Source organism: Triticum urartu, chromosome 2 (assembly GCF_003073215.2).
Source record: "Triticum urartu cultivar G1812 chromosome 2, Tu2.1, whole genome shotgun sequence".
NCBI lineage: Eukaryota > Viridiplantae > Streptophyta > Magnoliopsida > Poales > Poaceae > Triticum > Triticum urartu.
In genome coordinates this window covers 415063785-415135873 of record NC_053023.1, presented here as the reverse complement: position 1 = coordinate 415135873, position 72089 = coordinate 415063785, and positions in this window count along the sequence as shown.

The window sequence follows — 72089 nt, the reverse complement described above, 5'->3', positions numbered from 1 at the left end:
TGCTGTAGTATTTGAATTTTCATTTTTAATTGGAGCATGATAAAATCTTGAAATTTTTACACAGCACTGCTATGAATTTTTTTTAGATTTTCCTAATTTTTTAGAATGTTTGAAGTGACAGAAGTATATGAAAGTTCCATATTTCTACAGGCTGTCCTGTTTTTGACAGATTCTGTTTTCTATGTGTTGTTCACTTATTTTGATGAATCTATGGGTTGTATCAGGGGGTATGAACCATGGTGAAGTTGTAATACAGTAGATATAATGATAATATTAAATTGGAATGAGTTTACAACAGTACCTAAAGGTAGTGATTTTCTTTATTATACTAACGGATCTCACGAGGGTTTTGTTAAGTTTTGTGTGGATGAAGTGTTCGAAGATCGAGGAGTTATCGATATAAGAAGAATAAGGAGAGGCAAGAGTTCAAGATTGGGGATGCCCAAGGCACCCAAGTAAATATTTCAAGGATACTCAAGCATCTAAGCTTGGGGATGCCCCGGTTAGCATCCCATCTTTCTTCTTCAACAATTATCGGTATACCTCGGTTTTTGTTTTGTTCACTGATACGTCCATTTTGCATCATGCTTTTATATCGATATTTATTGCATTATGGGCTGTTATTACACATTATGTCACAATACTTATGCCTATTCTCTCTTATTTTACAAGGTTTACATGAAGAGGGGGAATGCCGACAGCTGGAATTATGGGCTGGAAAATGAGCAAATATTAGAGACCTATTATGCACATCTCCAAAAGTCCTAAAACTTCACCGGAGCACGTTTCAGAATATATAAAAAATATTGGGAGAAAGAAGTACCAGAGGGGGGCCACCCACTGTCCACGAGGGTGGGGGGCGCGCCCCCCTGCCTCGTGGGCCCCCTGGCAGCTCTCGTCGAGGAAAAAAAATCATAAGCAAGCTCACGAGACGATACTCCGCCGCCACAAGGCGGAACCTTGGTGGAACCAATCTAGGGCTCCGGCGGAGCTGTTCTTCCGGGGAAACTTCCCTCCGGGAGGGGGAAATAACCACCATCGTCATCACCAACGATCCTCTCATCAGGAGGGGGTCAATCTCCATGAACATCTTCACCAGCACCATCTCATCTCAAACCCTAGTTCATCTCTTGTATCCAATCTTTGTCTCAAAGCCTCAGATTGGTACCTGTGGGTTGCTAGTAGTGTTGATTACTCCTTGTAGTTGATGCTAGTTGGTTTACTTGGTGGAAGATCTTATGTTCAGATCCATTATGCATATTAATACCCCTACGATTATGAACATGAATATGATTTGTGAGTAGTTACGTTTGTTCCCGAGGACATGGGAGAAGTCTTGCTATAAGTAGTCATGTGAATTTGGTATTCGTTTGATATTTTGATGAGATGTATGTTGTCTTTCCTCTAGTGGTGTCATGTGAACGTCGACTACCTGACACTTCACCATTTTTTAGGCCTAGAGGAGGGCATTGGGAAGTAATAAGTAGATCATGGGTTGCTAGAGTGACAGAAGCTTAAGCCCTAGTTTATGCGTTGCTTCTAAGGGGCTAATTTGGATCCATATGTTTCATGCTATGGTTAGGTTTACCTTAATACTTCTGTTGTAGTTGCGGATGCTTGCAATATGGGTTAATCATAAGTGGGATGCTTGTCCAAGGAAGGACAGTACCCAAGCACCGGTCCACCCACATATCAAATTATCAAAGTACCGAACGCGAATCATATGAACGTGATGAAAACTAGCTTGACGATAATTCTCATGTGTCCTCGGGAGTGCTTTCCTTTATATAAGAGTTTGTCCAGGCTTGTCCTTTGCTACAAAAAGGATCGGGCCATCTTGCTGCACCTTATTTACTTTTATTACTTGTTACCTGTTACAAATTACCTTACCACAAAACTATCTGTTGCCGATAATTTCAGTGCTTGCAGAGAATACCTTACTGAAATCAGCTTATCATTTCCTTCTGCTCCTCGTTGGGTTCGACACTCTTACTTATCGAAAGGACTACAACAGATCCCCTACACTTGTGGGTCATCAAGACTATTTTCTGGCGCCGTTGCTGGGGAGTGAAGCGCCTTTGGTAGGTGGAATTTGGTAAGGAAAATTTTTATATAGTGTGCTGAAATTTACTGTCACTTGTTACTATGGAACATAATCCTTTGAGGGTCTTGTTTGGGGTATCTTCACCCCGACCAGTAGAGCAAAGAGTTGCTCCTCAGCCTACTGAACCTACTGAAAATCTTTACTTTGAAATTCCTTCGGGCATGATAGAGAAAATGCTAGCTAATCCTTTTACAGGAGATGTAACATTGCATCCCGATTTGCACCTAATCTATGTGGATGAAGTTTGTGGATTATTTAAGCTTGCAGGTATGCCCGAGGATGTTATCAAAAAGAAGGTCTTCCCTTTATATTTGAAGGGAGAGGCATTGACATGGTTTAGGCTATGTGATGATATGGGATCATGGAACTACAACCGATTGAAATTGAGATTTCATCAGAAGTTTTATCCTATGCATCTTGTTCATCGTGATCGTAACTATATATACAATTTTTGGCCTCGCGAAGGAGAAAGCATCGCTCAAGCTTGGGGGAGGCTTAAGTCAATGTTATATTCATGCTCCAATCATGAGCTCTCAAAAGAAATGATTATTCAAAAAATTTATGCTCGGCTTTCTCTCAGTAATCGCTCCATGCTCGATACTTCTTGTACTGGTTCTTTTATGATGAAGACTATTGAATTCAAATGGGATTTATTGGAAAGAATTAAACGCAACTTTGAAGATTGGGACCTGGACGAAGGTAAGGAGTCAGGTATAACTCCTAAGTTTGATTGTGTTAAATCTTTTATGGATACCGATGCTTTTCATGAATTTAGCACAAAATATGGACTTGACTCTGAGATAGTAGCTTGTTTCTGTGAATCCTTTGCTACTCATGTTGATCTCCCTAACGAGAAGTGGTTTAAATATAATCCTCCCATTGAAGTAAAAGTAGTTGCACCTATTAAAGTTGAAGAAAAGACTATCACTTATAATGATCATGTTGTTCCCACTGCTTATATCGAGAAACCGCATTTCCCTGTTAGAATAAAGGATCATGCTAAAGCTTCAACTGTGGTTCGTAAGAGTAATACTAGAACACCTACACCCTTTGAGAAAATTAAAGTTGAACCTAGTGTTGCTATGGTTAAAGATCTCTTGGCCGATAATATTGATGGGCATGTTGTTTACTTCTGTGATGAAGCTGCTAGAATTGCTAGACCCGATACTAAAAATAAACATAGACTTGTTGTAGGCATGCCTGTTATTTCTGTTAAAATAGGAGATCATTGCTATCATGGCTTATGTGATATGGGTGCTAGTGCAAGTGCAATACCCCATTCCCTATATAAATAAATTATGCATGATATTGCACCTGCTGAGATAGAGGAAATTGATGTTACTATTAAACTTTCCAATAGAGACACTATTTCATCAGTTGGGATTGTTAGAGATGTTGAAGTACTGTGTGGGAAAGTTAAATATCCTGCTGATTTTCTTGTTCTTGGCTCCCCACAAGATGACTTTTGTCCCAATATATTTGGTAGACCCTTCTTGAATACTGTTAATGCTAAGATAGACCGCAATAAGGATATTGTTTCTGTTGGTTTGGGGGATATGTCTCATGAGTTTAATTTTGCTAAATTTCGTAGACAACCCCATGATAAAGAATTGCCTAGTAAAGATGAAATTATTGGTCTTGCTTCTATTGCCGTGCCTCCTTCTGATCCTTTAGAACAATATTTTCTAGACCATGAAAATGATATGTTTATGAATGAAAGAAGGGAAATAGATGAAGTATTCTTTAAACAGGGACCTATCTTGACCACCCAAGGGTGATCCCATGTTTGAGGTTAAACCCTTACCAGATACTCTTAAATATACTTATCTTGATGAGAAAAAGATATATCCTGTTATTATTATTAGTGGTGACCTTTCAGAGCAAGAGGAAAAGAAATTATTGAAAACTTTGAAGAAGCACTGTGCTGCTATTGGATATACTCTTGATGATCTTAAGGGCATTAGTCCCACTTTATGCCAGCACAAAATAAAATTGGAGAAGGATGCTAAACCGGTTGTTGATCACCAACGACGGTTAAATCCTAAGATGAAAGAAGTGGTAAGAAAACAAATACTAAAGCTTCTCGAGGCAGGTATAATTTATCCCATTGCTGATAGTCAGTGGGTAAGCCTTGTCCATTGTGTCCCTAAGAAGGGAGGTATTACTGTTGTTCGTAATGATAAAGATGAATTGATCCCAGAAAGAATTGTTACAGGTTATAGAATGGTAATTGATTTCCGCAAAGTAAATAAAGCTACTAAAAAGGATCAATATCCTTTACCTTTTATTGATCAAATGCTAGAAAGGCTATCCAAACATACACATTTTTGCTTTCTAGATGGTTATTCTGATTTCTCTCAAATTCCTGTGTCAAAAGAGGATCAAGAAAAGACAACTTTTACTTTTCCTTTCGGTACCTTTGCTTATAGACGTATGCCTGTTGGTTTATGCAATGCACCTACTACCTTTCAAAGCTGTATGACTCCTATATTCTCTGAATTTTGTGAAAAGATTGTTGAGGTTTTCATGGATGATTTCTCCGTTTACGGAACTTCTTTTGATGATTGCTTAAGAAACCTTGATCGAGTTTTGCAGAGATGTGAAGAAACTAATCTTGTCTTGAATTGGGAGAAGTTCTACTTTATGGTTAATGAAGGTATTGTCTTGGGGCATAAAATTTCTGAAAGAGGTATTGAAGTTGATAAAGCTAAAGTTGATGCTATTGAAAAGATGCTGTGTCCTAAGGACATTAAAGGTATAAGAAGCTTCCTTGGTCATGCCGGTTTTTATAGGAGGTTCATTAAGGACTTCTCTAAAATTTCTTGGCCTCTAACTAATCTCTTACAAAAAGATGCTTCTTTTGTCTTTGATGATGATTGTGTAGAAGCATTTGAAGTACTTCAGAAAGCTTTGATTTCTACACCTATTGTTCAGTCTCCTGATTGGAATTTACCATTTGAAATCATGTGTGATGCTAGTGATTATGCTGTAGGGGCCGTTCTAGGATAAAGAGTTGATAAGAAATTAAATGTTATTCAATATGCTAGTAAACTCTAGACAATGCCCAGAGAAACTATGCTACTACTGAAAAATAATTTTTAGCAGTTGTATTTGCTTGTGATAAGTTCAGACCTTACATTGTTGATTCTAAAGTAACTGTTCACACTGATCATGCTGCTATTAAATATCTTATGGAAAAGAAAGATGCTAAACCTAGACTTATTAGATGGGTTCTCTTGCTACAAGAATTTGATTTGCATATTATTGATAGAAAGGGAGTTGAGAACCCCGTTGCAGACAACTTGTCTAGGTTAGAGAATGTTCTTGATGACCCACTACCTGTTGATGATAACTTTCCTGATGAACAACTAGCTGTCATAAATGCTTGTCGTACTGCTCCATGGTATGCTGATTATGCTAATTATATTGTTGCTAAATTTATACCACATAGTTTCACATACCAGCAAAAGAAAAAGTTCTTCTATGATTTAAGGCATTACTTTTGGGATGACCCACATCTTTATAAAGAAGGAGTAGATGGTGTTATTAGACGTTGTGTACCTGAGCATGAACAGGAACAGATCCTACGCAAGTGTCACTCCGAGGCTTATGGAGTACACCATGCTGGAGATAGAAATGCACATAAGGTATTGCAATCCGGTTTTTATTGGTCTACTCTCTTCAAGGATGCCCGTAAGTTTGTTTTGTCTTGTGACGAATGTCAAAGAATTGGAAATATTAGTAGACGTCAAGAAATGCCTATGAATTATTCACTTGTTATTGAACCATTTGGTGTGTGTGGATTTGATTATATGGGACCGTTTCCTTCCTCTAATGGGTATACACATATTTTAGTTGCTGTTGATTATGTTACTAAGTGGGTAGAAGCTATTCCAACTAGTAGTGCTGATCATAACACCTCTATTAAGATGCTTAAAGAAGTTATTTTTCCGAGGTTTGGAATCCCTAGATATTTAATGACTGGTGGTGGTTCACATTTATTCATGGTGCTTTTCGTAAAATGCTTGCTAAGTATGATGCTAATCATAGAATCACATCTGCATATCACCCACAGTCTAGTGGTCAAGTAGGAGTGAGCAATAGAGAGCTTAAATTAATTCTGCAAAAGACTGTTAATAGATCTAGAAAGAATTGGTCCAAGAAACTTGATGATGCATTATGGGCTTATAGAACTGCATATAAAAATCCTATGGGTATGTCTCCGTATAAGATGGTTTATGGAAAGGCATGTCACTTACCTCTTGAACTAGAACATAAGGCATATTGGGCCATTAAAGAGCTCAACTATGGCTTCAAACTTGCCGGTGAGAAAAGGCTTTTTGACATTAGCTCACTTGATGAATGGAGAACCAAGGCCTATGAGAATGCCAAACTGTTTAAAGAAAAAGTTAAAAGATGGCATGACAAAAGGATACAAAAACATGAGTTTAATGTAGGTGATTATGTATTATTATACAACTCTCGTTTAAGATTTTTTGCAGGCAAAATCCTCTCTAAATGGGAAGGTCCTTACATTATCGAGGAGGTTTACCATTCCGGTGCCATAAAAATCTACAACTTCGAAGGCACAAATCCGAGGGTGGTGAACGGTCAAAGAATCAAACTTATATCTCAGGTAATCCCATAAATGTTGAAACTAATGTTATAGAAACCGTAACCCCGGAGGAATACATAAGGGACACTTTCTAGAACGTTTCAGACTACGAAAAGGAATAGGTACGTGGTACGGTAAGTAAACCGACTCCAAAACAGTTCTAATGGCAATTTTTCTCCGTTTTGGAATATTTAAGAAAATAGGAAAACAAGAAGCAGTCCAGGAAGGACACGAGGCGTCCACGAGGGTGGAGGGCACGCCCTACCACCCTGGGCGCCCCCTGCCTCGTGGGCACCTCTTGTGCTCTCCGGACTCCGTTTTCTTGCACGATACTTCTTTTGGTCGGTAAAAATTCATTATATAATCTCCCGAAGGTTTTGACCACCGTATCACGCAAAAATCTTTTGTCTTTGTTTTGAGCTGTTTTTTTGACAGATCTAGATCGCCATGGCGTCTTCAAGTGCCCCAAGGACAAGTTCTTCGAGAAGGTCATCAACCCCTACCTCGCGGAGGTGCTGGAACACCCTCAAACCATTGAGATGTGTGAGGGGTGGCTGCACATCCGCGATGTTGAGGGACCAAGGAGGACCGGAAGCATGGAGACAAGGATCGAGGCAATGGAGCAGCAAGTTTTCAAGTGCCAGGAAATGGTGGAACGTGGACTCGACTCCAATCATATAATGATCATGGAGTTCACCAACAACCACAAGCTGGATGACAAGAACATTGGGGAGGCCATCTTCAAGCTTCAAGAGAAAATCGAGCGCCTCCAAGCCCAGATCTATGACCTGCAAAACCAAAACTGTGAGTATGAATATAGATTCAAGAGGATGAGTTTGGCTGCAGATTTGAGGATCCCGGAGACTCGATCATCCTTCTATGATGGTGAGCCTATGCCTTGGAAGATGGACGACAAGCCAACATCATCAAGAACTCCATCATCACCACCTCCGAGGAAGGAAACATAAATACATGGGTATGGGCACTCCCCTTGGCAACTGCCAAGCTTGGGGGAGTGACCCGGTATCGTATCATTATCACACTTTTATCTTTACCATTTTTCTCAGTTCGATCCTTTTGGTAATATCTTGATCTAGTAGAATAAAGTTTTAGTATGATCTAGTTTTGAGTTTTGCTTTATGATCCTTCTATGTAATCGAGTCTGTGAGCTATATATATAATAAAGATTAGTGTTGAGTCAAGGGCTTGATTATTTTGCTATGGTCTTGAGGGAATAAAAATAAAAGATAAAGAATAAAAGGAAATAAAGAGATCATATGGATCTTATGGAGAGTTATGACTTCACATATAAAGAGTATGATGAATAAAAATTATTGAGAGTTGACAAGCATAGTTTTGGTCATCGTTGCAATTAATAGGAAGTAATAAAGAAAGAGAGGTTTTCACATATAAATATACTATCTTGGACATATTTTATGATTGTGAGCACTCATTAAAATATGACATGCTAAAGAGTTGATGTTGGACAAGGAAGACAACATAATGGGTTATGTTTTCTTACATCTGAAATAAATTATATTGTCATGGATCATCCAACATGTTTAGCTTGCCTTTCCCTCTCATGCTAGCCAAATTCTTTGCACCAAGTAGAGATACTACTTGTGCTTCCAAATATCCTTAAACCTAGTTTTGCCATGAGAGTCCACCATATCTACCTATGGATTGAGTAAGATCCTTCAAGTAAGTTGTCATCGTTGCAAGCAATAAAAATTGCTCTCTAAATATGTATGATTTATTAGTGTGGAGAAAATAAGCTTTATATGATCTTGTGATGTGGAAGAAATAAAAGCGACGGACTGCATAATAAAGGTCCATATCACAAGTGGCAATATAAAGTGACATTCTTTCGCATTAAGATTTTGTGCATCCAACCATAAAAGCACATGACAACCTCTGCTTCCCTCTGCGAAGGGCCTATCTTTTATTCTTGTCTTATACTTCATATAAGAGTCATGGTGATCTTCATCTTTCCTTTTTATATTTTATCCTTTCGCAAGCACAATGTGTTGGAAAGATCCTGATATATATGGCTAATTGGATGTGAGTTTTCATGAACTATTATTGTTGACATTACCATTGAGGTAAAAGGTTGGGAGGCAAAACTATAAGCCCCTATCTTTCTCTATGTCCGATTAAAACTTCATAACCATAAATATCGCGTGAGTGTTAGCAATTGTGAAAGACTAAATGATGGTTGAGTATGTGGACTTGCTAAAAAGCTCTCATTGACTCTTTTTGATGTTATGATAAATTGCAATTGCCTCAGTGACTGAGATTATAGTTTGTTGGTTCTCAATGAAGTTTCTGATTCATACTTGAAATTGTGATTGAATTATTACTTTAGCATAAGAGATCATATGACAATATATGTATATGTTGCTGTTATAGTAATGATCATGATGCCCTCATGTCCGTATTTTATTTTATCGACATCTCTATCTCTAAACATGTGGACATATTTTTCAATTTCGACTTTCGCTTGAGGACAAGCGAGGTCTAAGCTTGGGGGAGTTGATACGTCCATTTTGCATCATGCTTTTATATCGATATTTATTGCATTATGGGATATTATTACACATTATGTCACAATACTTATGCCCATTCTCTCTTATTTTACAAGGTTTACATGAAGAGGGGGAATGCCGACAATTGGAATTCTAGGCTGGAAAAGGAGCAAATATTAGGGACCTATTCTGCACATCTCCAAAAGTCCTGAAACTTCACGGGAGCATGTTCCAGAATATATAAAAAATATTGGGAGAAAGAAGTACCAGAGGGGGGCCACCCACTGTCCGCGAGGGTGGGGGTGCGCCCCCTGCCTCGTGGGCCCCCTGGTAGCCCTCTGATGCCCATCTTTGGCTATATGGAGTCTTTCGTTGAGGAAAAAAATCATAAGTAGTCTCACGAGACAAAACTCCGCCGCCACGAGGCGGAACCTTGGCGGAACCAATCTAGGGCTCCGGCGGAGCTGTTCTGCTGGGGAAACTTCCCTCTGGGAGGGGGAAATCATCACCAACAATCCTCTCATTGGGAGGGGGTCAATCTCCATCAACATGTTCACCATCACTATCGCATCTCAAACCCTAGTTCATCTCTTGTATTCAATCTTTGTCTCAAAGCCTCAGATTGGTACCTGTGGGTTGCTAGTAGTGTTGATTACTCCTTGTAGTTGATGTTAGTTGGTTTACTTGGTGGAAGATCATATGTTCAGATCCATTATGCATATTAATACCCCTCGGATTATGAACATGAATATGATTTGTGAGTAGTTACGTTTGTTCCTGAAGACATGTGAGAAGTCTTGCTATAAGTAGTCATGTGAATTTGGTATTTGTTCGATATTTCGATGAGATGTATGTTGTCTTTCCTCTAGTGGTGTCATGTGAACGTCGACTACATGACACTTCACCATTGTTTGGGCCTAGCGGAGGGCATTGGGAAGTAATAAGTAGATGATGGGTTGATAGAGTGACAGAGCTTAAACCCTAGATTATGCGTTGCTTCGTAAGGGGCTGATTTGGATCCATATGTTTCATGCTATGGTTAGGTTTACCTTAATACTTCTATTGTACTTGCGGATGCTTGCAATAGGGGTTAATCATAAGTGGGATGCTTGTCCATGGAAGGACAGTACCCAAGCACCGGTCCACCCACATATCAAATTATCAAAGTACCGAACGCGAATCATATGAACGCGATGAAAACTAGCTTGACGATAATTCCCATGTGTCCTCGGGAGCGCTTTCCTTTATATAAGAGTTTGTCCAGGCTTGTCCTTTGCTACAAAAAGGATTGGGCCATCTTGCTGCCCCTTATTTACTTTATTACTTGTTACCCGTTACAAATTACCTTATCACAAAACTATCTGTTAGCGATAAGTTTAGTGCTTGCAGAGAATACCTTACTGAAAACTGCTTATCATTTCCTTCTGCTCCTCGTTGGGTTCGACACTCTTACTTATCGAAAGAACTACGATAGATCCCCTACACTTGTGGGTCACATTCACATGATATGCATATTTTTTGTTTATTTTTCTTTTCTTTTCCTTTATGAACCATGCTAGTATGAGATAGTCCTTCATTGATTTGTAGAATTCTCTTTGTGCTTCACTTAAATCTTTTGAGTATGGCTTTATAGAATGCTCTTTGTGCTTCACTTAAATCTTTTGAGTATGGCTTTATATAATGCTTCGTGTGTTTCACTTATATATTTTGAGCTTGGATGTTGGTAAATCTCTAGTAATTGTAGAATGCTCCATGAACTTCACTTATATCTTTTGGAGTATGAATAAGACTATCATCGAAATTGGGCTTGGAAGAGTATCATTAAAATATCATGCCTAGCTAGGGGCGTTAAACAATGGGAAAATTTTGTTTTTCCCACTCTAGATTTTGCCAATTTTCCTTATGCCACTCTAGATTTTGAGATTTCACTTTTACCACTCTTAGTTTTTGACAATTATCACAATTGCCATTCCCGTGGCAAAGGCAAAATTTTCAGAGTGGCAATTGTGATAATTCTCAAAAGCTAATAGTGGCGAAAATGAATAAAATTATTTTGCTTTTGCCACAGAATGGCAATTGTCATAATTGTCAAAATCTAAGAGTGACAAAAGCGAAATGTCAAAATATAGAGTGGCATAAGAAAAATTGGCAAAATCTAGAGGGGCAAAAACAAAATTTTCCCTTAAACAATAGTGCTTGTTGGGAGGCAACCCAATTTTGTTTTTATGTTTTTGGTTCTGTTTTTCAATAAACACACATTATTACCTCTGTAGTAATTGTGTTTTGGTGTTTTAGTTAGTGTTTGTGCCAAGTAAGACCTTTGGGGTGGCTTACGATGATAGTTGATTTGATCTTGCTGAAAAAACAGAAACTTTTATGCCCAGTAAAATAATTTTCAATTTTGACAAAAAGTGTGATAAAATACTGGTTCTCCTTGCACAAGATTTATATACAAATTCCCTAGGTTGTCCTAATTTTTCAGATTTTTTGGAGTAACAAAAGTATGGTTGTTGTTCAGATCATTACAGACTTTTTTGTTTTTGACAAATTCTGTTTTCAATGCATAGTTTGCTTCTAGTTTATATGGCTTATATTGTTCAATATAAATTGTAGAAATGATATGGTACAGTAGGAATTTTGTGAGAATAATTATGAATCTTATCTTGACAGTATCAAAGTGAATGATTTGCTCTTTATCATACTAACTCATCTCACGAAGTTCCGTTAAGTTTTGTGTAATTGAAGTTTCCAAGTTTTGGGTGAGATATCGATATGAGGAGAATAATGAGTGGAAAGACCCTAAGCTTGGGGATTCCCAAGGCACCCCAAGGTAATATTCAAGAAAGATTCAAACGCCTAAGCTTGGGGATGCCCCGGAAGGCATCCCCTCTTTCGTCTTCCAAACCATCGGTATACCTTACTCGGAGCTATATTTTTATTTGTCACATGATATGTGTTTTGCTTGGAGCGTATTTTCATTTTACTTGCTGTTTGAATAAAATCATTGGATCTGAAATTTTGAATGAGAGATAGAGAGAGTCCTCCCCTGGCTATTTAACTATTTGACTACTCATTGATATTCACTTATATCTTTTTGGAGTAGTTTGTCATTTACTCTCGTGCTCCACTTATATCATATGAGTAAATGGTTGAATGAATTGAATATCATAAATCTGAAATTATATATGCTTCATATGCTTATCCCATGGGGAGTAGTGAATTCACATATAAGAAATATAGGTGGTAAAATTTATTGAAAGTTAACAAACACAACATTGGTCACTTGAACAATTCATGAAAGAATATTGAAGGAAGAGAGATTTCACATATAAATATACTATCTTGGACATCTTCTATGATTGTGAGCCCCATTAATTATTTTCAACTTGAGCAAATTATTTGAAGTTGGACAAGGAAGACAACGTAATGAGTTATGTTTGGGTATATTTGCATAGAAGTTATATTGTTATGGATCCTCTAACATGTGGTGCTTGCTTAGGATCTTTTGCTAGCCAAAATTTTGTACTAAGTAGAGATACTACTTGTGCATCCAAAACCCTTAAACCCCGTTTCATGCCATGAGTGTCCACCATATCTACCTATGGATTGAATAGGATCCTTCAAGTAAGGTGTCATCGGTGCAAAAAGCAATAAAAATTGCTCCTAAATGTGTATGATCTTTTATTGTAAGGGAAAATAAGTGTTGTATGAACTTGTGATGGTAAAGAAATAAAAGCAACATATTGCATAATAAAGGTTGCTATCAAAAAGGGCAATACAATGTGACATTGCTTTGCACTGAGGGTTTGCACATCCAAAATTAAAAAGCGCATGACAACCTCTGCTTCCCTCTGCGAAGGGCCTATCTTTTACTTTCATGTATTTACTTTTATGCAAGAGTCAGTAGTATTCCTTCTTATTTCAACCTCAATTATTCTTTAGTTGGCAAGCATCATGTGATGGGGAAAGATCCAAGCACATATGGCCATTCAAATATATTTGATCACGAATTATTATTGTTGACGATTATCTATATGATAAATAAGTTTTTTTGACCAATGAAAACAGTAGGAGAGACTCCTACTATTGTATTTTTATTAATCAAATGTTAATCTAAGGTTAACGTGGGATGGGGGTACAAAAAATCTTTACATGGTAACACATAGAAAAGATATGCCAAACATGGGCACTATCCAAAAGGAAGTAACAGAAGGAAAAGGCTAGACTACAAAGAAGAAGGTTTAAACCATAAGAGAGTTGCTAAACCCCTCCAAAAAGGATAGGTTTTGAGGGTTGACCCTGAAACCCAAAATCACAAAATGTTCCTTGATCTTCCTCAGCCATTCACAATGGGTAGAAACCTCCCCATCAAATATCACTCTGTTTCATTGCTTCCAAATGTTCCATTGTGTCAAAATGGTAATCTCTTTGAAGAGAGGACCCTGCCAGCTTGTTCCAGCTCTTCCATATTTGCGTTGCATGTCCAGTTGATTATCCCAATGAATTCCCACCGTTTGCCAACACTTTGTAGCAAATGGTCAGTCGTAGAAAAGATGGGTGTTTGTTTCTAGAACCTCCATGTCACACATTGGGCAGTTGTGATCCTCGCCAATGTTGAAATGCCTTCTCAGTAGCATGTCCCTTGTATTGACCCTGTCATTCAACATTAACCATGCAAACACTTTATGTCTCATGATGCATTTTGTCTTCCAAATGGAGGTGATGCATTGTGGCGCCACTATATTTCTGAACATGAAGTTATAGAACTTCTTGGGTTTAAAATTTGTATCACCCCAGCACAAAATCCATTCGTCTGTCCCCATAGGTTCCAAGGTTATTCCTGCTATTATCCCTTGTAGGGTGTCCAGCTCAGCTCTAGCTTCCATTGATAGAGGTAAGTAGAAATTATTCTCATGACCAATGTCATTGTAGTATTGAGCCAATGAAACATCTTCATTTTTGGTATAGGAGAAAAGGTGTTCATGTGTGTTCATCGGCGGTCTTTCATCCAACCAAACATCCTTCCAGAGTAAAATTGTATCTCCCGCGGCGGGAATACAGGTGGTGATCCCTCGATAGATATCCATTAGAGAGAAAACATCATGCCACCAAAAAGAGCCGCAACTTGGTTTTGCATGGGGGTGGCTCATCATAATGGGCATTCCAGACTAGCATTACCCATGGCGCATCTTTTTGTGAATAAACTTATGGAGGTATTTGAGTAGAAGTGCTTTGTTTTGAATTTGCAAGTTTAAGATCCCCAGACCCCCTTTTTTCTTTGGGCGGCAGATCCTACCCCAAGCTGCTAAGGAGTGAGTTTTGGCATCCTTGTCCACTTCCTTCCTCCACAGACAGTGTCTCCTTGCACGGTCAAAGCTGTCAATCAACTTTAGTGGAATTTTAAGAACACACATGACAAAAGATAGAAGTGACGAAAGTGCCTAGTTGATCAGTTGAACTCTTTCACCATAGGAAAGCCATATAGCCGTTCCAGTTAATCTCCTTTCAATTCTGTCGACCAATCGCATCAAGTCCCTAACCGTTGGCCTTGAAGTACCGAGGGACAGTCCTAAATAGGTAAACGGCATACCCCCTACTTGGCAGCCCAGCACACTAGCTAGATCCATAGTTTTTTGAGCATTCACATTAATTGGCATTAATTGTGATTTTGCGTAGTTGATCTTCAGGCCCGTTGCCTTTGCATATGAGTCAAGAATCCCCTTAATTGTCTGGAGCTCATGTTGATTATCCGGGAGAATGATTAACGTATCATCTGCGTATTGCACAACTGGGTAATCTTCTGAAGCAGGCTGCTTGATTGGTAGTTCAATTAAACCATCTGACCATGCTTTATTAATTAAGTACTGCAATAAATCTGCCGCGAGCACAAATAACAAGGGGGATATCGGGTCACCTTGTATCACTCCCTGTTTGCATTTAAATTCCGTGCCAGGTATACCGTTAAGAAGAATCAAGGAAGATCCAGATTGTAACAACATTTTAATCCACATACACCATCTATCGTCAAAACCCTTGCATTCAAGCATTTTCAGAATAAAAGAATGTTCCATTGTGTCGGAAGCCTTTTCGAAGTCTAATTTCAGAATCACAATCTCCCTGCCCGACTGTTTGCATTGGTGCAAATACTCAAAAGCCCATCCGAGGCAATCTTGAATTGTCCTTGTCTTAATGAACCCATATTGGTTATGATGTAGTACCTTTAAAATCCAGCGTTGAAGCCTCTCACACAGAATTTTTGTCATAACCTTGAGAACACAATTTAGCAAGGAGATCGGTCTATAATCATTGACTGTCTCAGGAGTTAGTTTTTTTGGGATCAACGTGATAAAAGATGTGTTTAAACACTGAAGGTTTATTGTCCCATTCCAGAAGTCCTCACAGAGAGCATAGAAATCCTCTTTAATTATCTCCCAACATACCTTAAGAAAAATACCATCGAAGCCATCAGGTCCTGGTGCACAATCAGCTGGGATGATCTTAATTACATTATCTATTTCCTCTTTCGTAAACGGTACCGAAAGTTCTTCAAGACCTTGGCATTTTTGAATGAGCTTAGAGAGTTCAAAATCAAACTCAAGTTGGTTAGAAACCCCCATTCTTCTTTTAAAGCAATCATAAAAAGCCGCAACCTTTTCATCATGGTTTTCAATCAAACGACCGTCAGACATGAGCAGATTAGTGATGGCATTCCTCTTTAACCTTTCCATTGCACATGCTTGGAAGTATTTGGTGTTTTCCTCACCTTGGACTGCCCATCGAAACATGCACCATTTTTTCCAATATTCACTTTGGTATTTAAGCAATCGTAGCACATGTGCTTTGATAATGTTCCTGAAATTAGCCTCTGGGGTGGAGAGCTGTCTCAATTCCTCAAGGTTATCAAGCTTTAACTTAGAGATGGACTTACTCCATTTTTAAAAGCATATCTTAGTCTCTTTAGCTTTGCTGAGAGTTTGGTGGCACTAGAAGAGGCCCTAATTGGTGCTAACCAAGATGTTTTCACTACATCCAAAAAACCAGGATGAGAGGGCCAAAAAATTTCAAACATGAAAAGCTTAGATCTTGGGATTTTTGTTTCCACTGAAAGAATGCAAGGAACATGATCTGAGATTGGTCGAGCCAAAGGTTTTGCCAAGGTATTTGGGAATCTGATAATCCATTCTGGAGAAGAAAAGAACTAATCTAGTTGTTCGAGTAAGGGGTTTTCCTGCATGTTACTCCAAGTGTACTTCCTTCCTTTGATTGGAATTTCAAGCAATCCGAGATGACTAATAATCTCATTAAATTTGAGGACATCATCCACATTTCTACCAGGTAGGTTTCTGTTATCCAAAGATCGCATGAAATTAAAATCTCCCATGAAAAGCCACAGATCCTCTGCTTCAATGTTTATATTATCCAACCAATCAGTGAAAACTAATCTTTCAGGCCCATCACATGGCCCATAAATATTTGAAAGAAACCAACTTTCATTTGTTTGGACCGAGGTCATTTTAATTGTGATTGCAAAGGAAAACTGATGGATGATCTGGCCCACAAACTGACCGCTACACCAAATAATGACTAGACCACCTGAAGCGCCGTCAGACGTAGTGAATTCAAATTTATCAAATCTCCTTGGATAACACTTTCTAATAAAAGAGTGATCAAAATCAGGTTTCTTAGTTTCTTGCAAGAAAACGATCGAGCAGTTTGATTCATCAATCTTATTACAAAGGGCATCACATTTGGTAGTAGCATTCAAACCACGGATATTCCAGCACAAAATATTCCACATAACCAAGGCCATTAAAGTCGTGAAGCAGGCTAAATATAGCATAAGCTAAAGTTTAGAAATACGTTGATAAAACTTAACAGAGCAATTGAAACTGGGAATTGAAAAAAAGGCCTAAGCTTAGTTTTTGTCCTTGCCCTTGAGAGGAGCAAGCTCCTGAGGAATAGCACATTGGGTTGTGCTAATATATTGCAGAGTTTCAATTGCAGTGGGAGGTGGGGCGTGCGTTGCAGTAGCTGTTTCCTCAGCTTCATTTCCTTGTTGCATCTCCAGGATATCAGGAATCCTTCTCGGCTTAACATATGAGGGCCTACGCTTGTTGTCCGCCAGAGATGGTGTCTTGAAACCCTGGTACCTAGTAGCCCTCACACTTCGTCTGACTTCTGACACATCGATCAGCGTGACCATTCTGCGTTTCCTTTTGTTATTGACCGTATCCAGCTCCATAGTATCCCGCTGTTGCTCAAGAAGAGGCACATTCTCCAACTGCGAGTTGATTTCCACATCAACTGACTCACAACTCTCCAGATGCAGAAGTTTGTTAAGTTGATCGGCCACAAAATCACAACAAACGTACCAAGCATCTTCAGGCAAGAAAATGACGTTAGTACCTGGCTCAAATGGTGAAAAAGGGAAGGTTGTGAAGCATGCACTTCCAACCAGATCCACCAGCGTGTTCTGCAGCCCATTGACAAATCTTACCCAGAGACTGGTGCTGCTATCATCTTCCAAACTCGAACAATAAATAAGTTGGGAGTCCAAACATTAGGCCCCTATCTTTCTCTGTGTTTGATGAATGCTATTTGTTCTAAAAATATGCTTTGATTGTTAGCAATCATGGAAGACTATATGATAGTTGAGTATGTGGAATTTGCTAAATCAAAGCTCTTACATAGACCCTTCCTGAAAATAAGATGAATTGCAATTGTTTGATGACTAAGAACATGATTTGTTAGTTTTCAAGAAACTTTATGGTCTGTACTTTAACTTGTGAATAGCTTGCTACTTGATCATGAGAACTTTTATGATATGAGCTAATGTTTATGATATATAATGATGCTAGAAAAAGTGATTAAAATTATCATTGTTCAAACTTGTGCACTTGCTAGAATTCACACTTCATAAATTATTTCTTTTATCATTTACCTACTCGAGGATGAGCAGGATTTAAGCTTGGGATGCTGATACGTCTTTGATGTATCTATAATTTATGAAATATTCATGCCATGTTTACAACAATTTTATATGATGTTGGTATGATTTGATTATAACTAACCCGGACTAACGCTGTTTTCAACAGAACTACCGTGGTGTCTTTTTTTGTACAGAAATAAAAGTTCTTGGAATGGGCTGAAAATTTATGGTGATTTTTTATGGACCAAAAGAGAACCCTGAAGCACAAGAGTTGGACCAGAAGAGTCCTGAGGCAACGAAAAGGTAGGGGGCGCGCCCTACCCCTGGGAGGGTGCTCCTACCTTGTCGCTGCCTCGTGGACCCCGTGATGTGAGACCGACGCCAAAAATTCCTATAAATACCAAAAACCCCAGAAATAAACCTAGATCAGGAGTTCCACCGCCGCAAGCCTCTGTAGCCATGAAAAACCGATCTAGGCCCTCTCCGGCACCCTGCGAGAGGGGGCCAACATCACCGGAGGCCATGGAGGAGGATTTCGGAGGGGGCCATCATCACCATGGAGGACAAGGACCAGAGGGATAACCTCTCCTCATCTAGGGGGGAGGCCATGGTGGAGGAAGCACAAGGGGGAGACTCTCTCCCTCTCTCTCTCGGTGGCGCCGGAGTGCCACCAAGGGAATCATCGCCGCGGTGATCGTCTTCATCAACATCACCATCTTCATGACCTTCCTCATCTCTTTTACACAGTCCACTCTCCCGCACCCCGCTATAATCCCCTACTTGAACATGGTGCTTTATGCCACTTGTTATGATCCAATGACGTGTTGCCATCCTATGATGTTTTGAGTAGATTTCTTTTGTCTTTTGGGTTGATTGATGATATATATTGGTCTGAGTTGTATGCTTTATTTTGGTGTTGTCCTATGGTGCCTTCCATGCCGCGCACACGTGAAGGATTCCCGCTGTAGGGTGTTGCAATATGTTCATGATTCGCTTATAGTGGGCTGCTTGAGTGATAGAAGCATAAACCCGAGTAAGGGGGTTGTTGCGTATGGGATATAGGGGACTTGATGCTTTAATGCTATGGTTGGGTTTTACCTTAATGATCTTTAGTAGTTGCGGATGCTTGCTAGAGTTCCCATCATAAGTGCATATGATCCAAGGAGACAAAGTTTGTTATCTTATGCCTCTCCCTCATATAAAATTGCAATGACGACTACTAATCTTGTTAACAATTGCCTAGGACAATTCCGCACGCTGATCCATCATTATTCCACACTCACTATTTATAATATATAGTAATACATTCTAAATTTATGTTAACAACACCTACTTTTATGTTTTAGTTCATCGATATCATGCAAAGTTATCCTCTTCATAACCACAACGTAGTTTTATTTCTCATTTCTAGATGGAAGCAAACGTTCGGTGTACGTAGAGTCGTATCAGTGGCAGATAGGACTTGAGAGAATTTGATCTTGCCTTTAGCTCCTTGTGGGTTCGACACTCCATACTTATCACTTCGACCTTTGGAAATTGCTACAATGATTCCTTGCAGTTGGAGATTATCATTATCATCCTCCAAGGCACCGTCAACAGCAACATGCACGGAATTCTCATACCCAACTTCTTCAAGTGGATCAATAGGGTGTTGTCGGTGTCGAACCCTATCCCCACCTACTGGAGGACACTCGTGTAGCATCCTTTCCATGGCTTGGAGTAAGTTGTTCTCGAGTCACTGCAGCTCGGTATGTGTGACCGAGGCATCTTCTTCCCCAGGGTTTTCTCCATGAACACTCGATCTAGATCCTGCCATGTTAGTAATAAGGCGAAAAGTGGAATAGGATAATTTTGTGGAATTACACAACCTCACCAAAGTCCTTATGAGTTCACATCAGATTGTGCTTCTCCCGGATGTGTTAAAGTGATTGAAAGACAAGGATCAAAGAACTAGCTTCAGTTTTTGGTGGAGCTCAGTGGGGTAAACAAAAAGGGGCTTGTGCTGAAATCTTGTTGATGCAAACCAAGAAAATATAGGGATAGATCTGCTGCACTTTTGCACCAAGATTGAAAAACACACAACACACAAGCTTCTGAAATTTTTCTACCAAGCTGAAACTTTTGGATCTTACACAACACTTTCTTTTTCTCTCTTGACTTTTTTTCCACTCTTTTTTTCTTTCTTTGAATATTTTTCCACTCTTTTTTTCAAAGCACAATAACCAAATCTGAAAGCAATTACAAAGATGAACTTGGTGCAGATCTAAAAGATGAAGAACATGCAAGGTATGCAACAACAAGATCTCAGCACCAACAAGCCTTGGATTTTTTGGTGGGGCTTTGGACTTCTAGGAAATAAAATATAGCATGAAAAACTATCGATCCAAAGGGATGATAGCAAGATAAATTTGGATAACAGATCCTATCATGTCAACGAAGGCTCTGATGCCAGATGATAGGTGGGAACCCAATGAATGAGTTCACGCCCGAGGGTGGCCTGATCTTCACGTCGTAGTATCGAATCAGAAGGGATAACTAGCTGCAAGAAGCCAGGATAACTAGCTTTATACCCACCAAGGTTGGATGCAACACATACGTTGGGGATGGCTGAACGAAGCTACAAGAACTCCAACCCATTGTCTGAACAATCGCAGAACCACAAACCCGGACTAACCCACACAAAACGGCTGGAACCGTAGAGCATGAATTAGGGGGAACCAAAGGCTCCTTCTCGGGAATCCGGATGAACTCACAAGAGTAAAGGTAGCAAGGATCTCTTGGATCTTTCTAGCAGTCTTGCTGCATAAGCTTCTTAGGTGAATGGTTTGACTAAAGGTTCTTCTAGAGGATGGGGGAGATGACATTTTATAGCAGGGACAACCCCCCTTAGCTAGGTGTGAAAATGGTTTCAAAAGTAAGCAGGTTTGCGTGGCTTTCTTAGGTGAATAAGCAGTCAACTTTGGGAGTTGTTGGAGAGCTCCTCGGAAATTCATGAAGCCTTGACAGGCTAGACACCTTCCATGAGATTGTCTAGAACTTTTGACTCACAACTCCAAATGATGTGAAGTTTTTTGGATTGGAAAGATAATTTAATGTAGCTTCTGGTGATGTACCCCTATGGCCCCGTCTTTCCACCACATGGGAGTGGCACAACGAAACATCAGAGGTAAAAATTGATAGCATCAGCTTCACTTGAAACTTGTTATCTCCAAACTTGTTCCTCCAAACCGGTTGCTTCAAGAGCTCATAGGTTGTTGGATTTCTTCCATGTGATACCTAAGTTCAACCAAAAACAATGGGGATTAAATCATAGTTGTGTACTCAAGGTTACGAGGAAAACTTAAGTTAGCGTTCACCTGGTCACTTATTAGTTTGGCGCGACTCCTTGTGATTGGACCTATAATTATTGGAGACTTGTTTATCATTGTGGTATCCTCATCAACTGTTGTTGGTATGGACGATATCCATTATTTCAGATCAGCCATGGAGTGTGATTGTTGATGGAGGGGGAGTAAAAACTTTACCATTCTATTTGGGAACCGTCTATAATTTATCTAGCATGGAAGATACCGAGATCACTTGGTTGTTATGTTGACAATGAAAGCATACCACTCAAAATCATATTCATCTCTGTTTTAAAAGCTCGAGCTCTGGCACCTCTACAAATCCCTACTTCCCTTTGGGAAGGGCCTATCTATTTACTTTTACTGCCGAGTCATCATCCTCATATAAAAAGCAACAGTTAGAGAGCACCACTATCATTTGTATGCTTTGTTATTAATTGATATTGAGTATGACTGGATCTTTTTTACCACAAATTACAATGTCTAGTCAGTCCTTGATCTTCAGGGGTGCTCTGCATTTATGTTTTCCAGTCTCGGGAAGGGCTAGCGAGATACTATTATATCATATTGTATCCTGATTGTTTAAAAAAAGTGTTGTCATCCGAGATTCATTATTATTGCTCGCTAATTGATTATGCCATTGATATGAGTAAATGTGAGACCTAAATGTTATTGTGAATATGGTTAGTTCATAATCTTTGCTGAAAACCTGAATGCTAGTTATACATATTTGCAACAACAAGATCAAACCGAGTTTGTAAAAGTTTTTCTTTATCACTTTCAGTTTGTCAACTGAATTGCTTGAGGACAAGCAATGGGTTAAGTTTGGGGGAGTTGATACGTCTTCATCGTATCTACTTTTCCAAACTCTTTTGCCCTTGTTTTGGACTCTAATTTGCATGATTTGAATGGAACTAACCCGACTAATGTTGTTTTCAGCAGAATTGCCTTGGTGTTATTTTTTTGCAGAAATAAAAGTTCTCGGGATGACCTGGAAATTTATGAAGAATATTTTTGGAATAAATAAAAAATACTGGCGAAAGAATCAATTAGAGGGGACCCACCACCTGACCACAAGGGTGGGAGCGCGCCCCTTGCATTATGGGTCCTTGGACCTCCTCCGACCCTAACTCCAACTCTATATATTCACGTTCAGGGAGAAAAAATAATCAGGGAAAAGGATTCATCGCATTTTACAATACGGAGCCGCCGCTGCCTCCTGTTCTTCATCGGGAGGGCTAATCTGGAGTCCATTCGGGGCTCCGGAGAGGGGGATCCATCGCCATCATCTTCACCAACCTTCCTCCATCACCAATTTCATGATGCTCACTGCCGTGCGTAAGTAATTCCATCGTAAGCTTGCTGGATGGTGATGGGTTGGATGAGATTTATCATGTAATCGAGTTAGTTTTGTTAGGGTTTGATCCCTAGTATCCACTATGTTTTGAGATTGATGTTGCTATGACTTTGCTATGCTTAATGCTTGTCACTAGGGCCCGAGTGCATTGATTTCAGATCTGAACCTATTATGTTTTCATGAATATATTTGTGTTCTTGATCCGATCTTGCAAGTTGTAGATACATATTACGAGTTATGATCCGCATACCCCAAGGTGACAATAATTGGGATTCTTTCCGGTGATAACCATAGTTTGAGGAGTTCATGTATTCACTAAGTGCTAATGCTTTGTTCTGGTTCTGTATGAAAAGGAGGCCTTAATATCCCTTAGTTTCCACTAGGACCCCGCTGCCATGGGAGGGTAGGACAAAAGATGTCATGCAAGTTCTTTTCCATAAACATGTATGACTATATATGAAATACATGCCTACATTATATTGATGAATTGGAGCTAGTTCTATGTCACCCTAGGTTATTGCTGTTGCATGTTGAATGCCATCCGACATAATTATCCATCACTGATCCATTGCCTACGAGTTCGTTTCATATTGATCTTTGCTTTATTACTTTCGTTATTGCTGTTGTTACAATTGCTACAAAACTGCCACTGTTACTTTTTACCACCGTTACCGCTACCTCCATACTACTTTGCTACTAATAGTTAGATTTTGTGTGGGGGCTATATATACCCCTCCACCCATCCTCCATTCACTGAGAGAGCCATCATCACGTGCCTACACTTCCATCTTTCATTTTCTGAGAGAGAACCACCTACTCATGTGTTGAGACCAAGATATTCCAATCCAACCACAAGAATCTTGATCTCTAGCCTTCCCCAAGTTGCTTTCCACTCAAATAATCTTTCCACCCTATCCAAATCTGAGAGAGAGAGAGTTGAGTGCTGGGGAGACTATCATTTGAAGCACAAGAGCAAGAAGTTCATCATCAACACACCATCTATTACCTTTTGGAGAGTGGTGTCTCCTAGATTGGTTAGGTGTCACTTGGGAACCTCCGTCAAGATTGTGGAGGTGAACCAAGGGGTTTGTAAGGGAAAGGAGATCGCCTACTTCATGAACATCTACCCAAGTGAGGCAAGTCCTTCGTGGGCGATGGCCATTGTGGGATAGACAAGGTTGCTTCTTCGTGGACCGTTCGTGGGTGGAGCCCTCCATGGACTCGCGCGGCCGTTACCCTTCGTGAGTTGATGTCTCCATCAACGTGGATGTACGATAGCACCACCTATCGGAACCACGCCAAAAATCTTTGTGTCTACATTGTGTTTGCTCCCTTCAAACTCCTCCCCTTTACCTTCATATGCAATGATTTCCATTCAACTGCTATACTCTTAGAATTGCATGTGTAGGTTGTTTGCTTGACTTGTGATAAGTTGCTAAAATCTTCCAAGACTTAAAATTGGGAAAAGGCTATATTTTAATTTGGTCAAGTAGTCTAATCACCCCCCTCTAGACATAATTTCGATCGTACAAGTGCTATCAGAGCTTTGGTCTCCATTTGCCTTGATTTCCATAGCTTTGGTGATCATAGCCTTGGTTTCACAACCTAGGATAGTATGGCGTCTAGCGAGCGAAATTACCACCGTAGAGGTCCTTACTTTCATGGTACTAATTTTGCTAGTTGGGAGCATAAGATGAAAATGCATATTCTTGGACATAACCCCGTCGTTTGGGCTATTGTGTGTATTGGCTTGCAAGGTGAATTCTTTGATGGGAGAGAACTGAATCATGAAGCTACTGCGGAAGAATTGAAGATTCTGCAATACAATGCTCAAGCTTGCGATATCCTCTTCAACGGATTGTGCCCCGAAGAATTCAACAAAATCAACCGTCTTGAGAATGCAAAGGAAATTTGGGATACTTTGATTGATATGCACGAAGGTACCGACTCCGTCAAGGAATCCAAATTGGATGTGCTTCAAAGTCAGCTTGACGAGTTCAAAATTAAGGATGATGAAGGTGTCGCTTAAATGTACACTAGGCTTGCTCTCATCACAAATGAGATTTCCGGCTTAGGAAGTGAAGAGATGACCGATAGATTCATCATCAAGAAGATCCTAAGAGCCTTGGATGGAAAATATGACACTGTGTGCACATTGATCCAAATGAAGCCCAATTACAAAGATCTCAAGCCAACGGAAGTCATTGGTAGAATTGTTGCTCATGAGATGTCACTCAAGGATAAAGAAGAGCTTCACAACAAGTCTAGTGGTGCTTACAAAGCCTCATGTGATGCTCCTACATCATCAAGTGAGAAACAAGTCTTCAATGAGGAATTGAGCCTAATGGTGAAGAACTTCAGCAAGTTCTACAAGACTAGAAGCAAAGAAAAAGTTCCAAGTCAAGGTCCTACAATGACAAAAGATCTTCTAGTCGTGAGTGTAATTACTACAATTGTGGAAAACCCGGACATTACTCCAATGAGTGTACGGCTCCCTACAAGAGAAGAGAAGACTCACGTAAAAGGAGAAGTAGAAGAGAAGAATCACCTCCAAGAGAGAGAAGGAGTAGAGGTGCTCGTTATGAACGAAGAACCTCTCGCAGAAGCGAGGATTCGGAGAGCAAGGACAAGTCATCAAGGAGCTACACAAAACTAATACATCAAGCTCATGTTGGTGAATGGTTATACGGCTCCGACACCGACCATCACTCCACGAGAAGTTATCACTCCGACTCAAAATATACTCAAGATGAAGGTGTTGCCGGTCTAGCACTTGTGTCAACCAACTTCTATGACATATTTGAGTCACCAAATGAAGGAATTGGAAGATGCTTCATGGCTAAAGGCCCAAAGGTATCACATCCCGAGTATGTTGATTTCATTAGTGATGAAGATGATTTTCTAGGTGATGATGATTTACTTGTTGACAACTCTAGTGATGAAAACTATGATGAACTTGCTATTAATCATGCTAATCAAGATAAAGCGAATGACGATGATAAGAAGGAGATTGAGCGTCTAACTAAAGAACTAAACACTCTTAAGTTAGCTCATGAAACTACCTTAGAAGATCATCGAGAGATTTTAAAGACTCATGAGAAGCTACGCTTTGAAAAGCTCAACCTAGAGCAAGAGCATGGCTTCTTAAAAGCAATCAATGATGATCTTCGTAAGAAAAGTTCTTCTTACATTGCGAAGCGTTTACTCGTGTCTACTTACATGCCACAAGTAAAATCTAGCAACAAGAGTAAGAAAGATTCTTCTTCTAGTAGTAACAATAATCATGCTAAATCCAATGTTGTTGCTTCTAGTAGTTCTCTTGATTCCACTAATGATTCTCTTAGCCAAGTTACACTTGAGCAAGAAAATAGCTTATTGAAGGGAATTATAGAGAAAGGTGTTTACAAGAGCCTTGCCGGAAGTAAGCAATTTGAGGAAATTGTACGCAAGCAAGGAAGGCACCAGAAGAATCAAGGTGTTGGTTTTGAACGAAAGTTCAATGCCAATGGAGTTGAGTGGGATGAAGATCAATACCCCAAGACGAAGTTTGTTCCTCAACAAGAGAAGTATGATACTACTTCCTTCAAGGGGACACAAGCTCAAGATGATCTTCCACCACAAGACCACAAGCAAAAAGGCAAGGACAAGCTTCAAGAGGAAATTGACACATTTGAAGAAGCTCCCAAGGCCTTGGTCAAGTGGGTTCCCAAGACTACATCAAGTTCTACTTTATCAAGTACGACCACAACTTCAAGGATTCCCATCAAGTTGATGTGGATCCAGAAGAAGAACTAGAGTGTTCTTGAGGGTGACTCCACCAACATACTTCACTCAAATCATTTTGGTGAGAACAAGTGCAAACAACTTCCACATCTTGCACTAGTTCAAGGAGTCACAAACCCTCTTGTTGGTAAGACAAGGGACAAGGTAACCTAATGCTTTCATGCACATCATCTTGTGTGTACTTCACTCTATGTCTATGGATATCCTTGGTTGTTCCTTGTGGGACTAACCCATGTAGGTATTGAAAGTGTAACTCACTCCAATGGATTGCTCCAAATGATCTACATCAACATTGAGCATCCACATCTTCAACATCTACATGAATTAATCATCGACAAAACCCAAGGTTAGTTCATCCCTCTTAGGGAGGATATCACATCTAGGGGGAGCTTTACTCTAAGAATTGAGCTAAAGGAACTATAAATGATGTGAACACAACAATGCTTTATGTAAAATTGGTAACCCCACTTGTGCTTAAACGATGAGTATGACCTATGATCAAATGTTCTCATTTGACTCCTCAGTCAATATACTCATATATAGATGACCTAGTCATCGCCAATTGCTTGATAGATGCTAGAGTGCTTGTGCATGCTTTGCCACATATTTCATTTGCTATCTTATTGTGTGAGCATGTCGATTGCATATTTTTCTCATTCAAGGACATCCATTTGTTGTTTTGATTGTTTGGTCTTTTTCTTTTTGCCAAATGGATGGACAAGAATGCCTAAGAACTTCCTCTAGCTATCTATGCTTTTCTCGTCTCAAACTCTATTCATGCTACATCACAAAGTTTGATCAAGTCAAATTTGAAACCTCTGGGTGAGGAGCACTCGGAGTCACCGATGCATCATAGACTTAAACTTCCAAAACCTCTCTGTGTATTTCGGTCTGACCGATTCATCCCTTTCGGTCATACCGAGTTCATTGAGTTGATCTAGGTTTTCAATCTCGGTGCAACCGATTAGAATCATTCGGTCACACCGAGTTGCAGTAACAGCTTGCGATTCTGCATCTCGGTGCCACCTAGTTGTTCCACTCGGTCACACCGTCAGGGTCAGGATATAAATACCCATGGGTCAAATTTTGGAAATTCCTCCGAAACCTTTCACCCGCGCGTGTCCTACTCTGCCAACTCGGGTCTCCAGATCATCTCCTCATCTCCAGCGACCTCCCACCGCTGGTCTCCGCCGCCGTCAACGGAATCTTCACTGCCGTTGCTGCCGTAGCGAGCTCATCACCAAGTTAGGGTATGAGTTCGATCCTTTGTGCAATCTTTACCTCTAATTCTTAGCACAAAGTCAATGCCATGATTCTTACCACGTATGAGATCATCCTATCCAGCAAAAACTCCCTTTAGATTAGTTTTGATTCAAAAATTTAGGGTTAAGTTTCCGCCGAACTCATCTCGGACCGACCGATTTGTAGTAATCAGTCTCACCGATTTGGCTTAGGCCATTACACTTGTAACTTTCGGTCTGACTGAAACTTGCAAATCGGTGTGACCGAGTTCAACTCTCAGTGAAACCCTAGCAATCTCGGACTCACCAAACTGTGTCTCGGTCTGACCAATCTCACTAGTTCGGACTCCAATATTGCTTCGGTGGCACCAAGGTTAACAAATCGGTAGTTCCGAAATGCTTTATGTGGAAAAATAAAACTAAGTTTTTGACTCAATTGTTTTGCAAAATCTATGCAATTTGTGATGCTCATCCACTCTATCTCAACTACATCTATTCACAGGGTCAGCTTTCAGTTTGCAATGTCAGAAATCTCTGATCAGAGTGACAGCCAGAACAAGTCTGAGGAGCAAGTTAACATGAGTGAGGGCACTAGTCCCTCTGACAGCTATGATGAGGGTAGCAGAAGTACTCCTAGCAACCTGCCTAAGGCTGCTACAAGGACAAGGAAGAAGAGAAACTCAGACTTTGAAGATGAGGATTATGTTGTGATGACCCACAAGTATAGGGGATCTACCGTAGTCCTTTCGATAAGTAAGAGTGTCGAACCCAACGAGGAGCAGAAGGAAACGATAAGCGGTTTTCAGCAAGGTATTATCTGCAAGCACTGAAATTATAGGTAACAGATAGTTTTGTGATAGGATAATTTGTAACGAGTAACAAGTAACAAAAGTAAATAAAGTGTAGCAAGGTGGCCCAATCCTCTTTGTAGCAAAGGACAAGCCTGGAAAAACTCTTATATGATGTAAAGCGCTCCCGAGGACACATGGAAATATCGTCAAGCTAGTTTTCATCACGTTCATATGATTCGCGTTCGGTACTTTGATAATTTGGTATGTGGGTGGACCGGTGCTTGGGTACTGTCCTTCCTTCTTAGGGACACGGTGGACAGGACTTATCCTTTGAGTATCAGCAACGGGATAAATTATACCTTCCTCAAGAAGCTTTAGTATTTTCTTTCTTACCACTTCCTTCATCTTAGGATTCAACCGTCGTTGATGATCGCGAACTGGTTTGACATCTTCCTCCAAATTTATTTTGTGTTGACACAGGGTGGGACTAATGCCCTTAAGATCATCAAGAGTATATCCTATAGCAGCACAGTGCTTCTTCAGAGTTTTCAATAATCTCTCTTCTTCATGCTCTGAAAGGTTAGCACTAATAATAACATGATATATCTTTTTCTCATCAAGATAAGCATATTTAAGAGTATCAGGTAACGGTTTAAGCTCAAACACGGGATCACCCTTGGGTGGAGGAGGATCCCCTAGGATTTCAACAGGCAAATTATGTTTCAGGATGGGTTCCTGTTTAAAGAATACTTCATCTATTTCCCTTCTTTCATTCATAAACATATCATTTTCTTGGTCTAGCAAATATTATTCTAAAGGATCAGTAGGAGGTACGGCAATAGAAGCAAGACCAATAATTTCATCTTTACTAGGCAATTCCTCTTCACGGTGTTGTCTACGAAATTTAGAGAAATTAAATTCATGAGACATATCACCTAGTAACAACATCCTTTTTGCAATCTATCTTAGCATTAACAGTGTTCAAGAAGGGTCTACCAAATATAATGGGACAAAAGCTATCTTGTGGGGAACCAAGAACAAGGAAATCAGCAGGATATTTAGTTTTCCCACACAAGACTTCAACATCTCTAACAATTCCCATTGGCAAAATAGTATCCCTATTGGCAAGTTTAATTGTGACATCAATATCTTCTATCTCAGCAGGTGCAATATCATGCATAATTTCTTTGTATAACTCAAAAGGTATTGCACTAGCACTAGCACCCATATCACATAAGCCATGATAACAATGATCTCCTATTTAACAGAAATAACAGGCATGCCTACCAAAGATCTAGGTTTATCTTTAGCACAAGGTTTAGCAATTCTGGCAGTCTCATCACGGAAATGAATAACATGCCCAACAATATGATCAGACAAGAGATCTTTAACAATAGCAATATTAGGTTCAACTTCAATTTGCTCAGAAGGTGTATAAGTTCTAATATTGCTTTTACTAACCACAATTGAAGCTTTAACATGATCTTTTATCCTAACAGGAAAAGGTGGTTTCTCAACATAATAAGTAGGAACAATAGGATCATTATAAGTGATAGTATTTTCTTCAACTTTAATAGGTGCAGCTACTTTTACTTCTATGGGAGGATGATATTTAAGCCACTTCTCCCTAGGGAGATCAGCATGAGTAGCAAAAGATTCACATAAATAAGCTACTATCTCAGAGTCAAGTCCATATTTAGTGCTAAATTTACGGAAAACATCGGTATCCATAAAAGATTTAACACAATCAAACTTAGGTGTCATACCTGACTCCTTACCTTCGTCGAGGTCCCAATCTTCAGAGTTGTGTTTAATTCTTTCCAATAAATCCAATTTGAATTCAATAGTCTTCATCATAAAAGAGCCAGCACAAGAAGTATCGAGCATGGTGCGATTATTATCAGAAAGCCAATGATACGTCCATTTTGCATCATGCTTTTATATTCATATTTATTGCATTATGGGCTGTTATTACACATTATGTCACAATACTTATGCCTATTCTCTCTTATTTTACAAGGTTTACATGAAGAGGGAGAATGCCGGCAGCTAGGATTCTGGGCTGGAAAAGGAGCAAATATTAGAGACCTATTCTGCACAGCTCCAAAAGTCCTGAAACTTCATGAAAGATGTTTTCCAAACATATAAAAAATATTGAGCGGAAGAATGTCACCAAGGGGGCCACACCCTGCCCACGGGGGTGGGGGGCGCGCCCTACCCCTGGTTTACTTTTGTTACTTGTTGCTCATTACAAATTATCCTATCACAAAATTATCTATTACTACTTATTTCAGTACTTGCAGAGAATACCTTGCTGGAAACCTCTTATCATTTCCTTCTGCTCCTCGTTGGGTTCGACACTCTTACTTATCGAAAGGACTACGATAGATCCCCTATACTTGTGGGTCATCAGCCGAGCATAAAATTTTTGAATAATCATTTCTCTTGAGAGCTCATGATCGGGGCATGAATATAACATTGATTTAAGCCTCCCCAAAGCTTGAGTGATGCTTTCTCCTTCACGAGGCCAAAAATTATATATATAATTGCGATCACGATGAACAAGATGCATAGGATAAAACTTCTGATAAAATTCCAATTTCAATCATTTGTAGTTCCATGACCCCGTATCATCACATAGCCTATACCATGTCAATGCATCTTCCTTCAAAGATAAAGGGAAGACCTTCTTCTTAATAACATCTCTGGGTACACCTGCAAGCTTAAATAATCTACAAATTTCATCCACATATATTAGGTGCTCATCTGGATGAATTGTTCCGTCTCCTGCAAAAGGATTAGCTAGCAGTTTTTCTATCATACCCGAAGGAATTTCAAAGCAGACATTTTCATTTTCAGTAGGTTCAGTAGGTTCAGGAGCAACTCTTTGCTCTACTGGTCAGGGTGAAGATACCCCAAACAAGCCCCTCAGAGGATTACTTTCCATAATAACAAGTGACAGTAAATTTCAGCACACTATATAAATTTTTCCTTACGAAATTCCACCTACCAAAGGCGCTTCATTCCCCGGCAACGGTGCCAGAAAAGAGCCTTGACGACCCAAAAGTATAGGGGATCTATCATAGTCCTTTAGATAAGTAAGAGTGTCGAACCCAACGAGGAGCAGAAGGAAATGATAAGCGGTTTTCAGCAAGGTATTCTCTGCAAGCACTGAAATAATAGGTAACAGATAGTTTTGTGATAGGATAATTTGTAACGAGTAACAAGTAACAAAATTAAATAAAGTGCAGCAAGGTGGCCCAATCCTTTTTGTAGCAAAGGACAAGCATGGACAAACTCTTATATGATGTAAAGCGCTCCCGAGGACACATGGAAATATCGTCAAGCTAGTTTTCATCACGTTCATATGATTCACGTTCGGTACTTTGATAATTTGGTATGTGGGTGGACCGGTGCTTGGGTACTGTCCTTACTTGGACAATCATCCCACTTATGATTAACCTCTATTGCAAGCATCTGCAACTACAACAAAAGTATTAAGGTAAACCTAACCATAGCATGAAACATATGGATCCAAATCAGCCCCTTACAAAGCGACGCATAAACTAGGGTTTAAGCTTCTGTCACTCTAGCAACCCATCATCTACTTATTACTCCCCAATGCCTTCCTCTAGGCCCAAATAATGGTGAAGTGTCATATAGTCGATGTTCACATAACACCACTAGAGGAGAGACAACATACATCTCATCAAAATATCGAACGAATACCAAATTCACATGACTACTAATAGCAAGACTTCTCCCATGTCCTCAGGAACAAACGTAACTACTCACAAAGCATATTCATGTTCATAATCAGAGGGGTATTAATATGCATATAGGATCTGAACATATGATCTTCCACCAAATAAACCAACTAGCATCAACTACAAGGAGTATTTAACACTACTAGCAACCCATAGGTACCAATCCCGGGCTTAGAGAGAAGAATTGGATACAAGAGATGAACTAGGGTTTTGAGAGGAGATGGTGCTGGTGAAGATGTTGATGGAGATTGCCCTCTCCCAATGATAGGAGCGTTGGTGATGACGATGGCAATGATTTCCCCCTATAGGAGGGAAGTTTCCCTGGCAGAACAGCTTCGCCAAAGCCCTAGACTGGCTCCGCCAAGGTTTCGCCTCGTGGCGGCGGAGTCTCATCCGGAAAGACGGCTTATGATTTTTTCCTCGTCGAAAGACCCCATATAGCAGAAGATGGCCATCGGAGGGCCACTAGGGGTCCCACGAGGTAGGGGGCGCGCCCAGGGGGTAGGGCGCGCCCCCACCCTCATGGGCAGGGTGTGGCCCCCCTGGTGAACTTCTTGCACTCAATATTTTTTATATATTCTGAAAATGACTTTGTGAAGTTTCAGGTGGAGCTGGGCAGAATAGGTCTCTAATATTTGCTCCTTTTCCAGCCCAGAATCTCAGCTGCCGGCATTCTCCCTCTTTATGTAAACCTTGTAAAATAAGAGAGAATAGGCATAAGTATTGTGACATAATGTGTAATAACAGCCCAAAATGCAATAAATATCGATATAAAAGCATGATGCAAAATGGACGTATCAACTCTCCCAAGCTTAGACCTCGCTTGTCCTCAAGCGAAAGCCGAAATTAAAAAATATGTGCACATGTTTAGAGATAGAGGTGTCGATAAAAATAAAATATGGGCATGAGGGCATCATGATCATTCTTAGAACAACAACTTATATAATTCTTGTCATATGATCTCTTATGCTGGAGTAACAATTAAATCACAATTTAAAGTATGAATCATAAACTTCATTGAAAACTAACAAACTATAATCTCAGTAATTGAAGCAATTGCAATTTATCATAATATAGGAAAGAGTCAATATAAGAGCTTTTCAGCAAGTCCACATACTCAACTATCATTTAGTCTTTCACAATTGCTAACACTCACGCAATACTTATGGGTATGGAGTTTTAATCGGACACAGAGAAAGATAGGGGCTTATAGTTTTGCCTCCCAATGTTTTACCTCAAGGGTAATGTCAATAGTAATAGTTCATGAAAACTCACATCCAATTAGCCATATATACCAGGATCTTTCCAACATGTTGTGCTTGCCAAAAGATAAAATGTAAAAAGGAAGGGTGAAGATCACCATGACTCTTATGTAAGGTAGGAGATAAAGGTAAAAGATAGGCCCTTCACAGAGGGAAGCAGAGGTTGTCATGCGCTTTTATGGTTGGATGCACAAAATCTTAATGCGAAAGAACGTCACTTTATATTTCCACTTGTGATATGGACCTTTATTATGCAGTCTGTCGCTTTTATTTCTTCCATATCACACGATCGTATAAAGCTTATTTCCTCCACACCAATCAATCATACATATTTATAGAGAACTTTTTATTGCTTGCAGCGATGACAACTTACTTGAAGGATCTTACTCAATCCATAGGTAGATATGGTGGACTCTCATGGAAAAACAGGTTTAAGGGTGTTTGGAAGCACAAGTAGTATCTCTACTTGGTGCAAAGGATTTGGCTAGCATGAGGGGGAAAGGCAAGCTCAATCATGTTGGATGATCCAAGACAATATAATTTATCTCAGATGTAAGAAAACATAACCCATTACGTTGTCTTCCTTGTCCAATGTCAACTCTTTTAGCATGTCATATTTTAATGAGTGCTCACAATCATAAAAGATGTCCAAGATAGTATATTTATATGTGAAGACCTCTCTTTCTTTATTACTTCCTATTAATTGCAACGATGACCAAAACTATGTTTGTCAACTCTCAACAACTTTTATTCATCATACTTTTTCTATGTGAGCTCATTACTCTCCATAAGATCCATATGATCTCTTTTATTCTGTTTATTCTTTCTCTTTTCTTTTATTCACTCAAGATCATGGAAAAATAATCAAGCCCTTGACTCAACACTAATCTTTATAATATATAGCTCACGGACTCGATTACATAGAAGGATCATAAAGCAAAACTCACAACTAGATCATACTAAAACTTTATTCTACTAGATCAGGATGTTATCAAAAGGATTGAACTAAGAAAAGCGGTAAAGATAAAAGTGATGGTGATACGATACCGGGGCATTCCCCCAAGCTTGGCAGTTGCCAAGGGGAGTGCCCATACCAGATACTCAATTCTTCTTTGTTGGTGAAGAAGGTGATGGTTTTGTTGATGGCGTAGGCTTCTTCCTTAATTTGCGCTTGAGGACAAAATTTTGGTCCCTTAGGTCATCGATCTCCTGCTCCAGGCTCAATATCTTTTTGCATAGTTCTTTTTTGTTTTCCTGGAAGAGACGAAAAGGGATAAACTCGATCTTAGGTTTCTTTACTCTATCCGGTAGGCTTGACTTTTTGAACTCCACATGCATGTCCCCAGGTTGAGGTAATGGGACTTCATCTTCTTCTGAGCTCGTCTCCTCCCTTCCCTTGGGTTCATAGTCCTCTTCTGCTTCCGTAGTCCAACAACAATGCTCTACATCCCCATAGACCTTAGGATCTGCAAGGTTATCAGCCACATAGCTTTCTCCTTCTAAATCCTAGGACGACATGTTGCTCTAATTTGCAGTGAGACAGCTCGAAACAAAGACAGATGATTTTTGCGTGATACGGTGGTCAAAACCTTTGGGAGGTTATATAATGAATTTTTACCGACCAAAATACGTGTCATGTACGAAAACAGAGTCCGGAGAGCACACGAGGTGCCCACGAGGTAGGGGCACGCCCAGGGGGTAGGGCGCGCCCTCTACCCTCGTGTCCTTCCTGGACTACTTCTTATTTTTCTATTTTTCTAAATATTCCAAAACGGAGAAATATTGCCATTAGAACTGTTTTGGAGTCGGTTTACTTACCGTACCACATACCTATTCTTTTCGGAGTTTGAAACGTTCCAGAAAGTGTCCCTTATGTATTCCTCCGGGGTTACGGTTTCAATAACATTGGTCTCAACATTTATAGGATTACCTGAGATATAATGTTTAATTCTTTGACCGTTCACCACCTTCGGATTTGTGCCTTCGAAGTTATTGATTTTTATGGCACCATAACGATAGACCTCCTCGATAACGTAAGGACCTTCCCATTTAGAGAGAAGTTTTCCTGCAAAAAATCTTAAACGAGAGTTTTATAGCAATACATGGTCACCTACAGTAAACTCACGCTTTTCTATCCTTTTGTCATGCCATCTTTTAACTTTTTCTTTAAACAACTTGGCATTTTCGTAGGCTTGGGTTCTCCATTCATCAAGTGAGCTAATGTCAAATAACCTCTTCTCACCGGCAAGTTTGAAATCATAGTTGAGCTCTTTAATAGCCCAATAAGCCTTATGTTCTAGTTCGAGAGGTAAGTGACATGCTTTTCCATAAACCATTTTATACGGAGACATACCCATAGGATTTTTATATGCAGTTCTATAGGCCCATAATACATCATCAAGTTTCTTGGACCAATTCTTCCTAGATCTATTAACAGTCTTTTGCAAAATTGATTTGAGCTCTCTATTACTCAATTCTACTTGACCACTAGTCTGTGGGTGATAAGGAGATGCAATTCTATGATTAACATCATATTTAGCAAGCATTTTACGGAAAGCACCATGAATAAAATGTGAACCACCACCAGTCATTAAATATCTAGGGACTCCACACCTTGGAAAAATAACTTCTTTATGCATCTTAATAGAGGTGTCATGATCAGCACTACTAGTTGGAATAGCTTCTACCCACTTAGTAACATAATCAACAACAACTAAAATATGTGTATATCCATTAGAGGAAGGCAAAGGTCCCATATAATCAAAGCCCCAGACATCAAATGGTTCAATAACAAGTGAATAATTCATAGGCATTTCTTGACGTCTACTAATATTACCAATTCTTTGACATTCATCACAAGACAAGATAAACTTACGGGCATCCTTGAAGAGTGTAACATCCCAAATTTTCAATTTGGAATGTTATACATAGGTCATCATTGCATATCATATTTTATTGCATTTTGGCTTGATCCTCGAAATTCTAAGCAACTCAAGGACCCTCGGAGAGAGTTGGGGATTTCCCTGTCTTCATATTTGAGTTTTATCAAATATTGAAACGAGGATTTTTGGTTTTAATTATTTTTCTCTCCGAAAATATTTCATATTAAAATATATGAGAGGAGATAATATGACTTATCAAAAATAAATGAAATATTGGTGGAAAAAGATTAAAATCTAATATTTGATTTTTATCTGGAGTTTATTGCTATTTTATTTGATTTGGAAAAAACTTGCACGTTTTTCAAAGTTTCATTTTAGGGCCAAGAAAATGTTCATCAAGTTCTAAATATTTTATTTAGACGGTGAAAATTTGTTTTGGCATTTTAGATTTTTATTTTATTTTCTGGGATTTATTTGGTTTCGGCAAAATTATTAAAAAAAACGCGCAGCGCCCGACTGGGCCAAGGCCAAGCCGAGCCAGGCCGCCGGCCCCGCCGCCGCCTCCCGCGCCGAGTCCGGCCAGGACACCGCCGGCGCAAGCCGAGTCCGGCCGGGACTCCACCCGCGCCGCCTTGCCCCCTCCCCCAAGTCGCCGCCGCCCCACCTCTTATAAGCCGCCGCCCGCCCCCTTTTGGACCCCGAGCCGCCCCACGCCATCCGCCGCCGCAACCCGCCCGCCTCACCGCCTCGCGCTACCGCCGCTTGCCGCCGCTGCCCCGAGCCGCCCCGCCGCTCCGGATCCTCGCCGGAGGTATAAGCGTCATTTGATAACCCACAAGTATAGGGGATCGCAACAGTTTTCGAGGGTAGAGTATTCAACCCAAATTTATTGATTCGACACAAGGGGAGTCAAAGAATATTCTCAAGTATTAGCAGCTGAGTTGTCAATTCAACCACACCTGGAAACTTAATATCTGCAGAAAAGTGTTTAGTAGCAAAGTAATATGATAATGGTGATAACGGTAATAAAAGGTAACAGTTGTAAAAGCAATGTTTTTGGTATTTTGTAGTGATGATAGCAATAGCAACAGAAAAGTAAATAAGCGAAGAACAATATATGGAAAGCTCGTAGGCAATGGATCGGTGATGGAGAATTATGCCGGATGCGGTTCATCATGTAACGGTCATAACCTAGGGTGACACAGAACTAGCTCCAGTTGATTTATATAATGTAGGCATGTATTCCGAACATAGTCATACGTGCTTATGGAAAAGAACTTGCATGACATCTTTTGTCCTACCCTCCCGTGGCAGCGGGGTCCTTACGGAAACTAAGGTATATTAAGGCCTCCTTTTAATAGAGAACCGGAACAAAGCATTAACACATAGTGAATACATGAACTCCTCAAACTACAGTCATCACCGGTAAGTATCCCGATTATTGTCACTTCGGGGTTAACGGATCATAACACATAATAGGTGATTATAGACTTGCAAGATAGGATCAAGAACACTCATATATTGATGAAAACATAATAGGTTCAGATATGAAATCATGGCACTCGGGCCCTAGTGATAAGCATTAAGCATAGCAAAGTCATAGCAACATCAATCTCAGAACATAGTGGACACTAGGGATCAAACCCTAACAAAACTAACTCGATTACATGATAGATCCCATCCAACCCATCACCGTCCAGCAAGCCTACGATGGAATTACTCACGCACGGCGGTGACCATCATGAAATTGGTGATGGAGGATGGTTGATGATGATGATGGCGACGGATTCCTCTCTCCGGAGCCTCAAACGGACTCCAGATCAGCCCTCCCGAGAGGTTTTAGGGCTTGGCGGCGGCTCTGTATCGTAAAACGCAATGATTTCTTCTCTCTGATTTTTTTCTCCCCGAAACTCAATATATGGAGGTGGAGTTGGAGTCGGAAAGGCAACAGGGGGCCCACGAGGTAGGGGGGCGCGCCCTAGGGGGGCAGGCGCGCCCCCCACCCTCGTGGCAAGGTGGTGGCCCCCCTGGCCTTCATCTTTGGCGGGTATTTTTCTTATTTTCTGAAAAGTGTCTCCGTGAAGTTTCAGGTCATTCCGAGAACATTTGCTCCTGCACATAAATAACACCATGGTAATTCTGCTGAAAACAACGTCAGTCCGGGTTAGTTCCATTCAAATCATGCAAGTTAGAGTCCAAAATAAGGGCAAAAGTGTTTGGAAAAGTAGATACGTTGGAGACGTATCAACTCCCCCAAGCTTAAACCTTTGCTTGTCCTCAAGCAATTCAGTTGACAAACTGAAAGTGACAAAGAAAAACTTTTACAAACTCTTTTTGCTCTTGTTGTTGTAAATATGTAAAGCCAGCATTCAAGTTTTCAGCAAAGATTATAACTAACCACATTTGCAATAATGCATAGGTCTCAAGTTTACTCACATCAATAGCATAATCAGCTAGCGAGCCATAATAATAAAACTCGGATGGCAACACTTTCTCAAAACAATCATAATATGATATAGCAGGATGGTATCTCGCTAGCCCTTTCTGAGACCGCAAAACATAAATGCAGAGCACCTTTAAAGACCAAGGACTGACTAGACATTGTAATTCATGGTAAAAGAGATCCAGTCAAGTCATACTCAATGTAAACTAAAAGTAATGAATGCGAATGACAGCGGTGCTCTCCAACTGGTGCTTTTTAATAAGAGGATGATGACTCGGCATAAAAGTAAATAGATAGGCCCTTCGCAGAGGGAAGCAGGGATTTGTAGAGGTGCCAGAGCTCAGTTTTGAAACAGAGGTGAATAATATTTTGAGCGGTATACTTTCATTGTCAACATAACAACCAAGAGATGGCGATATCTTCCATGCTACACACATTATAGGCGGTTCCCAAACAAAATGGTAAAGTTTATACTCCCCCTTCCACCACAAGCATCAATCCAGGGCTTGCTCGAAACAACGAGTGCCTCCAACTAACAAGAGTCCCAGGGGGAGTTTTGTTTGCAATTATTTTGATTTAGTTTGCATAAAGCATGGGACTGGGTATCCCGGTGACCAGCCATTTATCTCGTGAGTGAGGAGCGGAGTCCACTCCTCTTGAGAATAACCCGCCTAACATGGAAGATATAGACAACCCTAGTTGATACATAAGCTATTCGAGCATACAAAACATGATATTTATTTGAAGGTTTAGAGTTTGGCACATACAAATTTACTTGGAACGGCAGGTAGATACCGTATATAGGTAGGTATAGTGGACTCATGTGGAATAACTTTGGGGTTTAAGGGATTGGATGCACAAGCAGTATTCCCGCTTAGTACAGGTGAAGGTTAGCAAAAGACTGGGAAGCGACCAGCTAGAGAGCGACAACAGTCATGAACATGCATTAAAATTAATCAACACCTAATGCAAGCATGAGTAGGATATAATCCATCGTGAACATAAATATCGTGAAGGCTATGTTGATTTTGTTTCAACTACATGCGTGAACATGTGCCAAGTCAAGTCACTTAAATCATTCAGAGGAGGATAGCACCCTATCATGCCACATCATAACCATTTTAATAGCATGTTGGCATGCAAGGTAAACCATTATAACTCATAGCTAATCAAGCATGGCACAAGAAACTATGATCTCTAGTTGTCATTGCAAACATGTTTATTCATAATAGGCTGAATCAGGAACACTGAACTAATCATATTTACAAAAACAAAAGAGGTCGAGTTCATACCAGCTTTTCTCATCTCAGCCAGTCCACCATATATCATCATAATTGCCCTTCACTTGCATGACCGAACGATGTGAATAATAATAGTGCACGTGCATTGGACTAAGCTGGAATTTGTAGGCATTCAATAAACAGGAGAATACAAGGCAATATGGGCGCTTTTGTCAGATCGACAATAATGCATATAAGAGCCACTTCAACAATTTAATCATGGTCTTCTCCTATCGACCCCCAAAGAAAAGAAATAAAACTATTTACACGGGAAAGCTCCCAACAAGCAAAAGAAGAACATGAAATCTTTTTGGGTTTTCTTTTTAATTACTACTACAAGCATGGAAAGTAAACTAATTAAAAGCTACAACTAATTTTTTTTTGGTTTTTCTTAAGGTTTATTAAACACACAAGAAGAAAGCATAAAAAAGGAAAATAAACTAGCATGGATGATACAATGAAAAAGTATGAGCACCGACATCTAGCAATGAGTGTGTGAGCATAAATGTAATGTCGGTGAGAAATACGAACTCCCCCAAGCTTAGGCTTTTGGCCTAAGTTGGTCTATGGCCACGGCTGGCCTGGCGGATATCCATAATAGTAGCTGGGGTCGTACTGTGATGCAGACAAGGAAGACTCCGATTGCCACTAGCTGACAATCATCTCCGGATCCCACTGGTAATTAGACTGTCGTGAAGGATCAAATTGTGGTTCCGGCTCTGGCTCCTCGGCTGGTGCAGGGTTCCGGTAGGCGTGGATGGCCGTCAACAGAACAAGGTACGTGCCTACTGTCAAGTCAAACAAAGAAGGAGCAGGCAAGGTAATAGTCTCAGGATGATGTTTATTAAAGAACAATTGATATTTAAGCTCTCCTTCCCTATTCTTAACAATAAAATCATGTGCTACCATACTTTTATAATCTAAATAAACACGAGGAAACACCTTTTCTTCCTTCGCATAATGCCTAATAGGTATGTTAAAATGTGCAGCTAGGCGTGTAGCATAGATGCCTCCAAAGATGGGCCCTTGGTACAGTTCAGACTTAACCGTTTGGCAATAATGCCGCGCATACTAAAAGAGTTATCACTGTATAAACCGGGGTGCAAAATAATAATATCAGGGATACTCAGGTTTCCATAGTTTCCGCGACCAATTAAGCAACGACTAGCAAATAATGCAAAGTAACGTAAAACAGGAAAGTGTATGCTAGTGATTCGTGCATCAGAAACCGTCCTTGTTTCCCGTACAGTGATAGTGTCAATAAATCCCTCCACATCATCACGATGTGGTTCTTCTGTCTTGCCCTCAAAAGGGACTAAACAAATCCGACAAAAATCATAAAGTGACATCTCCTTATGCTCATCATATAAATGAAACTCCACCGTAGGTGGTGAGTTCCTAGAATGAAAATGAAAGTTTTGCACAAAGGTATTTGTGAGTAAGAGATACTGATCGCATTGGTCGTGGAGGAAAGCAGTGAGGCCTGCATTATGAGCCAATTCATGAAAATCTTCATAAATCCCGGCTGCTCTCAAGAAATCCTCGGAAGGCCATTCACACGCCCGAACCTCCGCGGTGCGAGGCAAATTATACTTACGCTTCGGTACCTTTTCCTTTGAGCTTTGGCTCGATGAGCCCCTCAAGAGTCTCCTCATCATTTTCTGAAAAATTCTGAAATTTTTTAGTAACTTAAAAATAGAAGTAAACCAAACTCAATAATATCGATAGCAACTACTCCTACAAGTGCCTAGGGCCTATATCATGCATCAAAACTACTTTTGACCATATAAATTTGACATGCAAGCTCAAGAACAGGGTCACCTAAGCAGCAAAAATTTGCAATGAATAAAGCACTAGAACAAAAACTAATTGGACCAATGGAGGAGTCACATACCAAGGAACAATCTCCCTAAGCAGTTTTGTGAGAGGTGCTTTGAGCAAGGAGATCGAAAATGGCAGCAAGATGAGCTAGAACTCGTGCTTGAGCTTGATATTCGTGTTTGTGGGAGGAAGATGAAGTATGTGGGAGCAGGAATAAGTGGAGGAGGGCCACCATGGGCCCACGAGGCAGGGGGGCGTGCCCTAGAGGGGTAGGCGCGCCCTCCACCCTCGTGGGCAGGTGGTTGGCCCCCCTGGTGTGTTCTCAGTTCCATAAATCCTCAAATATTCTAGAAAAAAATCATATTTAATTTTCAGGGCATTTGGAGAACTTTTATTTTCGGGGTAATTTTATATTGCACGGATAATCAAATAATAGACAGACAAATATATTTTTTATTTTTTTAATATAAATAACAAAAAGTAAAAGTGGGACACAGAAGGTTGTGCCTTCTAGTTTCATCCATCTCATGGTCATCAAAAGGAATCCACTAACAAGGTTGATCAAGTCTTGTTAACGAACTCATTCTGAATAACATGGAACCGGAGAAATTTTGAATAACACTATGTTACCTCAACGGGGATATGCACATCCCCAATAACAAGAATATTATATTTCTTCTTGACAGTAGGAAGAGAAAATTCAAAACCTCCAAATATAATCAATGGAATTTTTCCAATAGAGTTGATGCTATGAACTTGAGGTTGTTTCCTCGGAAAGTGTACCGTGTGCTCATTACCATTAACATGAAAAGTGACATTGCCTTTAGTGCACTCAATAACACCCCCTGCAGTATTCAAAAAGGGTCTTCCAAGAATAATAGACATACTATTGTCCTCGGGAATATCAAGAATAACAAATTCCGTTAAAATAGTAACATTTGCAATTACAACAGGCACATCCTCACAAATACCGATAGGTATAGCAGTTGATTTATCAGCCATTTGCAAATATATTTCAGTAGGTGTCAACTTATTCAAATCAAGTCTACGATATAAAGAGAGAGGCATAACACTAACACCGGCTCCAAGATCACATAAAGCCGTTTTAACATAGTTTCTTTTAATGGAGCATGGTATAGTGGGTACTCCTGGATCTCCAAGTTTCTTTGGTATTCCACCCTTATAAGTATAATTAGCAAGCATGGTGGAAATTTCAGCTTCCGGTATCTTTCTTTTATTTGTAATAATATCTTTCATATACTTAGCATAAGGATTTGTTTTGAGCATATCAGTTAATCGCATACGCAAGAAGATAGGTCTAATCATTTCAGCAAAGCGCTCAAAATCCTCATCATCCTTTTTCTTGGATGGTTTGGGAGGAAAAGGCATGGGTTTCTGAACCCAAGGCTCTCTTTCTTTACCATGTTTCCTAGCAACAAAGTCTTTCTTATCATAACGTTGATTCTTTGATTGTGGGTTATCAAGATCAACAACAGGTTCAATTTCTATATCATTATCATTACTAGGTTGAGCATCATTATGAACATTATTATTAGCATTATCACTAGTTTCAGGTTCATTACCAGATTGAGTTTCAACATCAGAAATAGAAATATCATTTGGATTCTCAAGTGTTTCAACAATAGGATCACTAGAAGCATGCAAAGTCCTATCATTTTTCTTTTTCTTCTTTTTAGAAGAACTAGGTGCATCTAAATTATTTCTCTGAGAATCTTGCTCAATTCTCTTAGGGTGGCCTTCAGGATACAAAGGTTCCTGAGTCACTCTACCACCTCTAGTCATAACTCTAACAACATTATCATTATTCTTATTATTCAATTCATTGAGCAAATCATTTTGAGCTTTAAGTACTTGTTCTACTTGAGTGGTAACCATAGAAGCATGTTTACTAATAAGTTTAAGTTCACTTTTAACATTAGCCATATAATCACCCAAGTGTCCAAGCATATTTGAATTGTATTTTAATTGTCTACCAAAATAAGCATTAAAATCTTCTTGCTTAGCCATAAATTTATCAAACTCATCTAAGCATGGGCTAGCAAATTTAGTAAATGGGATTACAACTTTATCATATCTATAGAGAGAATTTACCTGTATTACCTGTGTCGGGTTATCAAGACCATGAGTTTCTTCGATAGGTAAAGGATTTGGATTATATGTTTCTTCAACAGGCGGTAAATTAAGACCATGTATTTCTTCAATAGGAGGTAAATTCTTAACATCTTCAGCTTTAATACCTTTTTCTTTCATAGATTTCTTTGCCTCTTGCATATCTTCAGGACTGAGAAATAGAATACCCCTCTTCTTCGGAGTTGGTTTAGGAATAGGTTCAGGAATTGGCTCCGGAGGTGTCCAATTATTTTCATTTGTCAACATATTATTCAATAGAATTTCAGCTTCATCCGGTGTTCTTTCCCTAAAAACAGAACCAGCACAACTATCCAGGTAATCTCTGGAGGCATCAGTTAGTCCATTATAAAAGATATCAAGTATTTCATTTTTCTTAAGAGGATGATCAGGCAAAGCATTAAGTAATTGGAGAAGCCTCCCCAAGCTTGTGGGAGGCTCTCTTCTTCAATTTGCACAAAATTATATATATCCCTTAACGCAGCTTGTTTCTTATGAGCGGGGAAATATTTAGCAGAGAAGTAAGAAATCATATCCTGGGGACTACGCACACAACCAGGACCAAGAGAATTAAACCATATCTTAGCATCACCCTTTAATGAGAACGGAAATATTTTAAGGATATAAAAGTAGCGAGTTCTCTCATCTTTAGTGAACAGGGTAGCTATATCATTCAGTTTAGTAAGATGTGCCACAACAGTTTCAGATTCATAACCATGAAAAGGATCAGATTCAACCAAAGTAATTATATCAGGATCAACAGAGAATTCATAATCCTTATCAGTAACAAAGATAGGTGAAGTAGCAAAAGCAGGTTAGGTTTCATTCTAGCATTTAGAGATTGCTTACTCCATTTAGCTAATAATCTTTTAAGTTCAGTTCTATTTCTGCAAGCTAAAATGGCTATAGAAGCATCTTGATAAAAAACATAACCCTTAGGAATAGCAAGTGGTTCTTCATCATCACTTTCATCAGTATCATCAGATTCAATATTTTCTATCTCTCTAGCCCTAGCAAGTTGTTCATTGAGAAAATCACTAAGTGGCACAGTAGTATCAAGCATAGAGGTAGTTTCATCATAAGTATCATGCATAGCAGAAGTGGCATCATCAATAACATGCAACATATCAAAACGAATAGCAGAAGCAGGTGTAGGTGTCGCAAGCTTACTCAAAACAGAAGGTGAATCAAGTGCAGAGCTAGATGGCAGTTCCTTACCTCCCCTCGTAGTTGTGGGATAGATCTTGGTTTTTGGATCTCTCAAGTTCTTCATAATGGTAAGCAGATATATATCCCAAGTGACACAAAGAATAGAGCTATGCTCCCCAGCAACGACGCCAGAAAATAGTCTTGACAACCCACAAGTATAGGGGATCGCAACAGTTTTCGAGGGTAGAGTATTCAACCCAAATTTATTGATTCGACACAAGGGGAGTCAAAGAATATTCTCAAGTATTAGCAGCTGAGTTGTCAATTCAACCACACCTGGAAACTTAATATCTGCAGCAAAGTGTTTAGTAGAAAAGTAATATGATAATGGTGATAACGGTAACAAAAGGTAACAGTAGTAAAAGCAATGTTTTTGGTATTTTGTAGTGATGATAGCAATAGCAACAGAAAAGTAAATAAGCAAAGAACAATATATGGAAAGCTCGTAGGCAATGGATTGGTGATGGAGAATTATGCCGGATGCGGTTCATCATGTAACAGTCATAACCTTGGGTGACACAGAACTAGCTCCAGTTCATTGATATAATGTAGGCCTGTATTCCGAACGTAGTCATACGTGCTTATGGAAAAGAACTTCCATGACATCTTTTGTCCTACCCTCCCATGGCAGCTGGGTCCTTATGGAAACTAAGGGATATTACGGCCTCCTTTTAATAGAGAACCGGAACAAAGCATTAACACATAGTGAATACATGAACTCCTCAAACTACGGTCATCACCGGTAAGTATCCCGATTATTGTCACTTCGGGGTTAACGGATCATAACACATAATAGGTGACTATAGACTTGCAAGATAGGATCAAGAACACTCATATATTCATGAAAACATAATAGGTTCAGATATGAAATCATGGCACTCGGGCCCTAGTGACAAGCATTAAGCATAGCAAAGTCATAGCAACATCAATCTCAGAACATAGTGGACACTAGGGATCAAAAACTAACAAAACTAACTCGATTACATGATAGATCCCATCCAACCCATCACCGTCCAGCAGGCCTACGATGGAATTACTCACGCACGGCAATGAGCATCATTAAATTGGTGATGGAGGATGGTTGATGATGACGATGGCGACGGATTCCCCTCTCCGGAGCCCCGAACGGACTCCAGATCAGCCCTCCCGAGAGGTTTTAGAGCTTGGCGGTTTCTCTGTATCGTAAAACGCGATGATTTCTTCTCTCTGCTTTTTTTCTCGCCGAAACTCAATATATGGAGGTTTGAGTTGGAGTCGGAGAGGCAACAGGGGGCCCACGAGGTAGGGGGGCGCGCCCCCACCCTCGTGGCAAGGTGGTGGCCCCCCTGGCCTTCATCTTTGGCAGATATTTTTCTTATTTTCTGAAAAGTGTCTCCGTGAAGTTTCAGGTCATTCCGAGAACGTTTGCTCCTGCACATAAATAACACCATGGTAATTCTGCTGAAAACAGCATCAGTCCGGGTTAGTTCCATTCAAATCATGCAAGTTAGAGTCCAAAACAAGGGAAAAAGTGTTTGGAAAATTAGATACGTTGGAGACATATCATCGTTCGGTTATTTTTTATAAAAACTGGTTCGGTTTTTGTTAGAAAACCCTAGTTTTTTTTATAAATTGGATCGCCGTTTTTTTCTCGGTTTAGTTACTATACGGACGTCCGTCCGTACGTTCATTTCAAGGAACGGTGTTCACTCGTTAGCCGCAGAAAATGAAGGTTCGTTCGTTAGCCTGTTCGTCAGATTTCTTTTTCTCAGATTTTCCGCGATTATTTTCAATCGCGATTTCTGATCTGATTTTTATTTTAGTTTATCATTTCGCTCGTTTGTCGGAATCAGGCGATTCAAGCGCCTAGATCTTTGTCTCGAAACCCTCTTTCCGTTTAACCAACTTGAACAAGCTTTTGCTACTGTAAAATTTGACCTTAGTCCAGATTAGTAAACGGATCTTGTTTCTTTCGCAGTTTGAGTTTCGTTGCTCCGTTTTATGTGATTCTTTTCGCAAACCGGAGTTCTTAAGTTGAACTTTCTGGTTAGATCTTCTTATTTGAGATTTACCCGTGTTTCTTTGCTTGATTGCTTATGTATGCTATTGTTTGGTTGCGATAGAACACCCGGAGTGCGAAGCATGCTACTACGAGTCCCTAGGTTTTGCGGATCATCAGCAAGGCAAGTAACACTTTGATCATACCCCTTTATCACCCAGTTTTTATGCATTAGTTCCAATCCTCAAACATTGCATGGTTAGGAAGTGATTAACATGTGGGTTGGGAAGTAGTTGATGAGGTAGAACCTATTGCCCTGTTATATTCAAACCCTTGGGAGTTACTTCTACGTATTGATTTTATTGCTATGCTATGATTGTAGACGTGGTTGGGTGAGTGAAATCCATGATAGATGTGAGATTGTTAATTAATGGTTCAACTTAAGGTGACAACTTGAATACACATCTGGGTGGATTGTTTGTTGGGCACCTGGGGAATCCAGTGTTGTCCTAGGATATCCCGGAGTACCCGTGTGATAATCCTATGGTCCGCCACGCAGGCTCAAAGGGAACTGAGATATTTTCATGCTAGAAACTTCCGTGTGTAGCCACAAGCTATTATAGGCTCTAGCATAGTTGAGTAAGTTGCGTCAAGCTCCCGAACAGGTGGATCAACAGGTAGAGGGATGTAGGTTGGTATGGTCTGCCCGGAGTAAGGGGTTAATGCTTCGGAAAGACTGTGTCTCAGTCATCCGTTTCTCAAACACCCCGTAGTGCGAGAAATCCAACGGAGGAGATTGAGTCTTGTGGGGAAAAGTGTGCAAACCTCTGCAGAGTGTATAAACTAATCATGGTTAGCCGTGTCCCTGGTTATGGACATCTTGAGTATCTAGTACTTGGAGTATCATAAGTATCTCAACACTCTAAAATAATATTGTTGGGTTGTTAATTACTTTAATTGGGATCGAGTTGGAGGAACCTTCTCAATGATGTTTCAACTACCATGATAGTTAAATAAAATCTATTCCTTTGTTGTAGGGAAAAATTGGCTTTTCGCAAGAACTATAACCTAGAGCTTTCCACCAGCCAAATATGTATGTAGTGATAGCATTATTCTGTTTTTGCTCTACTATGTTACTTTGCCAGCATATTCCATGTGCTGACCCGTTTTTGGGCTGCAACGTATTATGTTGCGGACTTTTCAGACGAGGAGTAAGGTTCGTTAGGTCATTGCCGTGCAGCTCAGCTATGCCGTTGGAGTTGATGGACTCACTTTATCTTCCAAGCCTTCCGATGTTATCGTATTAGATGGCCTTAAGCCATATTTATTGTAATAAGTTCTCTTTTGAGACATTCGATGTAATAAGTGTGTGATTGCCACTCTGTTATAAATCCTCGAGTACTGTGTGTGTCAGCATTTCCGATCCAGGGATGACACTGAAGCACAGAGACTTGACCGTTTGAGGTCGGGTCGCTACAAGATGGTATCAGAGCACACACTGAGTGTAGGACACGACCACTAAGCTAAAGCCCTAGATCACTATTCTCTTCTCATTTCTGACTCCTCTCCATTTTCTACTCTTTAGGATGGAGGACGCAAGGAACAAGTTTGCACAACCGGATGAAGACGCACCCTTTGGAAGACACTTGAAGGAAGTCACTAGGTACCTGAACATAGGAATACCAAGCTTCACCGGGACTTACCACGCCACTTTACCAGAAGAGGAGCGATGGATGATTCAAGTTCAAGTTCCAGGAAGGACATTCACGCCAGTCACTAAGCCCATAGAGTTTTCCTTCGATGCACCAACCTGGAGTCTAGCAAAGAGTATGGCAGCTCACATCACCATGGGACGCATTGGAGAAGTTTATCATAAGGAGCTTAAGGATACTATCTATCAGATTTGTGGGTGCCGAGACGAGCAATGGGAGATGATCAGCACCAGGAAGGATAGATCAATTGCATCTTTCATCCAGGAGTTAAACCAACACATTCGTCGCTAGGAGAACTAGATGTGCGCAGGAATGATAGACCTGAAGAAGGCAATGACTAGAATCACGGAATTGGAGGAAGAACTCAAGGCTACTCGCGAAGATTATGAGGAGTAAATCATCGTACTAGTGGAGAAGAATGATGATCTGGAAAGGAAGCTAGGAGTATTCCTGGGAGACCCCGCACCAGGAGGAGAAGACGAAGAACCCAAGGAGATTCGCCCGGAGGACTACATTATCATCGACGACACCGACTCGGACCCCGACAATAGCGATAATGACTATGAAGACGAAGCTGGAGCAGACATCATGGAGTCTTCAACCGAAAAATATTTTTAGTAGACCACCACATCAGTAGTAGGATTCCACCATGTAAATAGTATAGTCCGAGCACTTTTGTAACGATAGTTAGATCGATTGTATGCCCTTGCTTGATTGATTGAGTGAAATGTTTGTGTTTGTCTCATGTGCATATGGGTAGTGTTTTCTAATTAGACCTCATTCTATTCTAATCTCTCCCATCTAAACCCATTAGATGCCTCCGAAACAAGACCCCGGATTTACCTTCCCACCGGAGCTCACTCAGTTGATCCAGCAGCAGAATACCCTGATGCAATTGTTAGTTCAGAACCAAGGCAACAACAATAACAACAACAACAATCCACCGCCACCACCACTAGTTGATAACTTAGCCTGTTTTCTGAGGTTGCAGCCGCCGGTGTTTTCCAGTAGCACCGAGCCCATAGTAGCAGATGATTGGCTCCGCAGGATTGGAAGGGAGTTAACCACTGCAGGGTGTACCGATGCTGAGAAGGTGCATTTTGCCACACATCAGTTGGATGGACCAGCAGCCTCATGGTGGGAGAATTACACTGTCACCTACCCTATAGCCACTGTTACATGGGATCAGTTTCAGCAAGCTTTCCATACAGCCCATGTCTCAACTGGAGCTATGAGTATGAAGAAGCATGAGTTTCGCAACTTACGCCAGGGGAACAGTACTGTGGCTCAGTACGCGAATGACTTTATCAAGTTATCTCGTTATGCCCTTGATGATGTGGCCACAGATGCCGCAAAGCAGGAGAAGTTTATGGAAGGGCTGAATGATGAGATGAGCATGCAGTTGATGGTGGCAACATTCAACAACTACCAGGAGTTGGTAGACAAGGCTCTTATGATTGAAGGGAAGCAGCAGCAGATTGAGAGTCGTAAGAGGAAATATGGACAAGGAAGATATAATTCAGGAGCTCAGCAGAAGCCTCGCCTAACACCGAACTCGGGAGGACTTGTTCATAACCATGGAGGCCACACCCATAATGGAGGAAGTAACCATAATCATACTAGCCCGAGGAATGGGAATGGGAATGGAGCAAGCAACAATCAGAACCGCTCCAATCCAGCCACACCTGCAAAGAGAGACCTAAGCCACGTTACTTGTTTCAAGTGCGGGAAGACTGGACACTTTGCCACGAGTGCCCTGAAGTGAAGAATGGAAACGGCAATGGGAGCGCTGGAAAGAAGCCCAACCCATTCAACAAAGGACAAGTGAACCACGTCAACGTGGAGGAGGTTGAAGAGCAGCCAGACACGGTGATTAGTAAGTTTTTGGTTAAGTATTTTACCGCCCTTGTTCTTTTTGATACTGGTGCATCGCATTCATACATATCAAGGGAATTCGTGGATAAGTTTAAACTACCAACCCAAAACCTTAGGACCCATCTGTTAGTGAGTTCACCTGGAGCAGAGTATATGGCTTTTCGATGGTGCGACCAGATACCCTTAACCATTGGTAGCCATGTCTTTTCGTCCGACCTAATAATCTTGGAGTCACAAGGATTGGATGTGATATTAGGAATGGACTGGATGTCAAAGTATGGAGGAAGCATTGACTGTGTTAGTAAGTCAATTTGTCTCACCACCCCTGAGGGAAAAAGGATCAAGTATGTATCTAGGCATGCGCCAAGGAGTAGCCAATTAAATACCCTCACGGGAGTTGTTCGGGAGGAAGTGCCTGTAGTGAAGGATTACCTGGATGTTTTTCCAGAGGAGTTACCAGGCATGCCACCGGATCAAGACATCGAGTTTTTGATAGAGTTATTGCCAGGCACCGGGCCTATATCGAAGAGACCATACCGGATGCCCACAAACGATCTGGAGGGGATTAAGAAACAGATCAAGGAGTTATTGGAGAAAGGTTACATTCGACGGAGCTCATCACCATGGGGATCCCTAGTGCTTTTGGTCAAGAAGAAGGATGAGTCTCTAAGAATGGTTGTTGATTATCGAGCGTTAAATGAGGTGACAATCAAGAACAAATACCCACTGCCGATGATCAATGATTTGTTTGACCAGCTGCAAGGAGCTAAGGTGTTTTCAAAGACCGATTTGTGATTTGGATATCACCAGCTGAAGATACGAGAGAAGGACATACCAAAGACAACATTCACCACATAGTACGGGTTGTATGAATATACGGTCATGTCGTTTGGACTGACTAACGCCCCTGCCTACTTCATGAGCATGATGAACAAAGTGTTCATGGAATATTTGGATAAGTTCGTTGTGGTGTTCATTGATGATATAATGGTATACTCGAAGAACGAGGAGGAGCACGAAGAGCATTTGCGTTTAGTTCTCGAGAAACTCAGGGAACATCAGTTGTATGCCAAGTTCAGCAAATGCGAGTTTTGGCTGAAGGAAGTTGGATTCCTTGGACATGTTATATCAGGATAGGGTGTAGCAGTGGATCCTAGGTTCAGTCAGTCACTGAATGGTTGGCACCCACTTCAGTTAGCGAGATCCGCAGTTTCCTTGGACTCGCAGGATACTATCAGAGATTCATTGAGAATTTTTCCAAAATTGCGAAGGCAATGACAGAGTTATTGAAAAAGGATACCAAATTTAAATGGACAGAAGCATGTGAAGCGATTTTTCAGGAGTTAAAGAAACGTTTGACTACAACCCCAGTGATGATTCTGCCGGATATACGCAAGGAGTTTCAAGTGTATTGCGATGCCTCTCGCCTAGGACTTGGAAGTGTGCTTATGTAGGACGGAAGAGTTGTTTCGTATGCCTCACGACAACTGAAACCGCACGAGTTGAATTATGCCACACATGATTTGGAGTTGGCTGCCGTAGTGCATGTGTTGAAGACCTGGAGACATTACCTTATTGGAAATCGTTGTGATGTGTACACGGATCATAAGAGTTTGAAGTACATTTTCACACAGAAGGAGCTGAACCTTAGGCAGAGGAGATGGTTGGAGCTTATAAAAGATTATGACATGAAGCTTCACTATCATCCAGGCAAGGCCAATGTCATAGAAGATGCCTTGAGCCGGAAGAGTTATGGTAATACCCTAGTGAGCACGAGATTGTTGAAGGAGTTAGCAGAGGATCTCAGGGAACTTCGATTGGAGATAGTTCCTAGAGGTTTTGTTGCAACAATGGAGGTTCAGTCTACATTGCTAGGAAAGATTCGAGAAGCTCAGAAGGATGACAAAGAGGTTACCGAGATAAAAGAGAGAATGAGCGAAGGAAAGGCCAAAGGTTTTCGTGAGGATGAGCACGACACCTTATGGTCCGAGGACCGTGTTTATGTGCCCAATAACACAGAGATCAGGAAGTTAATACTTCAGGAGGCTCATTACTCACCATACTCGATACACCCCGGAAACACCAAGTTGTATTTGGATTTGAAGGAACATTTCTGGTGGACTGGTATGAAGAAGGATATTGCCGAGTATGTAGCCGTATGTGATGTATGTCAGATAGTGAAGGCTGAGCATCAACAGCCAGCAGGATTGTTACAGCCTATGCCGATACCCGAATGGAAGTGGGATAAACTTGGAATGGATTTGATCACCGGATTACCCAGAACCAAATCAGGATATGATTCTATATGGGTAGTAGTCGACCGCTTGACCAAAGTAGCTCACTTTATCCCGGTGAAAACCACCTATACAAGTGCAAAGTTGGCCAAGATATATATGACCATGATTGTATGTCTGCATGGAGTTCCGAGGACCATCGTATCAGATAGAGGGACACATTTTACTTCAAAGTTTTGGCATCAGTTGCACCAAACTTTGGGGACAAGGTTGGAGTTCAGTACAACATTCCACCCGCAGACAGATGGACAGACCGAGAGAGTCAACCAGATTCTGGAGGATATGTTGAGGGCCTGTGTGCTAGATTATGGATCTAGTTGGGATGACAATTTTCCCTACGTGGAGTTCTCATACAACAATAGCTACCAAGCCAGTTTAAAGATGGCACCGTTCGAAGCCCTGTATGGACGAAGGTGCAGAACACCGTTGATGTGGGATGAAGTTGGAGACCGACAGTTGTTTGGACCAGATTTGATCAAAGAGTCTGAAGAGAAAGTTAAGTTGATCAGAGATAGACTGAATATAGCTCAGTCGAGGCAGAAGAGTTATGCGGATTCAAAACGCAAGGAAATAACCTATGAAATTGGAGATAGAGCATATCTGCAAGTGTCACCCCTGTGAGGAGTGAAACATTTTGGAGTTAAGGGAAATTTAGCCCCAAGATTTGTAGGACCGTATCGAATTTTGGAACGCATGGGAGAAGTTTCCTACAAGTTGGAGTTACCTGAAGGACTGTCAGGAGTTCATGATGTATTTCATGTTTCACAGCTGAATAAGTGTCATGCTGAGATTGCCGACATACCATTAAGAGATACAGTACCCTTGGAGGCGATTCAGTTGGACAGTGATTTGACCTATGAGGAGAAGCCAGTCAGGATTCTCGAATTTGCCAGCCGAGTCATCCACAGCAAGGTTATCAAGTTTTGCAAAGTTTAGTGGAGTCACCATACCGAGGATGAAGCCACCTGGGAACGACAGGATGATCTTCGCAAAGACCACCCACACCTATTCTCTAGCCAACCCGAATCTCGAGCGCGAGATTCATCTTAAGGGGGGTAGGTTTGTAACATCCCAAATTTTCAATTTGGAATGTTATACATAGGTCATCATTGCATATCATATTTTATTGCATTTTGGCTTGATCCTCGAAATCCTAAGCAACTCAAGGACCCTCAGAGAGAGTTGGGGATTTTCCTGTCTTCATATTTGAGTTTTTATCAAATATTGAAACGAGGATTTTTGGTTTTAATTATTTTTCTCTCCGAAAATATTTCATATTAAAATATATGAGAGGAGATAATATGACTTCTCCAAAATAAATGAAATATTGGTGGAAAAAGACTAAAATCAAATATTTGATTTTTATCTGGAGTTTATTGTTATTTTATTTGAATTAGAAAAAAAATTGCACATTTTTCAAAATTGCATTTTAGGTCCAAGAAAATGTTCATCATGTTCTAAATATTTTATTTAGACGACAAAAATTTGTTTTGGCATTTTTAGATTTTTATTTTATTTTCTAGGATTTATTTGGTTTTGGCGAAATTATTTAAAAAAACGTGCAGCGCCCGACTGGGCCAAGGCCCAGCCGAGCCAGGCCACCGGCCCGCCTGCCCCGCCGTCGCCTCCCGCGCCGAGTCCGGCCAGGACACGGCCGGCGCAAGCCGAGTCCGGCCGGGACTCCACCCGCGCCGCATTGCCCCCTCCCCCAAGTCGCCACCGCCCCTCCTCTTATAAGCCCCCCCTTTTGGACCCCGAGCCGCCTCGCGCCATCCGCCGCCGCAACCTGCCCGCCTCGCCGCCTCGCGCGGCCGTCGCCGCTGCCACCGCTTGCCGCTGCTTGCCCCGCGCCGCCCCGCCCCACTCGCCGGAGCCGCCCCGCCGCGCCGGATCCTCGCCGGAGGTATAAGCGCCGTTCGGTTTTTTTATAAAAACCAGTTCGGTTTTTGTTAGAAAACCCTAGTTTTTTTATTAATCGGATCGCCGGTTTTTTCTCGGTTTAGTTACTTTGCGGACGTTCGTCCGTGCGTTCGTTTTAACGAACGGTGTTCACTCGTTAGCCGCAGACGACGAACGTTCGTTCGCTAGCCTGTTTGTCAGATTTCTTTTTCTCGGATTTTCCGCGATTATTTTCAATCGCGATTTCTGATCCGATTTTTGTTTTAGTTTATCTTTTCGCTCGTTTGTCAGAATCAGGAGATTCAAGTGCCTAGATCTTCGTCTCGAAACCCTCTTTCCGTTTAACCAACTTGAGCAAGCTTTTGCGACTGTAAAATTTGACCTTAGTCCAGATTAGTAAACAGATATTGTTTCTTTCGCAGTTTGAGTTTCGTTGCTCCGTTTGATTTGATTCTTTTCACAAACCGGAGTTCTTATGTTGAACTTTCTGGTTAGATCTTCTTATTTGAGATTTACCCGTGTTTCTTTGCTTGATTGATTATGTATGCTATTTTTTGTTTTCGATAGAACACCCGGAGTGCGAAGCGTGCTACTACGACTCCCTAGGTTTTGTGGATCATCAACAAGGCAAGTAACACTTTGATCATACCCCTTTATCACCCAGTTTTTATGCATTAGTTCCAATCCTCAAACATTGCATGGTTAGGAAGTGATTAACATGTGGGTTGGGAAGTAGTTGATGAGGTAGAACCTATTTCCCTGTTATATTCAAACCATTGGGAGTTACTTCTACGTATTGCTTTTATTGCTATGCTATGCTCGTAGACGTGGTTGGGTGAGTGAAATCCATGACAGATGTGAGATTGTTAATTAATGGTTCAACTTAAGGTGGCAACTTGAAAACACATCTGGGTGGATTGTTTGTTGGGCACCTGGGGAATCCAGTGTTGTCCTAGGATATCCCAAAGTACCCGTGTGATAATCCTATGGTCCGCCACCTAGGCTTAAAGGGAACTGTGATGTTTTCATGCTAGAAACTTCTGTGTGCAGCCACAAGCTATTATGGGCTCTACCATAGTTGAGTAAGTTGTGTGAAGCTCCCGAAGAGGTGGATCAGCAGGTAGAGGGATGTAGGTTGGTATGGTCTGCCCGGAGTAAGGGGTTAATGCTTCGGAAAGACTGTGTCTCGGTCATCCATTTCTCAAGCACACTGTAGTGCGAGAAATCCAACGGAGGAGATCGAGTCTTGTGGGGAAAAGTGCGCAAACCTCTTCAGAGTGTATAAACCAATCATGGTTAGCCGTGTCCCCGGTTATGGACATCTTGAGTATCTAGTACTTGGAGTATCATAAGTATCTCAACACTCTAAAATAGTATTGTTGGGTTGTTAATTACTTTAATTGGGATTGAGTTGGAGGAACCTTCTCAATGATTTTTCAACTACCATGATAGTTAAATAAAATCTATTCCTTTGCTGTAGGGAAAATTTCCTTTTCGCAAAAACTATAACCTAGAGCTTTCCACCATCCAAATATGCATGTAGTGATAGCATTATTCTATTTTTGCTCTACTGTGTTACTTTGCCAGCATATTCCATGTGCTGACCCATTTTCGGGCTGCAACGTATGATGTTGCAGACTTTTCAAACGAGGAGTAAGGTTCGTTAGGTCATTGCCGTGCAGCTCAGCTATGTCGTTGGAGTTGATGGACTCACTTTATCTTCCAAGCCTTCCGCTGTTATCGTATTAGATGGCCTTAAGCCATATTTATTGTAATAAGTTCTCTTTTGAGACATTCGATGTAATAAGTGTGTGATTACCACTCTGTTATAAATCCTCGAGTACTGTGTGTGTCAACATTACCGATCTAGGGATGACACTGAAGCACAGAGACTTGACCGTTTGAGGTCGGGTCTCTACAAAGAGAGTAGGCCAATAAAAACCGGATTGCAATACCTTGTGTGCAGTTCTATCTCCTTCATGGTGTCCTCCATAAGCCTTGGAGTGACACTTGCATAGGATCTGTTCCTGTTCATGCTCAGGTACACAACGTCTAATAACACCATCTACTCCTTCTTTATAAATATGTGGGTCATCCCAAAAGTAATGCCTCAAATCATAGAAGAACTTTTTCTTTTGCTGGTATGTGAAACTAGGTGGTATAAATTTAGCAACAATGTTATTAGCATAATTAGCAAACCATGGAGCAGTGTGAGAAGCATTTATGACATTTAATTGTTCATCAGGAAAGCTATCATCAATAGGTAGTGGGTCATCAAGCACATTTTCTAACCTAGACAAGTTGTCTACAACGGGGTTCTCAGCTCCCTTCCTATCAATAATATGCAATTCAAATTCTTGTAGCAAGAGAACCCATCTAATAAGTCTAGGTTTAGCATCTTTCTTTTCCATAAGGTATTTAATAGCAGCATGATCCGTGTGAATAGTTACTTTAGAATCAACAATATAAGATCTGAACCTATCACAAGCAAATACAAATGCTAAGAATTCTTTTTCAGTAGTAGCATAATTTCTCTGAGCATTGCCTAGAGTTTTACTAGCATATTGAATAACATTTAATTTCTTATCAACTCTTTGCCCTAGAACAGCACCTACAACATAATCACTAGCATCACACATAATTTCAAAGGGTAAATTCCAATCAGGTGGCTGAACAATAGGTGCAGAGATTAATGCTTTCTTAAGTATTTCAATTGCTTCTACACAATCATCATCAAAAACAAATGTTATATCTTTTTGTAATTAATTAGTTAAAGGCCAAGAAATTTTTGAGAAGTCCTTAATGAACCTCCTATAAAAACCGGCGTGACGAAGGAAACTTCTTATACCTTTGATGTACTTGGGACATGGCATCTTTTCAATAGCATCAACCTTGGCTTTATCAACTTCAATACCTCTTTCAGAAACTTTATGCCCCAAGACAATACCTTCATTAACCATAAAGTGGCACTTTTCCCAATTCAAGACAAGATTAGTTTCTTCACATCTCTGCAAAACTCGGCCAAGGTTGCTTGAGCAATCATCAAAAGAGGATCCATAAACAAAAAATCGTCCATGAAAACCTCACAAATCTTTTCACAAAAGTCAGAGAATATAGCCATGATGCATCTTTGAAAGGTAGCAGCACTACAGGAATCAGCTACTTTGCCGTCCGCCACGGCGGACGGCAAAGGCATGAACGGCGGATGGCAAAGGCCTTTGCCGTCAGCCGCGGACGGCAAAAGGCTCCGGCAATGTAGGCTTCGGTAAACAGCTACTTTGCCGTCTTCTACTGATGGCAAAGTCTTTGCCGTCCGCCGCAGACGGCAAAGAGAGCTCGGCAGACGGCAAAGAAGGCGGACGGCAATAATTGCGCTGTCAGTCCGTTAAGTGGCTAACGGCAGGCCTTTGCCGTCCGCCGCTGACGGCAAACTTTCTAGTGTCTTTGCCGTCTGCCACTGATGGCAAAGTCTTTGCCGTATGCCACTGTAGGCAAACTGGCCAAATGGGTCAGCTCCCAGGAAGCACAGCTGGATGCCACGTGTCTTCTTTGCCGTCCGCGGCAGACGACAAAGAGCTCGTTGCCGTCGGTGGTAGACGGCAAAGAGCCTGCATATTGGCTCTTTTATCTGTTTTTTATTAAATCCAACAATTTTCATCACAAATATAGATGACATATATAGATATATTTCAAAAGGCCATTACAGAGCAAACATATAAGATATCCAACCATATATATTACATGCATCCAACACATAACTTCATCATAGTTCCATCATACATAACAAGTTCAACATAGAGGCATCCAACCATATATATTACAATAGTTTCATCCAACGATACATGCATAGTTCAACGATACAAAAAGAAACAGAGAAAGGGATAAGGAGCACTCCATCTAAGCAAGCTTTCGTCAAGTGAATGAACTCTGCAAAATGAAAAATAAGAAAGTTAGAACAAGAAGAGTAGAACAAGAAGAAGAGTAGAACAAGAAGAAGACTAGAACAAGAAGAGTAGAACAAGAAGAAGACTAGAACAAGAAGAGTATGTCATTTATGAGCTAACTTACGTGAAATGGATCATATATGAGCTAACTAAGTTGAAATGGGTCGTTTATGAGCTAGCTAAGGTGAAATGGATCATTTATGAGCTAACTTAGTTGAAATGGGTCGTTTATGAGCTAGCTAAGGTGAAATGGATCGTTTTTTAGGTAACTAAGGTGAAATGGATCGTTTTTTAGCTAACTTAGGTGAAATGGATCATTTATGAGCTAACTTAGTTGAAATGGATCGTTTTTGAGCTAACTTAGGTGAAATGGATCATTTATGAGCTAATTTAGTTGAAATGGATCTTTTTGAGCTAACTTAGGTGAAATGGATCATTTAAGAGCTAATTTAGGTGAAATGGATCGTTTTTTAGGTAACCTAGGTGAAATGGATCGTTTATGAGCTAAATTAGTTGAAATGGATCGTTTATGAGTTAACCTAGGTGAAATGGGTCATTTTAAAGCTAACGTAGGTAAAATGGATCATTTAGGAGCTAATCTAGGTAAAATGGGTCATTTTTTAGCTAACTTGGATGAACTGGATCATTTATAAGCTAACCTAGGTAAAATGGGTCATTTTAGAGCTAACTTGGGTAAAATGGATCGTCTATAAGCTAACTAAGCTAATTATGCAATTTTTGACATAAGTAAGCTAAGTACAGATCGTTTTAGAGCTAACTTAGGTAAAATGGATGGTTTTGGAGGTCAGTAAGCTTATTAAGTCATTTTGGAGGTGAAGAAGCTAAGTCTAGGTCATTATGGTAAGCATTGGAGGAAATAAAGCTAAGTCTAGGTCTTTATGCATGTGTTAAGCAAAACACTAGATAAACTTACCAAGATGTAGGAGGTGTAGGAGCGGGGTGGCTCGTGTCGGTAGCTGGAGAAGGATCGTGTGATGCTTGTCTGGAGTTACGCTGCACCAAAGATCATTTCCAATGTCTTGTTAGCATGATGACACTCAAATGTTAAGACTAGCAAGTAATGTCCATTCAATAAAACTCACCGTGGTCCCAGGAGCAATCACTGGCATCGGCGGAGCGGTCTGACCTGTCTTCTCGCACACAGACTGCACATTTGGTTTTGACGACTCAGTCATACTAGTTAGTAATGAGACAAACACTACATGAATGTTTTGGCTAATCTGCAGAAGAAACTTACCACAAGGAGCTCGTACATGGCCCTTGCCTGCATGTCATTCCGTGCCCTCTCCTCCTCCATCATCTTTGTCGTCCTATCCTCCAACTCCCGCTGCCTCTCCGCCGCCTCCGCCAGAAGTTTCTCCGTTCTATCTCTCTCACTCTGTATAGCAGCCTGCAACACCACTCACATGACCATTTGTAATCATTGATGGAAGCGCACAGAATGTAATGGAGAAAGATAACTGAGTACGTATCACTAACCTTGATGGCGAGTTGCACTGGCCGTTCACGAGGCCTTATCTCAGGAGCGGAGCTCGACTGGCTCGCCTTGATCTCCGGGAGAGTGCTAGGACAACGGATAAGTCCATCTCCAATGGCTATGGAGCCATGGGACCTCCCGCCACCAGATATCATCAACAGCTCTGGATCAATGGGACCCTGGCTCGGGTTAAAGTCCTCCCCTTTCCTCGCCTTCCCCTCATCTCTATATCTCACGAGCTTGTTGTGGGAGGAGATGTTGCTGAAGTTGTTTGCATCATCGAGGTCAGACTGAGAGAAAGCCTTGACTTTCTTGAAAGAGGCAGTGTGGGCCATGGCATACAGGTCGTACACCTCTGGCACCTTATCCGCCTTATTGTAGCGTGCCTGAAAGAGAGAAACAATGAAAATTAGTAATTAAAGGGCTCAAGCTAGCATGATGAATGAATTGCATGAATCATGAAGCAAACCACATACCCAGTTGTGCCCAAACTGATATAAGTTGGAGCTGCCTTGATGGTGTGACACACCTTCCATTTGGGCACGTTTGTCCTTGGCCTCGTTGTGGAGGGCTAGCCATTATGGAGAGCACCACTCATCGAACAACACCTCCCAACAATCCATCCGATCCGCACACCATCTCGGAGGCGCCTAAGTTAGCAAATAGAAACTTGAGCGCTACGGCTAAGAATTACTAAATGAAGGAACTTAAGTAGAGAAGGCCTTAAGAATTACCTTCATGTACTGCTCCTTACTCAGGAACTTATCGCGGCACGCCGGCTTGGTCTTCTTGATACCACGCAACGCGTAGTAGTCTCAAACAGCCTGCACCCAAGCCTCGTGCCGTAAGTTCTGGAGTAGGCGCTTGCAGACGTTCTCGATAACATGTGCCGCGTCCTCCTCGTATCCCTCCTCACACCTGTAGAATGTCTGCAATCAAATGAGACAATATTGATTAGTACAATTAATAACTAGCTAGTTGAAGATTTTTAAATGTGTAAAGGAGAAATTACCCAAAACTTCCTAATCACGATGTCTGCCCTCGTGTCGCACACGACACCGTCGATAATATCATCCGGCGGGGTCGGGGCAGCCACGTAGTGCTCCTAGCTCAATCCAAGCTCTGGAAGCCGACCCTCACCAGGCAACGTGACAAACCCTGGGAAGTTTTGCCGGCAAAGAACTCCAAGGACGGAGTTGGGCCGGCGGACACTATGATGGTGGTCCCAACCCCTGCAGCATGACAAGGCCAACGCATTAGTTATTTGAAAAACCGTGAATGCACAAGGTACAAAAATATTAAATGCACTTACGTACCTCTCCCCATCAGGGAAAATCAACCACCTCTGCTCGCGGGTCACCGGCACGGACGGGAGCCGTGTAGCACCACGCTGGTAGACGGTGCCCCCCTCCTCCTCAAGATCAGTCGGCTCCCCACCATCATCAGCATGGCCACTCGGCTCCTCGGGCTAATCCGGCCAGGTACCCCATCCGGACGTGTGCTCCTCCGGGGTCACGTGGGCCGAACTCTCGTGGGCCGAAGGCCAGTCGACCCGAGGCTCGTGGGCCCAAGACCCGTGGACCGGAGGCTCGTGGACCGGAGTCCGTGTAGCCTCCTCCTCGGACGAGTCCACCCTAGCAGTCACGTGCTCGGGTGAAACAGCCGGGGGTGGCGGCGAGGAAGGCGCCGTAGCCCTACCTCCTCTCCCACGACCACGTGCCCCACCTCCTCTCTTCCTACCTCGAGCTCGTCCCCTGCTGGGCACCGCGGTCGACGAAGAAGGGCCCGGCGGTGTGGCCATACTGTCCAGCAACGCTCGGTGGAGAGGTGCGTCTGGAATGGAAGACCTCAGACCACGCTCCCGACCAGCGCCCACCATCTTTCAACACCTGCCATGACAAACAGTAAACGAAATTAGTACAACATAAAAAAAGACCGACATGAATAATAATATGTGTATCACTTAAGTGTATCATCATCAAGTACAACATAAAAAAAATGTAATACCTGACACTACTAATAATCTCGATCAGTATCATCAATAAATGCATAATCATCATCATCACTATAATCAATGACGGTCTCATAGGGTTCATTGGCATCAACATGTGCAAGGCCACCTTGACGTAATCGGTCAAGCATTGACAGGTCATCCGCAGCAGTAACCTCTTCTTGTTCCGGCTCTTCTTGTTCCTCCTCTGGGGTGATGTCGGATTCATTGTCACTGTCTACTTCAATGTTTTGGGGTGAAGTATAGCGGTTCTTGAAACGCTTTTTGGAAAGACATGTCTCTTGGAAGAATTCTCCTTCATATGTGTCTGGGTTAATGTGAGGTTCATAATCCTCTTCCTTTGGGGGAGAAAGTCTAGCACGTGGCGGCACTTCATAAACGACATCCCAACCTTTCAGATTTGGATTAGTTTGGCAGGACCACGGTAGATAGAATACTTGGGTCGCCTGTTGAGCCATAATATAGACATCAGGAACATCTAAATGAGTGCTTTGGTTGATTTCAACTAGCCCTACATGTTCATGAGTCCTTCTAGTCTCCTTCGGCTGAAACCAATAACATTTGAAGACTATGACATTCGGTGGATTTTCACCATAGAACAGAAGTTCATAAATTGCTTCAACTCTCCCATAATACTCGGTACCTCCTTCGCCGATAGCAGATACACAACAATTTGTTGACTTTCGGTCAGCCATAGATAGCTCTTTGCCATAGGTACGAAAGCGATACCCGTTGATGTCGTACTTGTCAAATGAACGGACCTTATAGTCAAAACCATTAGCGACTTGTCTCAATTCGGCGTCCATAGACTCTGAATTAGCCTACAAGTTTAATATGAAAGGATTGTTGCATTATGCACAAATTAGTGAATGATATGAAATTGTCTAATAGAAATTACAGTTTGTTTGAACCAAGAGATGAAACCGGGATAGCCACCTCCTTGCTTTGCGAGAAGCTCATACTCTTCGACGGAATCCTTTTGGATCTCCGCTCCATACGAGAATATGGTGACGTATCGACTGTATGACATATCCAGGAATAAGAGTAGTTCAAAGGAAATAGAAGTTGCGAAACAATGTACCGAGAACTTACTCGATGTACGGCCACACTTCTATCAGGTTGTTGAAGATATACAACGAAATGGTCCGCCATTCTTCGTTATCCAAAGATACTGGATGTGAAACACTAGCTGGTGCAAGATTCCCTTTGAATAGGCTGAGGTTGGATCCACCCTTTTTAGGCTCGTCAGCATTGTACCGAGGCTTCGGATTATGCAAATGACGATTTTTGGCTTCATAGTGCGCTGTTACGAAGTTTGCCGCCTCCTCTGTGATGAATGCCTCAGCCATCGATGCTTCAATTCTATGTTTATTTTTACATTTTTCTCGAAGCATCTTCTGCATCCTCTCAGTTGGGTAGCACCAACGATTTTGCACGGGCCCCCCCAATCTTGCCTCGGTCGGGAGATGCAAAATCAAATGCTGCATTGGATTAAAGAAGCCCGGTGGAAAGATCTTCTCTAACTTGCAGATCAACTCGGGCGCCAACTATTCCATTTCTTCTAGCACGCCAGGCGATAGTTCTTTCGCACAAAGAACACGGAAGAAATAGCTGAGTTCTGCCAGTACTAGCCATTCATCCTCAGGGATGAAGCCACGCAACATCACCGGCATTACCCGCTCAATCCATATGTGCCAATCATGACTCTTGAGACCAAATATCTTCAGTTTATCAAGATTCGCTCCCCTCTTTAGATTCGCTGCATACCCATCGGGGAACATCAACTACTGTTGCACCCACAAGAGAATTTCCCTCATAGCTGGCCTTCCAAGATTGAACCATGCCTTTGGCTTCGTCCAGTTCTGCTTTCCTTTCGGTTCTTTCATGTTTTGTAATGGCCTATCACATAGCGCCTCCAGATCGACTCTAGCCTTAGTATTATCCTTTGACTTCCCATCTATGCCGAACAATGTACCAAAAAGTGCCTCGGCGATATTCTTCTCAGTGTGCATCACGTCGATGTTGTGTGGGCAAAGGAGGTCTTTGAAGTAAGGCAGATCCCATAAGCATGTTTTGTGAGTCCACGCATGCTTAGTATTATACCCCTTGAAGTACCCTGGACGTTGTGGATCTGGCTCGAGAGCGTTTAACTGATCCAGGGTCTGTTGGCCTGTCAATGCAGGTGGTGCAGAGTTTTTGACAACTCTACCCCTGATGAAGTTCTTCTTGTCTTTCCTGAACTTATGGCGAGGATCCAGGAACTGTCTATGCATGTCGAAGCAAGAAAACTTGCGACCGGCCTGAAGCCAACGAAACTCAAGAGCTCCCTTGCATGTGGGGCACGGGAACCTTCCATGCACACACCAGCCAACGAATAGCGCATACGCCGGCAAGTCATGCGTCGAGTACATGTACCAGACACGCATTATGAAGTTCCGTTTGCTAAAGGCGTCGTATGTCTTGAACCCATTATCCCAGGCTTCTTGCAATTCGTCCTTAAGCGGCTGCATGTACACATTCATATTTTTGCCCGGATAGTTGGGTCCTGGAATTATCAACGTCAGGAAAATGTTCTTTCTTTGCATAATCTGTCCGGGGGGGAGATTGAGTGGAAAGACAAATACGGGCCAACAACTGTATTGGGCTGCCGTCATACCAAACACACTGAACCCATCCGTGCTGATGCCGACTCGAGGATGCCTCGGATCTGCCGCTTTGTCAGCATGTAATTCATCAAACTTTTTCCACGCAACACCATCCGATGTGTGTACCATCATCAGATTCCCATCTGCATCTAGTTCGGTTCTTTTGCCTGTTTTGTGCCATGTCATCTGTCTGGCCGTCTCTTCGACCATGAAAAGACGTTGAAGTCTTGGTACGATTGGCATATACCGAAGAACACTAACGGGGATTTTGGTCTGTGTCTTCTCACCCATACCGTTGTCTACCACAATATACCTGGAAGACTTGCAAATGGGACAATAGTTCAAGTCCGCATAGTCAAGCCTAAATAAGGCACATCCTTTCTCACAGGCATGTATCTTCTCATAGGGCATCTTCAGTGCACGGAGGATTTTGTCCGACTGGTACAGGTTTGCAGGCATTACATGGCCTTTGGGTAGAAAGCGTCCAAATACTGTCATAATTGCGTCATAGCATTCTCTGCCCAAGTTGAACTGAGCCTTCAGAGCCATTACTTGTGAGATGGCATCCAACTGACAAAGCTCAGTGTGCTCGTGGAGCGGACGTTTCGAAGACTCCAACATTTCATTGAAGGCCTTTGCAGATTCCTCCATCTCCTCGTCCGAATCCCGAGCATCATCATAGCCTTGCACCATGTTTTCCATCCCGGTACCATGCTCGTCGGTGCGACGACGATCCACCTCAGCTCGGTCACGTTGGGCAGACTCACCATGAAATGTCCACACCGTATAATCGGGCGTAAAACCACTCTTCTGCAGGTGTTTGCCCATTTCAGCCTCTGTCTTCTTTTCCCAATTGCCGCACCGGAAACAGGGGCACCAGGTTTTCTTTTGGCCATTTGCAAATGCGGCTTGCACAAACCCCTTAGTTTTTGTGAACCATTCAGCGCTCCATTTGTTCTGACCAGTGTGACCGGTATACATCCAAGCACGGTCACTCATCTTGACTTTCAGAGCTACTGGACACACAACAATTATATATGTAATTCACCATGTATATATTCATCAGTTGATCTACTTTGTCAATTTTATTACGTCCATGCAACCTACACTCTAATAGGTAATGATAGGTCCTAATCCCACCCGTGTATGTGTAGATTGGGTTTATTTTCCCATGCTATGCTCCGGATCCGACGCAAAATTTCGGCAGCACCTCCCCGCTGTTCTCCTGATACACGTCTCTGCAATAAACAGAGAGGATGTGTACCCGGAGAACAACAGGGGAGGCACTGACGAAATATATGCGTCGGATCCGGAGCAAAGCATATGGGAAAACGAACCCAATCTACACATACTCGGGCTGTCCATGGATAGCGTTGGACAATTCGAAAGAATCAAGGTTATAAATATGCAAATGCATGCATATTTATAACTATGCGCTTTCGAACGGGAGACACATATTGGTTACGCATACTGATGATTCAAGACACATACATAGCTAGCTATCAAGTTTCATCGGAATAGATCAAATAATTAATGGGGGAGGAGGACTTGTCATTTGTGCTCACCCACGAACGAAGGGGCAGAGCTCGTCAAACGCACGGCGAGGTCGTCGAACACCAAACCTCGCAGCGATGAAACAACTGCACATTTAAAACTACACGATCAACACAATTATATATGATGTTTTTCATAACAAAATCGAAAAATATATGACCTAACTAATAATTCACAAATATATGACCCCGTCGGCCTCTGGAAGGCCAAAGAACACCTTTTCGGGAGGTGTCGGTGGTCGGGGTGTCCTGTCGGTGTCGGGGTGCCGTGTCGGGGTCGGGGTGCTGTTTCGGGGTCGGGGGGTCGGGGTGTCGTGTCGATGTCGGGGTAGTGCCGTGTCGGTGTCGGGGTGTTGTTTCGGGTCGGGGTGTGGTGTCGGGGTCAGGGGTCGGTCAGGCTCGGGGTCGGGGTGTCGGGTCAGGCTCGGGGGGGTCGGGGTGGTCGGGGTCGGGGTGGGGGTCGGTGGGGGTCGGGTCAGGGTCGGGGTGTCGGGGTGGGGTCGGGGTCGGGGTCGGGGTGTCGGGGTCGGGGCTCGGGGTCGGGGTCGGGGTCTCGGGGTCGGGGTGTCGTGTCGGGGTGCCGGGTCGGGGTCTGGGTACCGTGTGTCGGGTCGGGGTCGGGGTCGGGGTGTGGTTCAGGCTTGGTGTCGGGGTGTCGGGGTCGGGGTCTTTCTTCTTCTTCTTCCTCCTTTCCTTTTTCCTCTTCTTCTTCTCCTCCTCTCCTCTTTTTTCTTCTTCTTCTTCCTCCTTTCCTTTTTCCTCTTCTTCTTCTCCTCCTCTCCTCTTTCTTCTTCTTCTTCTTCTTCCTCCTTTCCTTTTTCCTCTTCTTCTTCTCCTCCTCTCCTCTTTTTTCTTCTTCTTCTTCCTCTTCTTCTTTTTTCTCTCTCCTCCTCCTCTTCTTCTTCTTCTCCTGATCTCCTCTTTTTCTCTTTTTCTTCTTTCCTAAAACTAAACTAAACCTAAAACTAAAACTAAAAAAACAGAAAAAGAAAAAAACTAAATCTAAACCTAAAACTAAACTAAAACTAAACCTATAAACCTAAAACTAATCCTAAAACTAAAACTAAATCTAAACTAAACATAAACCTAAAACTAAAAAAACAGAAAAAAGGAAAAAGAAAAAAAGGAAGAAGAAGGCCTCACCTGCAGGGTGGAGGAGGGGGGCGGTGCGGCCTGGGGCGACGGAGGAGCGGGGCGGGGCGGCCTGGGGCGGCGGCGGGCGCTGGGGCGGGGGGGGGGGGCGGGGCGGGGGCGCCGGGGCGGCGGCGGGGGGCGCTGGGGCGGCGGCGGGGCGTGGTGCGACGGGGCGGTGGAGGTGGGAGAGAGAGAGGAGGGTGTGGGGCGCGGCCCCGTTAACGTTACGTGGGGCCTTCCTCTTTGCCGTCCGCCAACCTTTGTCGTCCGCTAGCAAACGACAAAGAACTGGCTGATGGCAAACTTTGTCTTTGCCATCAGCCAGTTCTTTGCCGTCTGCTTTTTGGAAGCTGATGGCAAAGAGCTTCTTTGCCGTCCGCGGACGGCAAAGAACTGGCAGATGGCAAACTAGCTGATTCCAGTAGTGCAGGTGCATTACATAAACCAAAAGTCATACTTCTATAAGCAAAACTACCAAAAGGGCAAGTAAAAGTAGTCTTTGATTGATCATTGGCTGACAGAGGTATTTGAGAGAAACCAGAATAACCATCTAGAAAGCAAAAATGTGTATCTTTGGATAATCTTTCTAGCATTTTATCGATAAAAGGTAAGGGGTAATGATCTTTTTTAGTAGCTTTATTTAATTTGCGGAAATCAATTACCATCCTATAACCTGTAATAATTCTTTGCAAGATCAACTCATTTTTATCATTAGGAACGACAATAATACCTCCCTTCTTAGGGACACAGTGGACAGGACTTACACACTGACTATTAGCAACGGGATAAATTGTACCTGCCTCAAGAAGCTTTAGTATTTCCTTTCTTACCACTTACTTCATCTTAGGATTCAGCCATCATTGATGATCACGAACTGGTTTGGCATCTTCCTCCAAATTTATTTTATGTTGACACAGGGTGGGACTAATGCCCTTATGATCATCAAGAGTATATCCAATAGCAGCATGGTGCTTCTTCAGAGTTTTCAATAATCTCTCTTCTTCATGCTCTGAAAGGTTAGCACTAATAATAACATGATATATCTTTTTCTCATCAAGATAAGCATATTTAAGAGTATCAGCCAACGGTTTAAGCTCAAACACGGGATCACCCTTGGGTGGAGGAGGATCCCCTAGGATTTCAACAGGCAAATTGTGTTTCAGGATGGGTTCCTGTTTAAAGAATACTTCATCTATTTCCCTTCTTTCATTCATAAACATATCATTTTCTTGGTCTAGCAAATATTGTTTTAAAGGATCACTAGGAGGTACGTCAATAGAAGCAAGACCAATAATTTCATCTTTACTAGGAAATTCCTCTTCACGGTGTTGTCTACGAAATTTAGAGAAATTAAATTCATGAGACATATCACCTAAACCAATAGTAACAACATCCTTTTTGCAATCTATCTTAGCATTAACAGTGTTCAAGAAGGGTCTACCAAATATAATGGGACAAAAGCTATCTTGTGGGGAACCAAGAACAAGAAAATCAGGAGGATATTTAGTTTTACCACATAAGACTTCAACATCTCTAACAATTCCCATTGGCGAAATAGTATCCCTATTGGCAAGTTTAATTGTGACATTAATATCTTCTATCTCAGCAGGTGCAATATCATGCATAATTTCTTCGTATAAGTCAAAAGGTATTGCACTAGCACTGGCACCCATATCACATAAGCCATGATAACAATGATCTCCTATTTTAACAGAAATAACAGGCATGCCTACCAAAGATCTAGGTTTATCTTTAGCACAAGGTTTATCAATTCTAGTAGTCTCATCACGGAAATGAATAACATGCCCATCAATATTATCAGACAAGAGATCTTTAACAATAGCAATATTAGGTTCAACTTCAATTTGCTCAGAAGGTGTATAAGTTCTAATATTGCTTTTATGAACCACAGTTGAAGCTTTAGCATGATCTTTTATCCTAACAGGAAAAAGGTGGTTTCTCAACATAAGAAGTAGGAACAACAGGATCATTATAAGTGATAGTCTTTTCTTCAACTTTAATAGGTGCAACTACTTTTACTTCTATGGGAGGATGATATTTAAACCACTTCTCCCTAGGGAGATCAACATGAGTAGCAAAAGATTCTCAAAAAGAAGCTACTATCTCAGAGTCAAGTCCATATTTAGTGCTAAATTTACGGAAAACATCGGTATCCATAAAAGATTTAACACAATCAAACATAGGTGTCATACCTGACTCCTTACCTTCGTCGAGGTCCCAATCTTCAGAGTTGCGTTTAATTCTTTCCGATAAATCCCATTTGAATTCAATAGTCTTCATCATAAAAGAGCCAACACAAGAAGTATCGAGCATAGTGTGATTGTTATCAGAAAGCCGAGCATAAAAATTTTGAATAATCATTTCTCTTGAGAGCTCATGATTGGGGCATGAATATAACATTGATTTAAGCCTCCCCCAAGCTTGAGCAATGCTTTCTCCTTCGCGAGGCCAAAAATTATATATATAATTGCGATCACGATGAACATGATGCATAGGATAAAACTTCTAATGAAATTCCAATTTCAATCGTTTGTAGTTCCATGACCCCGTATCATCACATAGCCTATACCATGTCAATGCTTCTTCCTTCAAAGATAAAGGGAAGACCTTCTTATTAATAACATCTCCGGGTACACCTGCAAGCTTAAATAATCCACAAACTTCATCTACATATATTAGGTGCTCATCAGGATGAATTGTTCATTCTCCTGCAAAAGGATTAGCTAGCAGTTTTTCTATCATACCCGAAGGAATTTCAAAGCAGACATTTTCAGTTTCAGTAGGTTCAGTAGGTTGAGGAGCAACTCTTTGCTCTACTGGTCGGGGTGAAGATACCCCGAACAAGCCCCTCAGAGGATTACTTTCCATAGTAACAAGTGACAGTAAATTTCAGCACACTATATAAATTTTTCCTTACCAAATTCCACCTAGCAAAGGAGCTTCACTCCCCAGCAAGGGTGCCAGAAAAGAGTCTTGAGGACCCACAAGTATAGGGGATCTATCGTAGTCCTTTCGATAAGTAAGAGTGTCGAACCCAACGAGGAGCAGATGGAAATGATAAGCGGTTTTCAGCAAGGTATTCTCTGCAAGCACTGAAATAATAGGTAATAGATAGTTTTGTGATAGGATAATTTGTAACGAGTAACAAATAACAAAAGTAAATAAAGTGCAGCAATGTGGCCCAATCCTTTTTGTAGAAAAGGACAAGCCTGGACAAACTCTTATATGATGTAAAGCACTCCCGAGGACACATGGGAATATCGTCATGCTAGTTTTCATCACGTTCATATGATTCGCGTTCGGTACTTTGATAATTTGGTATGTGGGTGGACCGGTGCTTGGGTGCTGCCCTTACTTGGACAAGCATCCCACTTATGATTAACCTCTATTGCAAGCATTCACAACTACAACAAAAGTATTAAGGTAAACCTAACCATAGCATGAAACATATGGATCCAAATCAGCCCCTTACGAAGCAACGCATAAACTAGGGTTTAAGCTTCTGTCACTGTAGCAACCCATCATCTACTTATTACTCCCCAATGCCTTCCTCTAGGCCCAAATAATGGTGAAGTGTCATATAGTCGATGTTCACATAACACCTCTAGAGGAGAGACAACATACATCTCATCAAAATATCGAATGAATACCAAATTCACATGACTACTAATAGCAAGACTTCTCCCATGTCCTCAGGAACAAACGTAACTACTCACAAAGCATATTCATGTTCATAATCAGAGGGGTATTAATATGCATATAGGATCTGAACATATGATCTTCCACCAAATAAACCAACTAGCATCAACTACAAGGAGTATTTAACACTACTAGCAACCCATAGGTACCAATCCCGGGCTTAGAGACAAGAATTGGGTACAAGAGATGAACTAGGGTTTTGAGAGGAGATGGTGCTGGTGAAGATGTTGATGGAGATTGCCCTCTCCCGATGAGGGGAGCATTGGTGATGACGATGGCGATGATTTCCCCCTCCCGGAGGGAAGTTTCCTCGGTAGAACAGCTC